Raw genomic sequence first — 72,089 nt, 5'->3', positions numbered from 1 at the left:
TTTGTCCCCTCTAAATCCACCGAATTTACTCCCCACGAAAAACCCAAACTTTTGACATAACAAAAACTCAATTCCCTCACTCCAAAAAAAACCGATTCCAACGCCATTAACGACTTTCGGAGCTTCAACAACACCTCTACCAACCACCAAACACCACCGAAACAATTTGGTTTTGGTTACTGATAAAAACCCCACATTATGTTATTATCAAAACTTGATTCCCCTCACTTTCCCAAAATCGAGTTCAACTCCTTCAGAGCTTCAACAGTACCACTCGTAGTATCCACTCAACACAAAACACCACCCAAATCACCAACCCAACAGTCACTATGTTCAATTCAAACAACAACCCAAATGATCATCCAAAGAATTTAACAGGCAACAAAACAACCACTTATATCCACCATTAACAATGAATAACAATTTAAATGATAATAGGTAGTTGATAAACCATACAAATCAATTTAAAATTTCGACAAGTATGATCATTCCATATTCGGCAACATGTAGAATAAGCAGAACAAACAGAAAATAATGAGCAGTGAAAAAAGTTTCGTAAAAATTTTAAATAGTATATTAGGAACAAAAAAACTATGAGTTCAGTGAAAAGATAAAATATTTACTCACTGGTTATACGCTCTATCAGTATCTCCAACAAAAAGCTTTTTCCTCTTTCAGAAAAACTCCTTTTTTTTTTCTTTTTCTTTTTTTGTCTCTCTGTAAAACTCTTTCTTCGTTCAAACTCGTATATTTGTTTCTTTTTTTTGAAAACCACCGAAAATAGGGAATGGGGTTTATCCTCTTTACCCTATCTCTTTCTAATCTTTATCATTTTTTTTTATCTATTATTTTTTTTTTTTATTGTACTAGTAAATATATAAGAAAAAAACGGAGTGTTATAACTTATCTTTCTCAAAACCTAACTTTGGTTTTTATAATAATCTGAAATTTCGTAGAAAAAACAAAATTTTGAAACTTATTGTGTAAAGGCTAGAGCATGCGCGCCTTGGGCAAGACCAATATGAGCACGACCCACGCCTCCTTCTAAACCAACTTCCAGCAGTACTAACTTCAAACGACGCAGTTGGGTCATTCAAGCTTATTACCCCACGATGTGAGCAGACCATTCAAAACTTGATTCCAGCAGCATCAAGTTCAAACGGCACAACCGGGTCGCTCACACTTCTTCTCAAACGGTGCCATGCGGTCTTTTGCCTTCATGCTAGTTCGATTGCACCAGGTAGTACCAAGCCATGGTGAGGGACCCCAACACACAAGTTAGAATTTAGATTAAAGGTCACTAACAATTCGGAGTTCAAAATATGTGCAATACTAAAAAAACATGATCATTGTTGGTCTCGATCCATAAGTATTCACGTTTACAACTAATATAGAGGGTCAATTGAAAATTGCCCAAAAGGACTAGAATTACCAATTTTTATCATAGAAGAAGTGTAACAACATCCACCATAATAGTACGATATATGCCAAAGCTTCGGAAAGCAAGATGATAAGCTCTAGTGCGTCAAACAAGAAGGTAACATGGGGCAAAAAACCAAATTGGTTTATTTTTGACCGGTGTACATAGGACCACATTTTAAGAGGCTTCTTCGGGCGACCACCAAAATCTCAAGGCCAACTCTGAGGGTCTATACATGAAAATTTTCCATGTAACTTTTTGTTTCTTTTTTCTTTTTTCATTAATAAATTGCCCACCTTAGCAAAAAAAATTGAACTATAATAATATTCTTCTTCTTTACACTTTGCTAAATATGGAAGGTTGTTTAAATAGAAAAACATACAACCGCGTCCATAACCAGGATTTGAGTTTAATCTCCCTGTTAACAATCGGGCCCATTAAAACTCCCTCAAATCGTAACAACTCACAAAACCTCCCTCCTTTTTAGAAACTAGAAAACTAACAAAAATACCCCCACTTAACAGACCCGTGAATCATTCTATTTTCTCTCTTCCTTCTCACTTTCTTCTCTCTAGCTTTTTATATCTAAAATATATTCTCCTGCAAGTCTAAATTCACATAGTATAGGAGAATAAAGTGGACGAATCATCAACAAAATATATGAAAGCAACAACAGAGAAAAGGAAGAACTCGATCTACAATTTCAAAAAAGCTGAAAATCCAAAAAAAAAAAAAAAAATCAAACCTTTAAGTTCAAGAAGAGATGGAGATGAAATTGAGAAGATGGCTACTCCAAAAACTACGGTGAACAAACCAAATCTGGTGAGAATCTTCAAACTTTAATCATATTTTTATAAATTTGTATGAAAAATTAAAATAAATTTTCTTATGTGAGTTAGTTTGTAAATATGAATTTACATTTGTTTAGTGATTTTACTCTGTATTTTATAGTTTTCATAGTTTTGCAATATCAAGTTTGGATTTATTATGCATTTTTATGTTTGTGTTTGTAGTAGTTTTAGTATGTATTTTTATATTTTCGTAGTAGTTTTTACTCTGCATTCGTAAATTTGCGTAGTATTTTTACTCTGCTTTTTTATATTTATGTAATGTGTGATGATAGTTTTACTCTGTATTCTTTTAAATTTGCGTAATAGTTTTACTATGCATTCTTAAATTTGCATAGTAGTTTTACTTTACATTTTCATGTTTGTGTTGTAGTTTTACTCTGCAATCTTAGATTTGTATAGTACGTATAGTAGTTTTACTCTGCATTCTTAAATTTACATAATAGTTTTACTCTACACTTTTAAATTTGCATGGTAATTTATTTATGCATTTTAAAGTTTGCATAGATAATTATGTTTGCTATTAATTTGTTTTCTCTCATTGTAATAGAATGTAAACGAGCATAAGTCGTATAAGACCTTTAGCGCTTCCGCATTACCTACGCTTGGTCTTGTGGCAGATTTTGAGAAAAGGCTTAGAGCTGATCATATCCGAACAAAGAACATGGGATCCAAAAGAAGAATGGTAGAAATGATGAGTTGATTTTTGTTTAATCTGCTATTGGTGGATTTGTTAGATCTTTGATGTAATAACTACAATTGTTAGAATTATGGTTGTAAAAAGGCTAATTTGGCTTAATGTGTTGTTGATAAATGATGTAATGGGAATCTATTTTATCTTTTCAGTTGGTAAAACAGTTGGGTTTGTTCTGTTTAAGAAATATATACCGTGTAAAAATAATTTTGCATAGGTTATGATCGATCTGTTTTCTCTATGAAAATATAACTTTTCACAGGTCAAGTTACTGTATAAATTTAAATTTACATATATAGATCAGTTCTGTCGGATATCAGTTGCAGTAATCTACTGTGTAAAAATACATTTTAACAGGCCGTATAACATTACATGAGTTCGTTCTGTCAGATGTTAGATTGGTCAATTTCAAAGAAATGTTATGTGAAAACAATTTATCATGCATAGTTTCTTATTTGTTTATAGACTTGTAAACACACTCTTCTAAATTTAAATTTTCATAGATCAAGTTACCGTGTAAATTTAAGTTTTCATAGCTCCAGTGACTATGTAAATATAGTTTTACATATATATATATATATATATATATATATATATATATATATATATATATATATGTAAAAATACATTTACATATATTCTGTCAGGCGTCATAAAATTTTCAATCTCAAAAGTTAATATATAAATTAAGGTTTCATAGCTCCATTGACTATGTAAATATAGTTTTACATATATATTACTATGTAAAAATACATTTACATATATTATGTCAGGTGTCGGAAAATTTTCAATCTCAAAAGGGTAAAAAAAGAAATAAGATAAACTGGAAAATAAAGAACGGACCGGATTTTATCTTTTTTTGGAAAATAGAAATGTTATTTAATGAAACCTAAATAATAGAAAAGTTATGTGGTATGGGCCGATGGGAGGGAGTTTATACTCAACCGGGTTAGAACCAAGGAGCTGAGCCTCATTTCATACATCCATAACTACCACCAAGACTAATCCACCAACTCACAATATATAACACACCCACTGCTACGTACCTCATACTCTTAATAGCGCGCAAATTAAAGTGGACTCACTAAGAAGATAGTGATCCTACAATATATGACTCGTAACATATCTCATCTACGCACCATGGCTGCTAGAAGTATGTAGAGGACATTAGGACGTACTATAGGTTGGGAATTATGCAAAAGGACATTAGGAATATAGGGGATAGTCAAGCCTCTTGCATTGGTGAATACAATTATACAAATGAATTTTTGGCTGTAACAAGAGAATTAACTCTGCAACGATTCATGTGTGTGTAGGGGTGGATCTGGGGCGGGAGCTGGAGCCTCCCAACTTTTCCGTCGAAAAAATAAATTGTAGTTTTAATAATACACTATTTCACCACAAAAGAAATATATATATATTAGTTAACATTTGTACTAGAAGCCTCCTTATTCAAAATCCTGAATCCGCCTGTGTGTCAATAAAGTTGCCCAAATACAATTTCATGTGTTAGCCACGTGAGTGAAGAGCAACTATAACTAGTACCACAAACGCCTACATTGTAATATCGCTCTCCTTGTCCCTTGAAATCATGTTGTATGTTCTCACGCACTGTGACAATGACTATTCATAAGAACATAAGGAAAATGTTTTTTATGTCAATTTCCTTCTTATACTTGTTCCTATAAAGAACTTACAAAGAAAGAAAGAACTAGATGAATTTGTTTAGATGAAGAATGTATATAATAATGAAAATTAGATATTAGGATTTCCAAATAATAACACTGATATTAATGGAAACTTCTGCAAAGCATAAAACATTAATATGCATTAGCAAACTACATATATTATATTGTTGAGGAATTTTTTTGATAGTGATTTTTGTAGGGTTTGATATAGCAAATTGGAAAGCCGTGGGTCATTATTGTCAAATCATATATTGATGTCGTTTTTTTTTTTTTTTTTTTTTGGCTAAATGAGCTGAGAATTGTATTAAGAATTGGGAAAAAAGGGGAGGGAAATTACAAGAAGTATAAATATAAAAGAAAGAAAGAAATTAGGGAAAACCATAATCAAGAGGTGATGATTCTGTGTAGGGGGAAAGGGCAATGAAGAGGTGAGATTGCAATCCTACTAGGCCTCCAACACAACACTTCCTCAATCACCTCTCTCGGTTAATCAAATCTAAAGTAGGTACTTGTATAAGTCTCCCATTCTTAAGCCATGGTTGTTGCTTTCTTTGCAGCCTGATCTGCGAGAAGTTGGCTTCCCTCCAAGTTGAGGTGATCATTAATTTGTGCCTCACATAGTCACATGTCCATGTTTTAATATGATGATCTATTATTTAAGAGTAAATTCCTTGAGGACTTGGTTTGGAATAATTAATAATTCAAACACACTTCAATTTGGAATTTCAGACCCTGTAAATTCATAAAATTTATTGAAAAGAAGGGAAATCTTGATTTGCATTTCGCTTCTAAGACCTGCACAATGAATCGAGAATTGATCAACCCTGGGCAATGTTACTCATTATGCACAAACTGATCCTACATATTTTAAGACCTCTTTGCTTTGCTTTAGATGCTCCTTGCTTGTTACGATGGAGTCCAAGGACGACACGATACAACTTAATTACAAGGATAAAACCACACACCATATGTTGCAGAAAACGATGGCCGAAAGTCCCAAATCTAATACATTGCGGTAGTTAAAGTTGCCAACTTGGCCAGTTACATACATACTACAACAACGGTGCTAGTATGTAAAGAAGGCTATGTTTATGTGTATTTGTTCCTCCTACAAATGATCATGTATATTCTTAGGGAGAAATTTAAGTTCTATGCTTTAGAATGTGGATAAATATTACATGTATGGGTCTGCCCTAACCACCACCACCACCACCTAGACCAACTTATTTTTTAAAAAAATAATTAGACTATGAGATACCATGAGTCCATGATGAGCCAAATATACTGTGCGTACTAGGTGTTTTACAATAAGATCTCAAATTTGCGTCAGTAATTCAATACTAGCTATAGGAGTACCTAGGTCCAACTATAGTAAAATATCAGAATATGGCAAAATATCGATCCCTGATTTATGGATCTGTATCGTGGATATATCCCTTTCTTTGGGGATATTTGATATTGTTTCATATGCAAATATCATAAATATATCCAAAATATCGTGGATATTGTGGATATTTCTTGATATATAATTTATATTTATTTGAAATATAATGGTAAATATTAAATAAAATTGTTACATACACAAAATATCATCAAATATCTATAAATATCACAATATATCCTAAAATATCGATAATATCACCGAAATATAACTGATATTTGCAGTTATAAATATCTCTAAACATATCTCATCGCGATATTTTTACTTAAGATCGTGATATTTTGTACTATGGGTCCAACTGTCCAACCACGAAGAGTATAAAAGCCTTATTGGACAGGTAGCCATCACATTTCACAAGTAACTTAAGATCGCCAAATCTCTCATATTTAACATGTAACCCAGCTTAGAACTTGTGATCGAATGGAGCCATTTAATGCTTGGATTTGATTAATTTGGTGGGCTTGCTCCATTGGAACCGGCCCAACTTCACACAAGCAGGAGCTCCCAGAGCAATTTCTTATTTGCTGTACACAAAAACAGGCTACAAGGATGTTTCCACAAGTTATTTTATAGAGTTTTAGACTACCAAATTTACTCTTACAAAAGCGGGGATGGTGTGCCGTGTACGGTTTACCCATCCTAGCTTCGACATTTGATGTTCACACAATGTACTTGACCTGGAAGCTCCTTGTCCTCCTATCTTAATATCGTAGCTTTTTACCTAATACCTTATACCAGAAGCAAGGGCCAAACACCCTAGAAACAGTCAAAAATGATGACCGCAATAGAAAGTGACTGGTTTGGAACTATCGGCCTATCACTAACAAAAGATTATTTTTAGAACCTTACACACGTGTGAGATACAAATGAAATATATGAACAGTTGACCACCCCAAATATCCAAATTCTGGGAACGATGTTGCCTACTGCCTACTTATGTCTTGGTTTTAGATCGAGGCTCAATACCCATACGGGAAGATCGTTCTAAACTTCTAATAGAACTTCAAACATTTATCTTTTTTTATTTTTATTTTTTGTTATTTTTTTTTGTTTGTTTTATGGGCCGGAATGGTCCTACATTTTTTGTTGACTGAGTTGAGAAATTTGAAAGACATGTTTTGGGAGAAAGGAGTAAGAACTATAGAGGGGGTTGGTGCATGTTTTTTTTGCTAAAGGGTAATGTTTATAATATCAAAAGAAAAGGTTACAGAAGTAGTTACAAGATGAAAAGGATGATTGTGAATGGAGGCACTACTGTGCTAGTCTCCTTATTACAGTTTATGAAGTGAAACAGTAGTAGTTTAGATTTGGGCCCTCAAGTCTAGTTATGAAACTAGCCCTGTGATTCCAGCATTGCTTGACTCCTTTTTGCAACATTGCTCCCTTCCTTGCACATTGATCAGCCGAGAAATTAACTTCTCGCCATGTTGTTGTGATTAGGAGCCATTGGACTTTGCGTTTGACCTGCTCCCATGCTGTTCTGCACTTCCAGTGGACCTGATTCCCTTGAAACGCTTGTGCTGCTGGCTGCTGCTGAGGAATCCGTCTGGATCCATATTTTGTTCCATCCCATATGCACCACGTACTTGAGCAATGCTTTCAACAATGGCCATACTTTTAGCTACATAGCATGCGTTGGTTTTGGGTGTTTGGTAATAGCTGCTCTCTTTGGTGGAAGATGACTACGTATTCGGTTAGAGTGAAGGATCCGGAATAAAACCAACATAGTTCTTGGGTTGACTTTTATAGATCTCGTATACGTGAGGGTCTAAGTCATGATGGCAAAAAATGAGTTCTGGCCGAGAGAGTGGTTGAGCATGCAATACAGAATGGTATGGCTGAATAGTGTAGCTGGTGGAGAAGTATAGTTGTTGAAGTGTGACGATTGCCTTAAGCATGGTGGAGGAGTGGCATCACTTGATGAAAGATCATGGTCCGTACTTTATGAGTGGGGAGAAACATAATGTTCCGGGTTTAGTTAAGGCCTTAAGGGTGTTCTGTATGTGTGGCACTTTATTAGGTAGGTTGGATGGATGTAACACTAGTCTAACAGAGTAGATTATAGAGTGTGATACCTGACTTGTAGTCTGGTTGGCCTGAACGAGATATCTTCAATTATGTTAGTAGAGCGGTGGTTGTCTAAGTGAGATGCCTTCTATGAGAATTCTTATACTCGTGCTGATGGCTTGACCTGATATGCTGCTGATCGACTTGTCTTCCACATGTCTTCATGTGATTGGTGCTTAATGATGGATGAATATATGCCCTTACGGTGTGGATGTGTCTTAAGGGCTTAAATGGCTAGCTAGTTGATGATGCATATATGTTAGTAGTAGAGATCGATTTGTTTTCAAGTTCTGTGTTTTCCATCAAATATTAATTAGTTGATTAGCTAGCTAGTGAAAGTAAATTAGGCCCAATGCGAAAGTGAGTCTTCATAGGGGTGGTTCTTGTGCAATGTAGCAGCGATGGAATTACCTAAATAGCGATAATGACTTCTCAAATTTGATAATTTAACACCCTATTGCTTGTGTTGTAAGCAACAAACTCTATAGAGGGTTTTTTTTATTTTTATACAGACAACATTTTTTTGTGGAAAAAAACTCTAAATTCTTCAGATGAGAGAAAATAGTACAATAAAAATGAATCAAACAAGCCGTACGATCATTTGCGAATCCATTCCAGTCTAGACAATCTCGTATTTATGTTGTGGTGCTGTAACTAAGTCGATTAACCTCAATTGGTCAAACTCAAATAAGTTTTTAACTTCGCTGAAAAAATGTTTTGTGTTTTGATAACCGATTAATGCCATCGCTGATAAACAGACAGTTCAGATCTGTTTTTGGAGATGGACTTATTTGGCAAATGGATATTTTTCAACTACGTTGTAAATGTGGTGTTGATATATAATGGCTGACAGCAGTTCATGGTATTGGAACCATTACATTTTGTATTTACTTTGGAGAAGAACTAGTGACCATCCAATGGAAATCACCAAAATGAGATGTGACATCCTTTAAAGAGATGTCCTATAAGAGTATGATATGGTCTACATTTCTATCCAGACTGAGGCTAATGGTGTCCGCTCTTAAAAGGAAATAGCTCTGTCTTTATATTTGACCTGTGGCCCAACCCAATCGGATTTAGCCATCCTTTCCCAATTCCATCATTGTCCCGGAGGAGTTGCTAATGTCGTATAGTACTTTGATATATACCAAAGTGGTTTAGAAGACTTATTCTTAAACATAATAAATTTAGAATGAATATTTTGATGATAATGGAACATTTGAATGGTTAAGCATTTCAGACATTAGAACGAGGGTTAATTATTTGTTAAATACAGTGAAACCAGGTACATGTGGAGACCATTTCCAAAAGAAGGCAAGGCATTTGTGCTGGTAATTTAATATTTCAATGGAAATGTCAATTACTATTCATTTCCGTGTACAAAGTACAAACCTGGGCTGAAACTTGGAATCAAATATCAGGCACTTAGAGAACTGTACTGCTGCACATATTTGAAAATGTAAACTTCATTCATGTAATATAGGGAACCCAACAGGGCTGCAAACTATACCTTGCTTCTCTAGCCAAGGAAGATGTAATAATAGAGTACTTTGTACCTCTTCTGAACTTAGAATTTATTGCATAAAAAAAAAAAACACAAAAAAAAACAAAAAACAAAAAACAAAAACTTAGAACTTATGAACATTGTGGAGGAGGACGGAGAAGGACTTACATATCTTAGATTTTAATACAGGTAGAGGTCAGCCATAACTTCAACTCTATTTGGAAAAAAAAATCAGACACTTATGCCTTGATATGTTCGGTTTCAAGAGAAATTTGACTTACTTTGGTTTTGATTTTACACCCCAAAATTAGGTGTGACAATGGGGGAGGAACAAGATAATTTCGCCAACCACATCCAATTATTATAAGTGAAATTTGGGTGACACGTACTAATTAAGGTTGTGCTTGTTTGCATGTTAAAGTTTCACTATAGACCTCACAAATCTCTATACTATTAGATTGTCGGACTTTCTGAAATCTCATCTACTAGCCGAACGGTTTTTTTCTTTTCTCGTTTTTTCACTATTTAGTAATACCTACCAGCACAAATATTGCCCAATATTATAAGCACATCTAATTGTAAGCATTTGTCATTATCTTCTTATTTATTCTCTACACTTTATCTGTAAAATATTAACAAATTGACTCGAACGAAAAACGTTAAATACAATTTTGATTTATCTAATTCGATCTTGAACGTTATTTTTTATGCAGTAGCTCAACATGGATCGAAATGAAATATGGACAATATATCATTTTATGTAAAACCTTACAAAAACCATTGCGTAGTACGGATGATATATTAGTATTATGTTAATTGGGTGAAATATTTGCAGCCATGACTATTTTAATCAGTGAAATTCTTACCCATGATTGCATTCTTTTGGGATGGATTGGAGGTTTTGAAAAAGAAACACACTTATATTAGCTATCACCTACGTACGACGTCTATATCCCTAACCTCCATACATCATCCCTATTTTAGGTCAAACCCTAACCTACATACAATATCCCTATTTTAAGTCAAACACACTAATTTATGGTCAGCAAAGTCCGCTTTCGGCCAGAGCGCTCTATAGATTATGCCGGAGGATTGAGCATTTACATGTGAGAAGCAACCAGTCTATAATTTAGAGTCAGATGTCAATTATTTATCAAGTGGATTTTTCACGGTGAGTTTGGGATTGATTAGCCTCATCCAAGGCAACAAATTATTTACTTGATAACTAGCTTGTAGTCCCGTGCATAAGCACTGGTTTTTTTTGAGAATATTTAGATTTTTTTTAGAAAATTGGGACTATCATTTTAGTCACTAACCCATTTTAATTTTCTAACAAATTGCTTTAAATAAAATTTTAATTAAGTTTTAAAAACCCTTTTTTCAATTGGGAGAGAGATTCTGTTTTAATAGGAGAATGATTCTTGTTTTAATTAGATACGCTAGATTTTCTCTTAATTTTCAATAGGAGAAGAATTCCCATTTTAATAGGAGAAGGATTTCCGCTTTAATTATAAGTATTATAATTTGTTTTAATAGGAGGAGAATTCCCGTTATAATTGGAGAGGAATTCCCGTTGTAAAAAAGAATTTCCATTTTTCAAATAGAAAAGAAATTCCTGTTTTAATAGGAGATGATGTGGAATTTTAATAAAGCTCAAAAAATACCCCTTGTGGGAGCTTTAATATTAAGACTAGCTTGTAGGCTCATGCATACGCACCGGCTCTTTTGAAAATATTTAGATTTTTTTTAGAAAATTAGGACTACCATTTTAGTCGCTAACCCATTTTAATTTTCTAACAAATTATTTTAATTAAGTTTTAAAAATCCATTTATTTTCAATTGGGAGATATCATGTTTTAATAGGAGAATAATTCCCGTTTTAATTAGATATGCTAGATTTTTTCTTTTCAATAGGGGAGAAATTCTCATTTTAATAGGAAAATGATTCCCGCTTTAATTAGAAGTGCTGGAATTTGTTTTAATAGGATTGGAATTCCCGTTATAATAGGAGAGAAATTCCCGTTGTAAAAAAAAATCCCGTTTTTCAAATAGGAGAGAAATTCCCGTTTTAATAGGAGATGACGTGGAATTTTAATAGAGCTCAAAAAATATCCCTTGTGGGAGTTTTAATATTAAGACTACAAAGTAGACCCGTGCATATGCACCGGCTCTTTTAAAAATTTGCTCAACAATCATAACAAATCGTGATTCCTGTTATCGTCGCTAACCTGTTTTAATTTCCTAACAAATTGTTTTAATCAAGTCTTAAAAACCCGTTTTAACAAATTGTTTTAATTATATTTTAAAAACCCGTGTTTTTTAATTGGGGGAGGAATACCATTTTAATTTGGAAATAAAGAGTTTTTATGCTACTATTTGAGTTTTGGTTTTAAAAGGAAAGGTCCCGTTTGAAGTTGGATTATAAAAGGAAAAGAGCTTCCCGTTTTAAGTTAACTATTAAGTTGATGACGTGAAATTTTAATAGAGCTCAAAAAATACCCCTTTGTAGAAACTTTACTATTAAGACTAGAAAGTAGACCCGTACATATACACCGGCTCTTTTAAAAATTTGCTCAACAATCATAACAAATCGTGATTCCTGTTTTCGTCGCTAAGCTGTTTTAATTTCCTAATAAATTGTTTTAATCAAGTCTTAAAAATCTGTTTTAATTTTTTAACAAATTGTTTTAATTAAGTTTTAAAAACCTGTGTTTTTTCCATTTTAATTTGGAAATAAATAGTTTTTATGCTACTATATGAAGTTTTAATTCAATTTTAAAAACCTGTTTTTTCAATTGGGAGAGAGATCCTATTTTAATAGGAGAATAATTCCCGTTTTAATTAGATATGCTAAATTTTCTCTTTTCAATAGGGGAGGAATTCTCATTTTAATAGGAGAATGATTTCCGCTTTAATTAGAAGTGTTAGAATTTGTTTTAATAGGAAAGAAATTCCCGTTATAATAGGATATGAATTCCCATTGTTAAAAAAAAATATCGTTTTTCAAATAGGAGAAAAATTCTCATTTTAATAAGAGATGATGTGGAATTTTAATAGAACTTGAAAAATACCCCTTGTTGGAGCTTTAATATTAAGATAATAGATATCGATTTATAAGGATTAGGGCACACGGTGAACAGTGTGGCACGTGGGCTCTTGTCTCAAGCAGTTAACAGTGTCCCAGCTTGGTCCAAGCAATTGACAGCGTGGTGCATGGGCTTGGCTCACACGTTAATTGTGTAGCGCAAGACGTTACTGAATACTAAGCGTATGGACTGAAGTTGCATCATTCATCGAATTATTGGTAACTCCTTTAAAGTAAAAAGTAGCCGAAATCCAAGTATTAGCATATATTGAAGATGCTCTAACAAAAATTGTATAAGTGTGTCCGGCCTAGGGGTGGGAATTTGGCCCTAACGACCCTAACCCGGCCCTGACCGACCCGACCCTAAATCCTATAAAGCCCTCACAACTAAAGCCCTCACAGAGTTTAGGGCCGGCCCGGCCCGGCCCTAATGCCTTCTAGGGCAGGGCTAGGGCTAAGATTCTAAAACATAGGCCCGACCCTAATTCAGCCCTCATTAGCCTGACCCTAACCAAGCCTTAACCAAGCCCTAACCGGCCCTGTTTCACACTTTCACTATAAATACACATACCATAATTGTCCAACTCTTTGTTAAATATTTTCAATTAAAATAACATTGTCCTTTGTAATTTATCACTTACACCCAAGGGTACTTCCAATAACTTGTCTTATATAACAAAAACTTGTCAACTTAATGTACCATGAAGAACAATGAGCACTAGCCTAATAAAAATAAGACTTTATTCCTTTGATCATCAAGTCAAAGTCCATAACTTATTATTCTCAATTTCTTTTCTCACTTATTTCTTATAAATTATATTTTTATTCACATCCAAGCCAAGTCTAAAACTAAAGATTTCCTTCCACACCATTAAAGCAAAAAATCTGAGCGGACATTTGTAACATAGAAACCAAAAACAACCTTTGTCGGAAAAATGACATTTGTAATCTCAAACCTTTCTCCATCACTTGTTCAAAAGCCAATATTTTCATTTCCATATACAAAGCTTGAATCACTTTTTAAATTAGAAGAAAGGTAATATTATATTTGTTTGAATCTATTATAGAAATAATTTATGATATTACAAATAGTTTAACAACTTCCATGACCCTTAACCAAAACTATTATGTTTCTTCTTTATATCTATTACTTCTTCCTTTAAAATGATAATATAATTATTTGTCTATGTATTTCAATTTAAAAATATAATTTTAGTGAGGTTTGAGTACAAGGAAGAACAAATTCGAACTCTCCGATGTACTTGAGTTCATTAGATTGTGGATGTGCATTTTAAATTTTTAGACTTATACTGAGATTATTACTAGATTGGTTGGACTTTGAGTTTGTAGATTATTGTACATTTTTGTAATATAAATGAGTTTTAAAGATGATGTAAAAAAAAAAAAAAATATATAGCCCCAAATTTAAAAAGCCCCCCCAAAGCCTTTAAAGGGGCTTAGGGTAGAGGTGGTAAGGGCTTGAGGTTTAGACTTGTGACCCGCCCAACCCCGACCACTATCTGACTTTTTAGGGCGGGCCGACCCGGCCCTAATATTTGAAGGGCTTTAAATGTTTAGGGCCGGGCTAGCCCGACCCGGCCCATTGCCCACCCCTAGTCCGGCCTACATTACTTTTTTAATATTATAAATATCAATTCTAAAATAGTGTCGATATAAAGTTTGGGATTTTGGTTGAAAAGTCAATGTGACACATTTTTTGTCACGCGATACTTAGTGTCTCGTGTTGTTTCCAGCTACAAGTTTGGTAGCATATTTGTTACCAATTTTGCTACTAATTAAGAAGTGGATCGGATAGTACCTACGTGACATTCACATAGAATAGGTTTTTTGTGTCTTTTCCAATGAAATTTGCTATTCGGATCGCTACAAATTAAAATTGATATTCTTCTAGAGATGATCTTATATGGTGCAATTTGATTGGAAATCTTTCCCTTTAGGCAAAACAATATGGCTTAAACAAAAAAAAAACATAATAATAATAATAATAATAATAATAATAATAATAATAACTATTAGATTATGACAGTGTTGATATAACTGGAGTCTTTTCGTTAGTAGGGTTGGGGAATGGTGATTTTGAGGTGGGAGAAACAACTAAGAGAGCAGCGACAAGGAAGATGGAGAAGCATGAGAAAGTTTGCAGGGCTAACTAGCATTGTTTTATTCCGTTTAGTTTCGACACTTTCGGTTTCTTGGAACAACAGTCTGTTGACCTTCTCAAGAGGCTTCATAAAGTTATGAACAGTAACGTTATAACAGCTGGTTCTAACGAGTTTGTTTTTAGAAAGATAAGATTTGTTATTCAGAAAGAACTTGCGGCGCAGCTTGTTGCATACTTGCCCTAATTTTTTTTTGTAAAATTCGTTATTAGTATCAATAAAATTTCCACTTTAAAAATAATAATAATAATAATAATAATAATAAAAGAAGATAAAACACATGGAAAATCAATAACGTGAACATTGGTAAAAGTTTAAAAGATAGTGAGATGATAACTTCTTGCATGAGACATAAATTTGGATATGAGGATATGATGTATGTTCCGGCCCCTACAAGTGTGGCCCAATAAAAACCCAATTCAATACAAACCCATGCTCAGAGCCCGCCCATCTATAAAAGAGCCCACGCTCAGAGCTTATCTATGAAAAAGCCCACGCTCAAAGCCTACATCCCACGACAGTTCTCCCACCAGTTCTCTAACTTCATCCCACGAGCTGACAGTTGGTTCTCCAACTTCATCCCACGGTGACGGATGTCCCTTGGTTCTCCAACTTCATCCCATTTAACGGACAGTTCACCCGCCAGTTCAACTTCATCCCACGAGTTGGCGGATGTCCCGGGCCAGTTCTCAACTTCATCCCACTTAGCCCGGTTCTCCCTCCCATTCAGCCAACTTCATCCCACGAAGCCGACAGTTCTCCGCCCAGTTCTCAACTTCATCCCACGAGCCGACAGATGTCCCGCCCGGTTCTCCAACTTCATCCCACGAAACGGTTCTCCCCGCCCAGTTCTCAACTTCATCCCACGAGTGACAGATGTCCCGCCCGGTTCTCAACTTTATCCCATGAGCTGACATATGTCCCGCCAATTCTCCAACTTCATCCCACGAGCTGACAGTTCTCCCGCCAGTTCTCCAACTTCATCCCACGAGCTGACAGTTCTCCCGTCAGCTCTCCAACTTCATCCCATGATTGGGCCAGTTCTCCTTGAGTTCTCAACTTCATCCCACGATTGGAATATTGGAGAACGAGGAAGTAACTATCACCAATGCTACCTATAAAATCCAACCTTCGTCATTTTTCCAGAACTACGGAATCGAGACTTGATCCCAAGCAATATCTTTGAGTACGTAGGCAACTTCAAAACCGAAGTCCAGTCTCATCTTTCCCCAATCACCATCTCCTTCACCATCTCCAAAAAACATTACTTCCAACCCTCAACTGGTGTGTTTTGGCAAATCTTGTTGAAACAATGTAGAACGAACATAGAGCTAGCCTATGTTTATTGTCTAATTGTTTTTAGTAAATCCAAGTTTACTAAAACCAATCTATTTTCGTTTTTATTCTTTGAGCCTAATTTATTAGAAGTGTCTATAAGTTTAGTTTGTGAGATTCTAGTAGTCTTAGAAGGTTACTATTATGATATAGATAGATTAGGAAAGTATTTATTTCTTAGTGTTTTAGTAGGTTTCTAAGATGATTTAATTTGATGGAGTTATCTATATAAAGAGTTTCATGAACGAAAATTATAATCAATTCTTCAATATTATCAATAAACTTTTGTTTCAATTTATCTCTTTGATGTTCTAATGAACTTTTAATATCGCTTCTGCTATGTCAGGATATATCATCAACGCTGAAATTGTTGATTCATAAGTTAATGTGTTGATTGAGTGCATCAGTCAGTGGACCTGAAAGTGGAGTACGTCATTGAAAAAGACGCAAAGAAAATGACAACTTTTTGGTATCTCTCGTAAGTTGTTCACCATTTTTCTAAGTAATTTCACATGAAAACTTGATTTAATTGCAACAGTTTCTTACACTTCAATTCTTTGTTTGCTTTTTTCTTGGAACACTTTTTCATTCCATTAATTGGTGTCCATAACATTTCCAGAGCAATAGAATCCATTTCAGCTTTAAAGGATAATACAAGAATGATTTTCTTTGTTTTGTTTTATTTCTCCCAAGATAATGACCAATTTTTTGCTAAAAACACGAACACAAGTAAAAGTTTCTTGCAACTTTGCTTATTTGAGGGAAACATTAAACTACTATTGTAAACGAATTTGCACTCTTGTCTGGAGAAAACAAAAATGATGAGTTAAAGAGTTAACAAGAATTGGTTAACAATGAAGCTTGTGACATGCCTTAGTAGTAGTCTACAACGAATATAGGATCAAAGCATGCGGCCGCTCATGATAATGGATTTTCCCATGATTTCTACTGGTGAACAAAGTTACAACATAGTGTCTAAACCGTTCGTAAACATGAGTTTCAGTATAACCCTAGCTATTTTTTACAAGCCTAAAACCCAAAATTTTGATGAAAGTTTGGAGAATTTTGGACAAATTTCAGTAAGCATATGTTTGTAATTAATGTATATCCGATCAATGCCAGCACATTTCGAATGCACGCTACTTTAGCACATTTCAAGTAGATCTTGTAAGGTTTATCCACGTTACTTTAGCAAAAAAAAAAAGGTTTACCCATATTATCGTGTAGAAAAATTAATGAACTACATCAAAATAAACAACTAAATTATTTATAGGAAAATAAGCTTAAATAAACAAGCATTTTCTTTCAATTGGGAGGTTTAGAAAGTATCAAAGCTCAAGTTTATATTGAGATCATACTTGTTAATTGGATTTAGGCAGCATTTAGCTATGAAATTGTAACTTAGGACAACATATCCATATATAGCCTTATTGATGAAATTATAATTCTCAAGAAAAGTTACCATGACATAATCATTTGAGATTGAAGGCTTTGATGTTTCTATTGACTACTAAACCTTAAGATTTACTATTTATTTAATTTGCGGAGAATGTACGATTTGTACCACTAACAGAATATGCTTGTAAAGATTTGATTGTACAATATAATCTTGCAATTATACATTTATACCTCATCAGCAGATAGCTGCCTCGCCTGAAATGGAGATATTGCACTTGTTTATTGTTGTACCATATCCTCTCTAAATTGCTTAAATTCGTTGGTTGTGGACTTGTGCGGTCTTATAATTGTATTATTTCATTGAATTGAAGTTCAATAATTCAGAATACGATATTGAACATACTTGAGTAAATGTTTAACATGTTAGCTAAGTTAACATCATCAGTAAATTAGCATAATACAATCAACTATCTTCTAATGCAATTACCAATTTGACAATGAGTGAACATAATGTAAAGGCAATTAACTTTCTAAATGCAATTTAGATTTCTATAAACATAAGATTATATACAAACCTAGCATTACATTGGGATAAAGATTTTGCTATTGTGTACTCTCGTATGTATAATTTAGTTTGGAAGTCACTTTAGTCACTTTCTTCTTATGTGGACAAGAATATGAAATTCTATGTGGAGACAATCTAGCTCTAATTCTTTGGTGATTAATGCTCACTTTGGAGCATATGCACATAACTTGTCAAGAAGATCAATTTTTTGAGGAAATCATTTGTTTTTTACTTAGTGAAAAGTGTCAAATAATTGAACGGAAGAGTTTTGAAAATTGTCTATTTCATTTATGATTTTCAAAATTTTCTTTTGTGGCTTAGAACTTAGAATAAATTGATTAGGAAATCAAATATAACCTGGAAATCTTCAATTCATGAGTAGAACTCCAATCTCCAATTCATTGGTGTATCACTGTATCCAAATATCGTCGCAGTTCAAAATGAAGCTTTCAGTAAATAACACAAAAGGGATTGTAGATCTCCCTGATATGAGGTTAGGCAGACCCCTACCTGTATTAGAATCTCGAATAAGTTACATGTAAGTCTTCCTCAATAATCGTAGTTAAATCACTACTTAGAGGGGAGAGCAAATACAACCATCTACATTACAAGAGATTGACAATTTCGCTAAGTGATTAGCTGCTCTGTTCACTTCTCTAAACACATGCATGAACGTACTCCTCGACAACCTTGAGACATATTTTATGTAATGATCAGCCTCACCCTTACACGTCGATACTATCCCTACTTAGTCATTGCGGACATCAAGCAAGGTTTTAACTCTAGACAGCTGTTTTCCAAGAGGTCACTCATCCTTGGATTACTCCCACTGAAACACACTTAACACTGCGGAGTTCCCATAGATTCCATAGCCAAACGTTTTGAAAAAAGCCTCGATGTTAGGATTTAGTGGATTAATTACTTATGCCCCAGATCTTGAACAACTTCATATATGGTAGAATGCATATCTGGCTCAATTGTCACCTCACAGGCTAGGTGTCTTTCCAGATACATACCTGATGCAACCTCTCCCCATGGATAGGCGCCTTTCAATATACCCCCATGGGGTATTACATTTTTTTAATAACAACCACCAAGTTCCAGCAACTCCATGGAGTATTCTCGGCTCTATTCATGATTTGTACAACACTGAAAGAATTGCTACTATGACTCTCTTAATGTTCATCTCCAAACAAATAGCTAGTCCTTGTTCAATAGCCTTCAACTGTTGAAATAAAATAGAACGAATTGAACCCCCTCCTGTATATACAAATAGAACCTTACCATATTCATCCCCGCCCATTTCCCCATCATTACTCATAGAACCATCACAGTTTAACTTGATATATGCCATGATTAGGAGGTAACCATTTGCATTGAACCACGGGCTTCCGTTTATACTTGAAGATAATGCCTAGTCTGTGTGCAAGAACTCTTAATGGAATAGAATCAGCAATTACATCAACCTTAACCTCCAAGTAATGACTAATTTCAGCTATCAATAGCTTACTAAGTTCAGTGGATGTCATAGACACATCATTAAAATATATGTTGTTCCTTTCCCTCCATATATACCCAATGACTGCACAAATAAATACCTTATAGATGGACATCAACAATAGGAGATTTCCCCCCTACATAAGTTTAAGATGTTACACCATTCTCGATTTGAATGATAAACTGTGGCAGTGAGACCAAGTGCCTTCTTTATTTAAAACCAGACAACCTTGGAGTAGTTGCAGTCGAAATACATATACTTAGAGTTCTCACAGCTACTGTGACATAAGCAACAAGAAGAAGAATTAAGGACTTTCTTATATACCAATCTATCTTGGGTGCACATGCTTCTTGAGAATAATTGCGAAGCATTAAAGGAATACTTTGGTATCACCAATCTTCCCCAAACTATCCCATACAAGTTCATTGGACTCCTAGTTCTTTTAAGACTTTGATATGATGACCATTTCTACCAAAGATTGGACTCTTACTTAGCTAGTTTGAAAACAAAGATGAGCACTCACGACCATTTCTACCACTCAATTTTAGGCCGTTTAATTTAGAAAAAACATAAATGAAATCTGACATCAGACACATCAGCTGTTTTATGTAGTGCTTCTAGATTTCCATCGTTTGGAAGTTATTTGTTTATTGTAGAATTTATCTTGGATCCCAAGAGATTTTGGGTGCATTAATGCAGCCTTCTATCCGCTGTGTTATTATGGACTTAATTATGGCTTAAAGGTTAAGCTTTTTGACAAGAACAAGGTAAACATTAAACCAAAGGTCTAACATATGTACGACAATGTTCAAATATCTTAGTCGACGCATTATTACTTTTGTCCCGTGTTCTCAATTTTGAACGGAATGTTGGAATTTTGAAAAATATTTTGGCTTTCTGAGAATTGAGAGCGACTCAAAAGGACAAAAGAGATGCAAATATAACCTACAAAACCACATTTTTTTCATAATCACTCACAAGAATCGGGATGAAAGGTCAAGTATACCCCTGATGTGAAATAAAAAACATCCCAGGATGGTCAAATGTCAAGTTTACCCCTAACACAAAATAAAAAACGGCCCGACCAAATCCAAATGACCCAGTGAGGTATGCACAAGCAATGTGCATACCTATTGGGATATGCACAGTGATTGTGCATCTTTGAACATACGTGATGAATGTTTACATAGACACTTTGTTTGGTATTTAAACTCTTGTCTACACCATATTGAAAATATCTTGGAAAACTATTTTTTCATCATCCATCTTCTTTGTTGGTTTGCTTCAATAACAAAGTTTGAATTGAGAGCCAAGTTACATCATTTTTTTTTTCCATCATCCATCTCCTTCTTTTTCCCTATAGATAAGTAAACAAATATTGTGTTGATGAAAGAAAAAAGAAAAGAGTACAAGGTACATATGTATCCTATAGTCCACTATACTAACAATCGCACTACTAAGATATGATTTTAAGTCAAATCTAAAGTAAACTTGTTGTGGGACCTCCCATGTGGTAATCTATGGAGGAATGCAGTCAAGTTACATCAAAACGTTCGTTGGGACGACTTTGATTTTGTTGTGCTACTATTTTGAGTTACCGATTGGTGCATCTAGGTTAGAAGTTCTTTGAAGGAAGTTAGCACTTGGACAATAATGAAATTCGTATTTCGTCTTTAGGACCTTGCTTTGTAATCCCTAAACGATACGTGTGTTTTCTTTTACTAATTAGTGTAATATTATATGTTTTGATTTCTTTCGAAATTCAAACAGTTATCAAAAATGTTGTGTCATTGTTTAAGTATTTTTCCAAAGATTTTTTTTTTTTACCCAAATAGGGTAACGAACTAACACCTAAATTTCAATCGAGGCAACAAATTTTTTTTTTCCTTCAATTAGGGTAACCAACTTATAGGATTGGTTGATAAGGGTAGTCCGTCAACATGCCGTCCCAAATTCGCCATTATCTATTATTAATCCAAAAAACAAAAAAAAAAATCAATAAAATAAATATTTATCCAAAATATAATCAATGAAAAAACATTCTTAAAAAAAATTAAAAGAAAACAAAATACATTCTTTTAAAAAAATTATTCTTTAAAAAAATATATTTTAAAAAAATAAAATAAAATAAATGATTTATGTGCCAATTTTGTCAAAGTGGACTCTCTCTCTCTCTATTTTTATTTTATTTTAAAATATGTTTTTTTGGATAAATATTTTTTTATTTATTTTTAACTAAATGAGCTAAGGTTAGGCAGACCCTCACCTATATTGAAACTAATCATTGTCTTACATAAATAGTTCCACAAGCATCCTCTTCCACAAATACATGTAATTTATGGTCGAGAGGTGGAATACTAGAAACTAAGACATTACAATGCCTAAGGCATAGGCCTGCAAGATAGTCAACAACTCTATTACATTCTCTAAACACATGTAGAAAAGAAATACGCACAAAAGAGGGGATCATGTTTTGGATAGCCTTGATGAGGTCATCACAGTACCAGGGAGGTTTTTCAACCTTGTTGATGGCTTTAATGGCCCTTAACGAGTCAGAGTCTACCTCAACTTGTAGGAGTTGATTGTTCAAGCATATTTTCATACCCTGTTCAATAGCCTTCAACTCTTGAACAAGAACTAGACATCTATCATCACTACCAGAGTAAAGTTGCACAACTTGCCCATATTCATTTCTGATAGCACCTCCATATCCGGATCCATCAAAGTTCACAACACCATATGTATTTAGTTTTACAAAACCAGTGGTAGGGAGAGACCAGGAACAATTGATGCCATTGGGAATTCTAATCTTAACTTGTATACCAATAGCGGATGTCAGGTTATGAGTCGTTAGAGAATCAATTAGCTCAAGAGATAAAGATTGTAGATAGTGTTTGATATCTCTTAAAACCTTGTTCAGAACAATATGGGCTAGTTTGCTAGTGTGTAAAAATCTTCTAGCATTTCTCTCCCTCCAGATAGCATCTACTCCAGCACAAATGTACACCTTAACAATTTCATTCTCTTTCGAGGATCCCTTACAGATTTTGAGGATGATATGGAAGACCGTACCACTCTCGGTTTGCACTCCTTGTATCAGTTCTGAGGTTGAGTAGTTGCTTTATACCATTGAATATCACTTGTGTAAAGGGGCATTCAAAGAAAAGATCGATGCTGAGAATATTTAGTGCTATGGTTGCACAAGCAACAACTTGATTGGGTGTGGATTTTATTTTGGATCAATCGATCTTGAGTGGACAAGTTGTTAAAGAAAAGAAGCCAACATGTAAAGGAGTGTTTAGGAATAACTCATTTTCCCCACACAAGACCGTGCCATTTAACTTTTGCTCTCACTGTTCTTAGGGCCATGTAAGCACTATTTGAGGTGAATTGTCCATTATGGTGGGGAAGCCAGATCACCCTATCAAGGGCAAGGTGCTATTGATTTCCACATTAAGTATATATAGTTCTTTTGAGATCACTACATTGTAGATTATGTACTTCATCAGACCACTGTCCATTGTAAATCAATTTACTCAACTTGGCATCTAGAGGAAAGTTCCATGTTGCCACAGCCTGCGGGAGTTCTAACAGTGGAGAGTCACCACACCACAAGTCATGCCACAGTAGAGTGTTTTCACCATTTGCAATACTATACCTGATGAGCTTCCTAGCATCTAATCTGGCATGTAGCACACATCTACAAGACCATGAGCAATCACGAGGTACTTGCATAGTCTAGAAATATTTCTCTCTAATGTGTTGTATCCAAGTCCAGTGTACCCATAAGTTATTCTCTCTTGCGGCTATCTTGAAAACCAGTCCATAGTAGGCTCCTATATTCCAACATTGTAAATTCAAGATACCAAGACCACCTTCCTCCTTGAGTTTGCTAATGGTACTGAAGCTAGCTTGATGCACACTCTTCTTCATTGATAGGCCACTCCACAAAAATTGTGCACAGATTTTCTCAACCCTTTTAAGAACTGTTTTGGGTAAAATGAATGTTCTTGCCCAATAAGTGTGGAAAGACATAAGTATAGATTGTATCAATTGCAACCTCCTAGCATGAGAAAGGAATCTAGTTTTCCAGTTTGTAATTTTAAACGTGACCCTCTCAATCAATGGTTGGCATTCTCTGATTCTCATTTTTGGAGCTACGAGGGGAAGCCCAAGATATCTGACTGGAGGTTTTGCTAAAAAGATACCCAGAATGTTGGCCAAAGCATTGGCTTCATGATCATCCAAAACACCTGTAAGAAAAAAAAAATTATGTGCATTTACGAAAAGACCAGAAGCTTTGCCAAATTCCCCTAGACATCTTTTTACAGCATAAATTACTTACACCCTTAATTATAGAATACCATAACATCATCAATAAAAGCAAGGTGAGAGAGTTGCAGTTTTTTGCATTTGGCATGATACATAATCTGTTTCCTTGAGAGTTTATCCTTTAGAATGCATGTAAGAATCTACATTACTAGCACAAAGAGATAAGGGAGACACTCCTTGTCTTAACCCTCTATTCCCAGGAAAGAAACTTTCAGGAGCACCATTAATCATCACAGAGTAATATGGAGTGGAGATCCAGAGGTCAATCCATTTTCTGGTATTGCTTAGGAAATTGAACTTGCATAGCATAGCTTGGACTGTGTTCCAGCTCACCATATCATAAGCTTTCATGATGTCTACCTTGATGGTTGCCATATTTCCTTTCATAGCCTCGAAGGAGCTCATGAGAGAAAAGGATGCTGTCTTGAATACCTCTTCTGGGGATGAAGGCAGATTGATTAGAGTAGACTAGTTCATCAATAACCATCTTCAACCTATTTGTGATCACTTTGGAAATACACTTGTATGCATTTGCATAAAGCAATGGGCCTATACTCTTCAACTTTAGATGGGTTAACAACTTTCAGAATTAGGCATAAGAAAGTAGCATTAACACCTCTAGGAAACTTAGAGCAAATAAAGGCATTTTTAATAGCATAAATGAAATCTATACCTATAATATCCCAACATGATTTGAAGAAATAGGCATTGAATCCATCTGGTCCCAGGGCAGAATTGTCTTTCATATCAAAAAAGGTAATCCTGATTTCTTCTTCAAAAACTTCAGCCTCAAGTTCTCCCATAAGAGATGGAGGTACCACCTCTTTAATCTGAAGCTCATTAAAAAATTCTTCATCACTTATTGGAGGTGCAGAAGTACCAAGGAGATGTTTGTAGTAACTAGTGAATACCTCAACTACATCATTCTGACTAGAGACCAAGTGTCCAAGCTCATCATGAATTGAATAGATCAGATACTAGTCTTTGCTTTCTTCTCTTTTATTACATTAAAAAAGAAAGCAGTACATTTATCTCTTTCCCAAGTCCACTCACTGTCTCTCTTTTGCAAGATATCCATTACTAGAGCTTCGTGTAAATCAAGATACTTTTTCAAGGCTTCTTTTTCTCTCACACTGATAAACACATTTGTAGGTTGGGGTTGAAGGAGCACCTAAATATCAAGAAGATCATGTTTTGTTGCATTAACCATTCCCTGAAGATCAGAGAATCTATGCAATGCCTAAGGCTTGATATCTTGTTTAAGAAGTTTTTGTTTATAAACCAAAACTGGCATAGGATTTGCATAGATGGGAGTGGCCCATGCTTGCATGAGCATTGAGATAAATTCTATTTGGTGTACCCAAAAGTTTCTAAACCTGAAAGGGGGAGCTTTTCTAAAAAAATCACTCCGTGCCAACAACATAAGGGAATGATCAGAGACACCTTGGGGGAAAAAACTCAACTGAGGAGTACGGAAAGGTGCCAAGCCAACTACTATTAATTAGATATTGGTCTATCTTAGACATCACTTTTCCAACCCCATCTGATTTATTGTGCCAAGTGAACTGGAATCTATAATATGATAAATCTGATAACCCTGCATATTGTAAACATTTCACAAAATCCACTGCTTCATTTGGGGTGCATGGGAGCACCACCGATTCTTTCATTGGTAGACATAATGTTGTTGAAGTCACCATCGACACACCAAGGATTGTGTATAGAATTTGAAAGGGTGGAGATATCATTCCAAAGGATAAGCCTTTTTCGATTTTCTTGAATTTCTGGCATACACTGTGGTTAGTAAAAACTCAACTTGAGAGGGAAGATAGGTTACCTTACAATGTATATACTGATAAGAGGATTTAAGTAATTGCATGTGAATAAGGAAAGGACCCCAACATACCCATATCTGACCTGAGGGGTCTTTATTATAATTCTCTAGATACTCCCAAGTAGGACAACAACAAGTACTTCTAATATAATCAAACTTGTGATATCTGACTTTAGTTTCAAGAATGCCAAAAATGCATATCTTTTTCTCCATTCTTACTTTGTTTATTTCCTTTGCCCTTTGAACCTCATTGGTCTCCCTAACATTCCAAATGCTAATGGGAGCTATCATCAGTGTTTGTTTTTTTACCCCTTGGGTTGTCCTCTTTCTCTTTTACTGTGGCCACCACTTGGCTTCTTAGAACTCTGACTGTCATACTTCTTATTTATCCCATGTGAACTTTCATTCGCAAGGCGAGTTGGGGTGACTGGTGGTGGGCTCAAGCTATCTTGAGGTTGAACAATACCTAGAGAGGTGGTCGACATTTGATCAGTGAAATGAATTTTCTCAGTAATAGAGATCTCATCCTCAAATACTTCTTGATCATTGTACAGTTCAAGAGCATAAAACATTCCAGGTTTAGAGAAAAAAAACCATTCTTAAAGCATATTGTGCTCCTGGAGCTGGAGAGGTATACTGAAGAATAGAAAGGAAGGAAAGGATATTGTGCTGCATCAAATAGGGAATGGGGTGAATACAAGGTTCTGGCTTGATCCGTGGCACCCAGCTGGGATTCTTAAAGCATTCTTTCCTCAAGCCTTATTGCATAGATCTACATGCAATCTGAACTCTCCTGTTTCACAAGTCATAGAGAATGGTGAGTGGCAGCTGCCGCATGACGTCAAAGTGCAACTTTCTGACATTATTCTACAAATGGAGACAGTCGTGGCTATCACAGGGGGGGAAGACAACATAGTATGGTCGGTCTCAACACGAGGGGACTATAATATGAAGGACACATTTCAGCATGTCCGGAATGCAAAATCGAGGACCCAGTGGAGTCAACTAGTATGGTATGCGAATCGAATACCCAGGCATTCTTTTATCAGTTGGATGGCGTTACAAGGTGCACTTAAAACACTTAGCAAGCTTTGGGAGTGGAAGAAGGTAACATCAAATATTTGCATTCTTTGTTGGCATGATGTGGAGGATGAGGAGCACCTGTTTTTTGGATGCAGTTACGGTCAATTTGTTTGGGCTTCACTGCTTCAGAGAGCTGGGTATAACAGAGGCAGAGAAGCTACGTGGGAAGCTGAATTGGAATGGGTCAGTCAGAAAACAAAAGGGAAGGGGATAAAGCAAGATGCACTAAAGCTTGTATGGAATGGAATGATCTATTGGGTTTGGCGAGAACGAAATCAGAGGATTTTTAAAAACAAGCAAATAACAGCGCCAAAGCTAACTGATCTGATTTTCAATGATGCGAGAACCAAATTGATTTCATTGCGAGCCAAGATGGAACCAGGAAGTGAGTTACAAGCAATGAACAGTATCTGGAGAGCGAATATAGAAGAAAGAGTGTCGATTCCACAGAAATGTAGATGGGAACAAGCTGATACAGAGTGGTGGGTTTTGAATACGGATGGCACTTTACAAGGGGACTTTGGAGGATGGGCTGCGGTAATTCGAACTGATAAGGGGGAGGTTTTGGCGGCAAGGAAAGGTAAGACTGAGTATGGAGAGATCGCGATGATAGAGTTACAAGGGCTGGAAAAAGGGCTGGAAATGACTATAGAGCAGGGCATCAGACGAATTGAAGCAAGAACAGACTCAACAACTGTGGTGTCCTATTTGAAGGGTAAGGGGCAGTACCCGTGGCAGGCAAGAAAGCTTGTTAGAAATATTGAAAGTCTGGTAGGGCAGCTCGAAAAATTTAAACTTCTTCATGTGTACCGAGAAGCAAACAAACTGGCGGATGCTTTAGCTAAAAATGTACCCAATGTAAGGAAGATTGATATAATTCCTAGTTCTTTTTCAGAGGATATTAGGAAAATTGTATATGAGGATGCTATAGGCATGGAATATGTGAGATTGTAACAAGCTATCTTTACTTTTATTTTAATGGAATGGGGTAGGGGACCTCGTTAAAAACCCCGCTTGCCTAAAAAAAAAAAAAAAAAAAAAAAAAAAAACCATCTGAATAGGAACAATAAAGTTCAGAGAATCATCAGAAGGATTAAAAGAAATAATACTCAAGTTATTTTCTTATTCCCCTTCCACCTCTTCATGAGCATGACGATATTCAATAACTTGCTGACATTCTGGTGCAGTAACTGGGTGGGATTCTTCCACATTCTCAATATGGGTACCATCTACATCTCGAGTAGAACTAGAGCTAGCTCCTTTAGAGAATTGCGTTGGTATGTCCTGTTGAATCCTTCGCCAGAATCGTCTTGTGCTGTCTTCACCAGAACCATTCTTTGCATATGTGACTGTAGCTTTACCCATGTTGATTTCTTTCCCATGCCTAGTGTCATTGGCGTGGTTTCCATCATTGGCAACTACTGTGCTGTTTTCTTGTTCTGCCCCACTGACTGTTGTCTCATTTATCCGATTCACTGATATAGGAGTAGTTCTAACAACTTGAGTAGGACATGTGGCAACAAGGTTCCTCCTTTGTCTCGGGGGTTGAACTTGTCTGGCTTGTGCAACCCTATTTCCACATTTATTAGTTTGGTGACAAAACCTTTTGCATTTGTCACAAGAAACTGGTCTCCATGTGCATTCAACACCAATCACAACCTCCCTACCCTCAACCTTAACTATTACGGTCTCTGGAAAGATAAACCCCACCTGAATAACGATACAAATACGCACAAAAGATAATCTCTTCCTCGTGGCAGTTGCATCATCCATGAATAACGGACAACCAATCAAGCTAGCGACATAAGAGATGCCATCCAGAGTCCCCAATTCCTTCGAAACTTCATTGATTTGTTTAAAGAATATTTTTTAAAAAAATTTGGATAAATATAATTTTATTGATTTTTTAAAAAAATAAAAATTTTCATTATGCTTTTTTAAAGAATATATTGTTTTTTGAAAAGTAAATTTAAAAAAAAAATTATTATTATTTTTAATTTTTTTGTATAAATATTTATTTTAATGATTTTTTTTATTAATAATAGATAACGACGAATTTGGGACGCAAGTTGACGGATCACCCTTATTGACCAATCTTATAAGTTGGTTACCCTAATTGGCGGAAAAAAAAATTCCTTGCCTTAATTGAAGTTTATGGTTCGTTCGTTACCCTATTTGGGTATTTTTACTTTTCCAAATTGTTTTACGTGTGGTGCCAACTGCCAACAGTCGACTGGGTAACTGACCCACTATACGTTAAAGTGGCTGCCAATGTGAGATGTTGTGAGCTAAGCAGTTAAAATCAGTTTTTGGAACTAATCGGTTGAGGAGCGATATGCCATTAATCGGTAATTTAATCAGTTATATCAGATATATATATTTGACATTTTAAAAATATATAATAGTATAATCATACAAAATATTTATAATTAATTAATAGTGATCTGAGAAACAACAAAAAATATCAAATTCTTATAACCACATCTAACTAGCTCGATTTTGGAATACTATAGAGATATCAAACACAAAGATTAAGTTAAATTTAAATTGAATAAGAGGAGAGAGAAGCGATAATATATATTAGAGAGATAATACAATAATTTGCATGTATATTTAACTTTTGTTAAGGAGGGAAAAATAAGTAAACTCTTAGCTTTGTGTATTGATTAGGTTATATTATTATTAATATGGTTTACGAATCCAATTTGTTAACTTTACGTATTTTTTTGGGTGGGGAACCACTATTTTCAATAACATTTTTTCTCGGTTTAGCGAGAAATGAGTCATCTAGCCCAATTAATTGATCGGTCAATTTAATAATTAAATCGGTTCAGCGAGAAAAATTAAAAAATCAGTAAAAACTAATTGGTTTACAAGCGATACGCGATTAATCAGCCGAGATGACTAGGGGTGGAATTTGAGCTGAGTAGCTTGGGCTTGGCTCGTTTAAGCTTGGCTCAAGCTCGTTCATTTAACTAAATGAGCCAAGCTTGAGCCCATATTATAGCTCGCTTAATAAACGAGCAGGGCTCAATAAGCTCAAATACCATCATCACAGTGTAAAATAGCCGAGCTACTCGGGCTTGGCTCAAACTCGGCTCATTTAAGCTCAGCTCGGACTCGTTCATATAATATATGAGCCAAGCTTGAGCCTATATTAAAGCTCGTTTAAATAAACGAGTTGAGCCAAACTTAGTGAAACTCGGCTCGATTAGCTCGAATTCCACCCCTAGAAATGACCGATATTGATCATTTGATAGCATAGGTTGTGAAGGGTCCATTCCCTTGTGTAGTGGTTGTGTACCAGCTTACTAGGACCATATCAAGTTGTAGACGTCATCCATCAATGCCGTATTTGTACAACTTTTTACCTGTAATATTACTCAAGATTCATATACAATCAATTCTTTCCCAGAAATGTAACCTAGTGGTGTTGCATTTATTAATTTATTTGTTGGAGCCGTTTGTTTTTACAAGCTGCAATTTTGTTATCTTTATTCGTTCAAATTTATAGATGGAAAAGAGAAATTATGTTTCCAAATTTAGGAACGTTCTATATCTTTCAACGCCCACTGTACAATTTTCTTTGGTCACTCAAACTTTACACTTTGTAAATTGTAATACAAACCACAGCATGATAAAAAATGGTATTTGTTATTGACTGACTCCATATTGTGTTAGGCAGACCCAAAAAAAAAAAAAATTATTACAAGTGTGTCATTAGTCCCAAAAAGTTGAATTCGAAAACCCCAAGCTAAACGACCCGGCTAGGTCGTTCATTGTGCAAACCCAACGATGTGGCTACACCGTTTGAACTTAGTTCAAACGGTGTAGCCACATCGTTGGGGACTTAGTCCAACCGGTGTGACCACACCGTTTGGGACTTAGTTCAAACGATGTGCCCACACCGGTCAAGAGGCCAAGAAACAGAACTTTATATTTTTTTAAAGTTCAAATCCCAAACGGTGTGGCTACACCGTTTGGACTAAGTCCCCAACGATATGGCCACACCGTTTGGGATTTGAACTTTGAAAAAATATAAAGTTCTATTTTTTGGTTTCTTGACCGATATGGGCACATCGTTTGGACTAAGTCCCAAACGATGTGGCCAAGTCGTTTGGGACTAAGTCTCAAACGGTGTCACTGTTTGAGACTTAGTCCAAACGGTGTGGCCACATCGTTGGGTTTGCACAATGAACGACCTAGCCGGGTCGTTTACGTTTGGAGTTTTCAAATTCAATTTTTTGAGACCAATGGCACACTTGTAATAATTATTATTTTTTGGACTTTTTGGGACCAATGACACACTTGTAATAATTGTTTTTTTTTTTTGGGTCTGCCCAACACAATATGGAGTCCATTAGTAATAGGACTCTAAAAAATTCTTGAGTAGAACCTTCACATATAAAAAAGTTCACTAACGATATTATTCAAGTATCGACCGTATCACATTGTGTGTTCACATGCCCGTATAGGGGTGGCAGTTTTGTACACGACCCCTAATGGCCTAACCCGACACGAATTTAGCGGGTTTGGGTTGGATTTTTTTTTTGGGTCATTTGAGGGTTGACCCACCGAACTCGTCATATTAGTTGGGTTATGGTCACATATGTTAATCCGTTAGTAGACCCGATTAATTGTCGAGTCTAATGGGTCAGGTCATTAACCTGTGACCTGTATAACCAGTTATAAGATAAGTTTTCTTATTTTTTAAGATCTCATCATCCCAACTACCTAAAATAAACGACTAAAAAGAGAAATATTAGCCGTTATATTGATTCATTTGATAATTATATGTTCCGTTATTCAATTTTCATTGATATGTAATTGAATTATGGATGTTTTTTTTTGAGAATATATATATATATTTCTCGATTTTTATCTAACGGTTTCAAAAGTGTTATAAAAATATTTCGTAAAATATCAGACAAATTTCTTCACATTTTGATTGAATTTGAGATATACAGTTTAAGTGAAGGATTTTGTCAATTGGTCAAGATGTTTGAATGTTTCTGTCCCGGTGTCCCACACGGATGTTGTTATTTTTAGATTTCGGCTAACAATCTTGCAATATGAAGTCTTTCAACGCCAGATTCTTATAAACTAGGAACTTTTGCCAAAATTTCAGGTTTTGGATTGATGTTTTGGGGCATAGGTCTCAAAGGAAGAAATTAGTTCAAAGAGTGTGGAGTCGTTGAGGGCATTGATATATAGTTCCTTGGTTTTGGTCCTATTACTAAAATTGACAATCAAAGATGATGCTAATTCCATCAAAAGTGTGCTCCAATACAAAGTACAACAATTTGAAGAGATATGAGTATATCACTTTCTTGTCATCACTTTGGAGTGGGATGTACAGCAAGACATGATCATATTGTATCTCCCTCAAATGCACAATAGACAATAGTTGTCATACGGTGAAAATCTGGTTTGTAATATATTGCTAATACAGTAATACATACGATAATTTACAAACTTTCTACAATATATTTCTCATATGTAATGTTGCCTAATTAAATATCATGTACATCTATACTGATATATACCTTAACATGTCTCCAATTACATTTGTCACAAGAAGAATGCAGGAAAAATTGTTTTTGATTTGTTAGTCCGCAACAGATAGGATAGAACAAGTCTTTCAGTGAAGAAGATTTTAGGCATTGCCCATGAGCTGAGCATCAATGTCATTCAATGCATGTATTCTTTAGGGAGAAGAATGATTCAATCTGTTTTGTCCAATTTAAACTATAAAATTTAGAACAATGGTAAAATAAAATAAAAATAAGAATCGAGGGAATGTATCTTTTTTATCTACAAGAAAAAACGAGACACAGAATCCAACCATTTGGTCTGGGTAGATGATTTTATCCTCTTTGTGAAATAAACAACAAGATACATGATACAATCTTTAACCCCATGTCCCTTCAGATATTCAGGTTGTAGATTACTTGATCAAAAAGAGTATTTCTGATACAATCGTCTAAAACCCATCATATATTTAGGTCGCACCTCACTAGATCGATTAAAAAAAAAACGTACTTCAGAGTCCTTATCAAAAAAAAATAATAATAATAATAAAAAAAGTAGAACCATTTCCATCAATCGTTCACTGGAACAGGACTATTCACTACTCAAAAAGTACAATTTTATTTTTATTTTTGTGCATTTTTTTAGTATTAAATATAAACTAAAGATTCACTAATAATCAATAAAACAGTATATTTTCAATAAATATCTAAAAGAACAAGGACTATTTTCAAAAGTTATCTGACATAATACGATGTCTTCACTTATCTTAAGGTTACATCACATGATTTCCCAAAAACTTGGCCAGGTCGAATTTCAGACAACACGCACTTTATCTCTCGACACGTAAACAAAAAATAAATATAATAATAAATGAATGCTCTCTTTAACTTGTTCGTACGTACTGAACGAACTAGAACCAAAAACCAAAAGAAAAAAAAGGCTTTATTTTTCACTGCAAAACATATCTATCAACTTTTTTTCACCACTTGCTTAATAACACTAGGTCTTATCAAGAGAGAGAAAAAAATAAAGTTGGTTTCATTTTATCATATTGAGGTTTGAGCTATAAATACGAAACAAGAGTATAGAAAAGCAAGAACAGCTTTCTTGGTGTTTTACTTCTCTCTTGTTTAAGAAAGAAAGATGGGTAGAGGAAGAGTTGAGTTGAAGAGAATTGAAAACAAGATTAATAGACAAGTAACATTTGCAAAACGTAGAAATGGTCTTTTGAAGAAAGCTTATGAACTTTCTGTTCTTTGTGATGCTGAAGTTGCTCTTATTATCTTCTCTAATAGAGGAAAACTCTACGAGTTTTGCAGTAGCTCAAGGTATACATATACATATATATATACACATACAACAAACTTGCTTTATCACAAAGTTTTATAAAAAGAAGCTTTATTTGTGTTGTTTTTTTACTTGTTTTGATTCTGTTTCTTAGATCTGTTATGTTTTGTGGAAAGATATCTACTGTTTTTGTGCAGTGGTTGGTTTCGGAAATTATTTCTTCCCCCCCTTTTTTTTTCGAAGAATTTTGTTTTAGTGAGCTTGTGCGTAGATCTGCCCAAGTGAGAATTGTGAAAAAAAAGTTTAGATTTTTAATTGGTTATTTGGTTGTATGTAAGACAAGTAGTGTGTGTATACATGGACTGGATATTGGAGTGTGGTCTTATGTACTGTGTGGTTTTTTCATGTTTGATTATTCTAATATTTAAAATAATAAAATTTCAAAAGAATTGTTTGTTTCTTCTTTGTTTTTCTTAATCAACTGTCAATTGAGCCTTCTGAGGGTTTTCTAATTGAATTACTTCAATTTGTTTATCGATAGGATTTTTTAGGATAGTTTAAGTGATGAAGTATCTGAGTTGATCGTCATATATAGTATAGATTGTTACTTGAACAATTCTCTAGGATAGAATCTCATACTGTGTAATAGCTATTTGTTCTTTAGATTATATCTTTTTTGGCTTCTATGAGTTTGTGATGAAGGTAATTATCAATATGTATAACCTATTCAAAATTTTAGGGTTTCTAGCTAGATATTTTTCTTCTTTTAAGATTTTCAGCTCTCTCTTAAAAGATCTGGATCTGAAATTCACAAAGGTTTTGAAAGTTTTAAGGAAAAGTTTTTTGGGCTCTGATCCTTATGTTTAATTAAGTAATTATGTCATCTCTATCCTAGTTCTTCTGCAAATTAAAGATTTTTTTTTTGTATAAATCTTCTCTTATCCAAAATTTGCTCTTGTGTTCTTCTGTATAAATTAAAGAATCTAACAGTCAAATTTAAATTCCAATTTTAATCCGCCTTACCATCCCATCCTCTTTTTTTGTGACCAAATTTGTCTAATTTTCTTTTATTGTCTTTAATCAATTGTTAGATAAAGGTGATTTTGAAGATCTGTATGTTACTCAGTAGTTTTGTACTTTCTTTATTTTCATCCAAAATGATTTGAAAGGAAGATTTATGTAGTACTATTGATGCCAAGGATGAGGGGCGATCTGCGGTTTTATACAATGATATACATTATGGTTTGGCTTGTACTAAAATTTTATTTTGTATCAATTGGATTTGAGGGCAACATAAATTGTGAAATTATTAGGACCTTTACCCATACTAATGCCTATGTTCAAGAATTGTTTAGGAAACTCATTACCACACATATTTGCTGCTCTAACATATATTGAAATTCAAATTCTTATCAAAATTAAATATCATAATCAACACAGAATTTGACATGTACAAGAACTTTAATTTGCGTTTGTTACTTTTTTGTTTTGGTGAAATGTACTATTTATGTATCTTTACAATTGAATATCGCGTTATCACAAAATCCAGCAGTTTTAATCAATTAGAAAATTTATATAGCTTTTCATAATAAAATTAACAAATCAGATATTTTCAAAGTTACAAGTATGTAGTAGTACTATAGACAATTGATAAGATTTAGAGCTTTGGTGCATTTGCCTTGCTTGAAGGTGAATCTATTTCTGCGGTTCTGCCTTATTCAACATTGACAAAAATTTCAATGTCACTATTAGAAAACTTATTCCAACTAGTATTTGTGTTGTTTCTAACATATGCCTAGAAGCTCTAAAGAAACTGGGAATGATTTAGGAAAAATATATGTTATTTGGACTCTATAAGCATAAGATTTTTTTGTTTAGAAAAAATGCTGTGGTTACTGGTTCTACTTAGCTTGTACTTGTATTCAGAAAATATCATGGAGAGTTTTATATACATTGGATGATTATCATGATGCATGTATATGTTATGCTAGCTGTTCATAGTTAGTGCATTAAGGCCGAAACAAAAGCTTTTACCAGAAGAAATGTTTGAGCGCACGCCAAGCAACAGAATGTGTAGAAACTTACCTTGACATGTTAATTCCAAATACTAAATTAGCAGAAATCTTCTCTCAGCTATTTATGCTATTTTTCACTTAACACAAAACTAGACATGTCAAAACAAAATAGTTGTATGTAGGACTACTTGTACTATGAAAGGTTCGAAATTTAGTTTAACCTTTTTTTTTGAAACTTTTAGGGTTCGGCAGACCCCAATCTGCATTGATGTTAAACTCTTTGATACAACTCACCTCTAGCATCCTCCTTCACTATTACAGTCAATCTTTCATCTAGTGGAGGCATACTATACTTAATACATTGATCACTCATGTCACACCTTCTAGCTATATAATCAGCTGCCGTATTGCTCTCTCTGTAGATATGTTGTACCTCTACAGAATGGAATGTTTGCATGAGTCTTCGAATGCCTTGCATCTCATTCTCACAGTACCACCGTACTTCTTCCTTTCCTAAAATGGTGTTAACTGCTCTCATAGAATTAGAGTTGATGATAACCTGCCTAACATGAATTTCTTCTGCCGCCTTGAGCCCAACGTGTATACCATTTAATTCCTGTACCAGCACTGATCTAATGCACTAATTTAGTTTAACCTAATGCACTAATTCATAGAGAAAGTTGTAGTATAAACTATTCAGATATGATCGTATCCCTTTTTTTAGTTATGTTCGTATCCCTTGACATGATTTTGTAACGATGTTGTCTTTTTTCCATTGGATAAATATTGAATTACTCTTGAAGTTATTTATCAGGCTTTTTGTTTTTATTTTACTTGCATATGGAGCATTCTTTCCCATTTTAATATGTTTTTTGTATTTGTAGCATGCTCAAAACACTTGAGAGGTACCAGAAATGTAGCTATGGAGGACCAGAGCCAAATGTATCAGCAAGGGAAGCTCAGGTAAACTATCTCCATATGTTCATCCTCTAGATATATGTATATATAATTCTGTATTCCTTAGTCTGCGATAAAATTTCTTCACCAGTAGTCCATTATCTCTTGACCATTCATTCCATAGAGACCTATTTACATGAATTATGTGTGACTTATAGTTTAATTACTGGATTTTAAATAGATGTTTCCTTTCTCCCCTTTTTTTGCCAAATTTTTTTCTAATTTTTTATTCACATTAATCTTGGTTAGTTGGCTGTCTTTACTCTTTAATTAAGATGCTAGTTGTGTATTAAATGTCACTTACAAAACATTGGAAAAGAGGAAAGAAAAGGTGAAAGAGTAAATAATAAGGTTAGAGTACAGGGAGTGCAAGTCAATAAGTCGATCTTATTTAAGTGCATTCTGTGTATTCTAGGCCTTGGCTATCGAGCTGTGATGGTCATTTGAATGAGGTTTGGTAGAATATGGTACCTATTACTGTAATAATTTGAGCTTTGTGTGTTTTTGTGATTAAGATTTATCATGGTAATTATATACACATGCAATGTAGATGTACCAATCTTTAAGTGCTTCATTTCCATATATATAATGTAAGGATTACGACTTAATGCTAAGTGCTAAATAGTCACTTATGTGAATGAAATGTGAGTAAGAACTAAGAATTAGGTTATGAGATGAATTTGAAAGATAGTTATTTTTGGGATAGCTATAGGAGCAGAACGCATCTAAATATGTATAACATTCTTAGAAGGTTCATATCTTAAAGACTGGTACCTTGTTTAAATTATGAATGTTACATGTAATCCACAACGCTAATACTATATATAATAAATCATAAATGTTATCGCCAGAGCTGAGTATGAAGTAATTTAGCTATATATCTAATTAATCCATGCAATTAATATTGTGGCATACTGGCATCTCCAGACTATAGTATTATTAATTATTCCTTGTTGCCGAGGGTGATTTTTTGCCCCTCGTTGTGTGCTTATGGTGTCTTTGAGTGAACTCAGCTAGATAACCAATCTCTTTTAACTATAAATATGACATGTTCCGCTGGATAACCAATCTTTCTTCAATATAAATATGACATGTTAGCGGCTTTCTATCCACAATGTGTTAACACTGCTTTCTAAGAGATGTTCTAATTGTTACTTGGTAATATTGTACTTAATATTTCTGCCCAATACTTCAAATGATGAGATGATTATTATCCCCTAAGCTAAACATGCATGTTTGTTCATTATGCATTTATGCCAGAAAAATACCTACTAAAAATTCACCAAGATGTTTTCAAAATCTTTTCATAGTAAGAACTTTCGTTGAATTTTCGAAGATATGTGCAATTTATATCCAAAAACAAGTTTTCTGCTATCAACTGACAAATATATATGAGCCCATGCTGGAGCAGTTACTATTGTGCCAAGGCTAAAACCCTAAGCACATTCAGATGAAGATATAGATGAAATAAAAGTAAAAACAGCTACCATCTCCTCTTCATTTACTGATTTGTACACCAAAAAGCCGAAATCCCTTTTTCTCTTCTACGAACGGTTGCGCAGAGCCCTTTACAACAGTTTCTTCTTCCTCCAGTTGTTTTGCTTCTCTTACTGAATTAGACATGAATCCTTTTCCAAATCCAAGTTGAAGCTCTACATCTCTTCCAGCATACCCATTGAAACCCCTAACACAACCAATGTTGTTTTCCATTACATTATAACCAACATCAATCATGCAGAAGGCCTTCTGCTCTTTATACAAGTCTCTTTGCTCACACTTGTAAAATGTAATTACATCCTTAGCTTTTAGATCCTTCTCCTTGACAAATCTATTCCAACCTCTTGTAAACACAAAACTTTGGCTACTTTTCCAGTAACAGTACCGGAACTTCCAAGATTTATTCTGTCTGTCAAAGAAAACTAATTGCACGTCGTCCACCCCACTTCCAACTTCTTCTGAAGTACCTTCAGATACATGTGGAAAGTACTTGATAGCGTGTTTCTTTGGGATTACAAGCCTGTTTAGCTTCCCCACGTCGCTCGGTGTCAATTCCTTTTGAAACAGTTGGTGACAGAAAATTCCTCCATCGACTGTAACTCCCTTACCCAGGTTGTGCTCGACTAATTCTGTCTTCTGCGATTGATGTCTCACAAAATCCATGAACTTAGAGTTATAAGACCCATCCTTGATCATGTTCAATACGGATTCTATACTATGTAAATCTTGAAACTTGGGTTCTTGAATGGTAATATTGTTCAGAGGAAAGTTGCGATGTGAATCCCCACTTCTAAGTTTTATTGCAGCACTGTCATAAGCCATGCCAGCCTCATTTTCTGATTTAAACGTGCCCAGCCATATTCTTTTATGCTTGGCATAAATCTGTGCTCCCCAGTGCCCGTTTTGCTGTGGAACTACACCTTTGAATCTTGAAGATGACGAAGCTGAGTTGTCTTGTCTTTGACGCTTATTTGGTGGATATGGATTGTTGCTACTGTTTGATTCTGAACCTTCTGCCCTTGCATGTTTTCTTGTATTTGAAACCACACTTGCCAACTCTTCATCCATTGATTCCCTGAACAAAAGCAATGAACAATCAAGAGTATTATTAAACGGCTATAACAGATTTCCTGAACTTGGTTTTAAGAGAAGCAAAAGTGAAAGCTGCTTACATTGAAGAACACGAGAAACTAATAATAATGGATTTTGTAGGGAGATGGAGATGAAGGCCTTTATGGTGAAACAATGTGAGAAGATTGAAAGATATATAATATTTTCTTTCAGAGATTTGAGGTTCAGAATTTGGAAATCCAAATAAAATAGATTCTCATGTGGTGAAAATGGAAAGTGTTTCAAGTTTTGTTTTAAGAAAGTCAAATTTCATGTTAATTTGACAACTCTTTTCTAACAAAATGAATTTAGCAACTGCCTTAATTAAGGCAACCCGCTTAGGAAATACAGATGGATTAAGAAATTTCAGGGATTTTAGCATGGTAGAGATATTTACGAGAGATTGTGGAAAGACCAACGATTGTGTTTTATATTTTGACTACACAACTAATTCGATGATAATATTTACTGAAAATTTGGGATCAAGTTTCGTTTTGTTTTTAAACAGCTCAGTAACAAGAGGTTTAGGGTTATGTTTAGTGAGGCGGTTCTAGGTTTATTAGGTCCGAAAGACTTGGAACTTTATTACTGGACTGCGGGCCTACTACTTTATTTGTTGGTCCTGATAATCCAATTCGGTCAAATGATATTAGATTTCCCCCCTACTTAGCTTACCAAATATTTGGTGTTTCCACTTTCTATGGAAAAAAAATCAAACAGAAAAACGAGAACTGATAACTATTTTGTTGCTTCTGCTTGTAGGAGCATAGCAGTCATCAAGAGTATTTGAGACTGAAAGCACGAGTCGAGGCGCTGCAGCGTTCACAAAGGTTAGATTCCTCAACAACGGCGTAATTAATCTGTTTTGTATGAGAAATAGTTGAGCAAATATAACACAATTAATTATGACATGACCTGTTTACATATGATCATCTTAGGAACCTTTTGGGTGAAGATTTGGGACCTTTAAGCGGAAAGGAGCTGGAGGCACTTGAGAGGCAGCTGGACACGTCATTGAAGCAAATTAGATCAACTCGGGTAACTATAAAATTGTGATTGACGTTAATTGAAGCAAATTAGATTTGAGAGACGGTGGTCTTAAATTTCACATTTAGTGTTGAGTGTCTCTCTAACGTACGTATTGATTTTGGTTCTTGCGCAGACCCAGTACATGCTAGATCAACTCACTGATCTTCAGCGAAGGGTACTACATCAACAGTGATGCTAAACCTATCTATTTAGAGTTTCTTTTTTCCATGTTCCCCACAAACTTTTGTTATCCAATTCTTGTTTGCAGGAACAAATGCTTAGCGAAGCAAACAAGACTATGAGAAGAAGGGTACGTAGGATTTAATCTTACTATTTTTAGCGCTTATGTAAGATCATTGGATTACCATATCTTTCTAGTAGAAATTATGCTCTTAGGACCATAGCTTGCCCAAGTTTTAAGCGCCAATAACCTAAATTCTTGTTTGGCTTGTACAATTTTTTGTCGTCAAATTATTAATACTTGAAGGTAAATGTAATCTCTTACATTAAGCTCGTTTAATGAATAGTTGGAGGAAGGAAGCCAAGCAAATCAGCAACAATGGGATCCAAATGTGCATGGCATGAGCTATGGTCGACAGCAGGCACAAGCGCAAGCCGAAGGGTTCTTCCACCCTCTGCAATGTGAACCCACACTACAAATTGGGTTTGTCCTTTATCATCTTAATTAATAACCTTCACTTACATTCAAGTAGGCATCTTGAAACTTCAAAATCCTCTAATTGCTAAAAAAAAAAAAACTGTTCAACCATGATAAGGTCCTAGAATGTGTCCAGAGAGTGGCATAAATTGACAGGATTTTCTTACCACCAATTCTTCAATCTGCCTGTGTCATTGCTCAAGTTGAGTGTGGGTTTGGCTGAGTCACACCTGGGTTGGGCATGTTTAAACTTTCAGGCCCGACAGTAATTTGGGCTTGGCTTGAACTAAACGCTGGCCAATATGATCGGTCCATCCCTAACCAACAAAGGCAACAAGCAATTCAACTTAAAATCAATGGGCCAAATCCTTACACACAACTACCCGTGAAAATGTGATAATGTTCCAGAAGTAATATAGAAAAAGCCCAAATCCAGCTGACTTTAAGCTTCAAAACTCTTACTTGCAGATATCAGAATGAACAAATAACTGTTGCACAAGCCGGGCCAAGCTTGAATAATTATATGCAAGGATGGTTAGCTTGACAGTAGGAGCTCATCTGCGGTATGTATGCCCTGGTTGTGTAAGGCGCTTCAGCTTTGTCTTCCTATTTTGACAAATCGTCCATCAGTTTAACTTACTTCCCCTGAAAACCCCTTTATTGTGGGAACAATGTATATCGTTGTTTGTTGCTTGCTTGCACTTTTAACAATGGAGACTTTGTTTTAAAAGACTCTTGTGGTTTTTTTTATTTGTAATGATCCATAGTTTTGTTGAATAAAAACTTAATCCAGTGTTACTTTCTCCAGCCAAGATGGTGTTACTTTCCATAGTTGTGGCGGCATCAGTTGCAGTAATTGTGTACGTTTTTCAAAGTTTAGTCTATAACTTCTGATAGTGTGGGCAAAGTTTCTTGTGAAGTTCAAGCACTTGCCTTTATTTTCTGGTGAGAACGTAGCATCGAGTTATCATTCTAAAGAGTAGGGAACTCAAAGACCGAGTGTATTTTTGGGTGATGATATCAGAAATCTGAGACTCAAATCCCGTCACCATTAAAAAGTTACTAATCTCATTCAAAAACAAAAGAATATATAAAACAGTAACTATCAAATTAAACAATTAAAGACTGAGTAAACTAATTAAACAAGCAAGGACTGACCAAACTAAACAAGACAACCAGATTATTCCTTGCACACTGTGGCAGTTTAATGGGGTTGCTTCTAACCAATCATTTACAAGTAGTTGCTTCTAACCAACCCTCTCTTCTAGAAGCACAAAAACATTAAATTGCCTTAAAGTAAACAACATCCCCACGTGTTGCTCAACAAAATCATTACAAACTAAGATCTCCAGTAGTACAAGATTGGTTGACAAAAAAAGGTTCTGAAAAAGCGTCCACACGGACAAACAGATAGAATCACAAACTTTATCCATCCTTCTCAACAAAGTTTATCCAATCACCTCGATTTTCGGAAAAACAAAAAATTCCTATATTTAGTTTACTTCACCACCTTTCTCATTTTTTCTGTTTCTTGATTCTCATATTTGTTTCAACAAGATGATGAGAGTATGGCAAAATGAACAACAAACTAATAAGGCATTCAACGAACTATGTACTTTAGTACTAAACATTCTTGGTAGCCCACCACTTAATAATAATACAATCCCAAGTTCAAGTCATCGTACGTTATCGAAACAAGTTTCTGCTGCAGAATTTGCCTCGTTGCTTCTTGGTGTTTCGTTGACTTTGATGTTGTGTGGGTCAGTTACGTTTATGATTGGGTTGTTATTGATGCCTTGGGTTCTTGGTTTGGTGATTCTTTTTTACTTTGTTGGAGTTGTTTCTACTTTGTCTGGATTGGGTCGTGCTCTTTTATGTCCACCTGCTTCTTCACCCAAAGAGATACCTGGTATGTTGTTTGCTTATTCCACTGCCCATTTTTTTTTATGATTGTTTGTGATATTTGTAATCTTGGATTTGCTTGTTTTTGTGTGTGTTTGTGTACGTGGCCATCTCATTAATGTTAGTTGATAAGACATTGATAGATTGGGGCACATGATTTGAGGTGAAATCTGTTTGTGTTGGTACATGCGTTTGATGCCAATCTTGTTGAGAGTAATTGCAATTCCAGAGCAAGTACTTAATGGTTTTTGGTTCATTCCAATAAGGACAATTGGGGTTTTGTCTTTTGATTCTGTGATTTAGAACTTTGTTGGTGCGCCGAGAATTTCTATTTGGGTGGTCCAACAATTGGTTTCCGTATGGATTCCATAAGTTTGGCTTTGGGGTGTTTTGTTTGGTATTAGAGCTTGGTAAAGATTTTTAAAGGGAAGCACTCCTACAGGATTGTTCTCCCGTTTGATTTGTTAATGTTTTGAGTTTAGATTGAGCAAGGTTGTAAATGTGGAAATGTCCAAAAAGTGATGTGGCAGGTACGGTTTAAAAGCTTCACATTCCAGCAGAATTTGTCCAAGTCGAGAAAGAAATTGGCTTTAATTTTGCAGTGGGGAGGGCGATGGGTACAGGGGAATCGGGACATGTAGGTGAGGTATATATAGGAGCCATTTATTTAACAGAAAGAGGACATGAGTACCTTAGTTAGTTAACCATCGAAGTTGTGGTTTGATGGTATCACAACTTATAGTAAGCCCTGTAAAATCCCATGTTTGAGTTGAATACTAAGAAAGGAATTACCTCGGCCATATTTAGCTGTTAGAAGGATAGCCCAGAGAGAGGTGAATTGATTAAGAACTCACCACGCAATTCTACATAGATTAGCGATCTTGGATTATTCAGAGTTGTGTATACCTAGCCCTCCTAGGTGTAACGGGAGAGTGCATGAATGCCAGTTCACAAAGTGTACTCTCTTAGTATCACCATAGGAACCCAAAAAGAACCTCGATTAATGCCTGGTTGGCACAGGAGCTTTTGAGGTTCCAATCTCCCACAGAGCAGATTTCGTTTCCTGAGCTGAGGCAATACTATTGAGCTTAAGATTGATCTGAGAAAATAGGTGGAATAGGAATATAATGTTTGATGGTGTTATTATTCCTATGTGTGTCAGTGCAGGACAATTGAAAATGGTAGTAAAATTTCTATTTTGTTGGTGATCAGTTTAGAACAGAGTGAATTTTATCCTGATGGTGGACAATCACGTTTGTGTGGAAGAATTTAGTGTAGCAGCAGTTTCTCTAATATTTGTGGATATAACGCTTTTGGACCCACCAATTTTTCTCAATTTTTAGTCAACGAAATAGGTAATAGTGAGTTCTTTTTTTGCTCCATTTCCATAGTGTATGGAGGTGCAAGCAATTTTCATGTTTTAGGGCATTGAGTCTATTCTTTAATGTGAAAGATTTCCATAATAATTGGGTTGATGCATCTTTTGAGGAACGGTTGGAGATTAGGTTTGTAGTTCGTTTGAAAGCGTGGGAGCCCGTGATGTTCTGATTCCAGTTTTGTTGAAATGTTGTTGTGAAAGTCATGGTGACTAGATCAACAGTTTAATGTCTTTAAACGGTTTGGAATGGGAAAGTTTTTACCGGAGAAGTTGATATGGAGAGGGCGAAGATCCGAAGCAATAGCGGGAATGTGACTGACAGTTCCTTCCGGAAATTCACAACCGCTATGCAGCATTGCTAGCTTAAGCTCATACCTGACAGTATGATTATTATTATTATTATTATTTTATCAGATCATAAGATCATAACTGACAGTATACTCGTTTGCCTTAAGGTTATTTGTACTCATACCTATCTCTGGTCATCTTAGATTTTAGTTGACGAGAACAGAGATACAACTTAATTTCTCTAAAACTATGGACATGGTCACGAGAATTCCTTTGTAGTACGTTAATACCATGATTTTGTTTTGAGATTATCTTTGTTGGAGTTACAATCACATTTTAAGATTAAATATTAAGCCGGCCAACAACATTATGAGTGTTAAGACGGCCCAACCCTCATATTGTTGATACCTCTAAGTCCATCCAAGAAGCAGCCATGTTTTATCTATCGACTATTCCAGCAGTAAGTTATCCAAACTCCCAACCCACTCCACAATCCCCATATCCTTTTATTATTATTATTATTATTATTATTATTATTTGTTTGCTAGCATCCTCAATACCTGAAATGCATAAATTGCCAAAAACAACATTACGCACCTTGTTCTTTTGTCTATTAGATATTATATTGCATAAAAGTTGTGATTGTATCTGTAACTCCAACAAAATAATAATAAGCATTGAAAAGTTGTATCCATGTTTCCCTTACTGATATTCGTACCTATTGTTGGTCATAAAATATCTTAGTCGACGAGAGTTGTGAAATGCTTCAACTTTGAAACTGAAAACCAGTTGTCATTTATGTACTCGTTTCCTGAGGTTGGCACCGCTTGGTCCTGCACTACTGGGGATAATCTGTCTAATGCAAGTTGACTTTATTCCCGTTATTGAAAGATAAATTATGTGTTTGATTTGTTAGATTTATTCCCACATTTGTGCCCCAGCATGAAATTGAACGACTGCTTTGTTAATCTGAGTTTTAAGACACAATCTTTCAATAAAGTAGCTCGTTCAAGCATAAGAGCTCAGCCCTAAAAGGACCCTTGTTACTTCTTGATCTCAGATATAGACTTCTCCTATTCAGAGACTGTAGATTATTTCTGACATGATTATAAATAAGTTACCAAAAGGTGGACTTTCTTTTAGATGAATTTTGGAGCTCAAATAGCAATTTCTCGCCAAAGGACCTGGCAGATGTTTTATTTACTGGGTTCGTACCACTTGTCTCCCATATTCCTCACTAATACATATATTCTCTCTGGTTAAGTGCAACAAAAGAGATAGCTCTCTCCATTACCATGTCGGACTGGCATGCCTCCCCTGATATGCCTTTAGTTGAGCAAATTTTAGCTTTGTTGTTCTGTTTCTTGACAAAGGCAGTTAAGTCAGAATATGATCAATTAGTGTATATGCTATGCTAGCTGCAACGATCCTTTGTACTATACATATCCATATATGTTGTGTCTCTAGTTGAAGTTGATTTTCCAAGCTTGGTTTCCTTTAGAATTGTAGGTTGATTTTGATCGAAATGTCATATCTCGTCATCAGGTGTCAATGGGTATTTAGTTCATTTTGTAGGTTTTATTTTTAAGATTTCTCATTAGAATGTAGTCACAAAATATCATATCTAAAGTAGTTACCCATTTGTAGCATTATAGTTTTTGTCACTAGCGCGAATGGAGGATCATACTCATACCAAGATTTATGTGTAATTTTATAGTGCAGTACATGTTAGACACCTTCTGTTCACAAAAACGATAGCAGTTCAAATCAGTTGTTTGCCCAGTGATTTCCAGCTATTGGTACCTGTATCTTTGACCTAGCTTTCAAAAATTGGCTAGTCATACTCTCGTTTCCGGAATTTGCATCCAAATCTTTTGAGCACTCATTATGTACTTGGATAATATTTTGGAGCTCGTGTTTGTGTACAGACAATCACTTTCCCGGATGATATGTATACATCTCTTTATATTTTGGGGGTTAATGGTTAATGGCTAAGGCTTTCAGGCAGAACTCTCATGATGCTTGGATTGTGTACCATTGGATTGAATGAGAGTATGAGGCTTAGGTAGGATTAAGTATGTGATCTTGAACCTTTTTTGTTTTTTTTATAGCCTCATGAATTTCTGTCACTGGTTATAAACATTTTCATTGCTTTGTTTCTTTTACTAACATTAAAGTAAAATACTGACTTGGACTTCCACTGCTGCAGCATGGCATTATTAAGAAAATCGTCCATGGACGCTGCTGTTGTTGGTGCTCTTCGTCACTCTCACCTGGCGACCGGTGCAAGAAGTTCAAAGTAGAACACCATTCCTCAACTATTGTGATACCAAAGACTAGCCAGAACTGTAGTAATCTTCCCACTGTTGTGTTAGAAAATGTAAATGTGTTACCAGACGACTGAGTAGATATCTTGAAATTTCCTTGCTAGAGAAAGTGAGGTGCTCTCCCTTTAGGGATTATGGGTTTAGTTGAGAAAATATTGTTTTCTTCCATTATTTTTAATTGGGAAATGATTTTAGCTTTTATCAGCTTTACCATGTGGGATTTCCATTGACAGCTTTTATGGTGTTGTTTTCAAATACGAATGCAAATAATAACCTCAAGTCTTGTTGCATATTTGCATAAAATAAAAATACACTCACTTGGTTGAGATTACATCCTATAGTACAAAGTTCCAACAGCATCCTGAATCACAAGATCACTCATTTCCTCCGGTAGAAGATTACAACATATACTAGATCCCTGACGGAGTGTTCCTTGTCTAGCTATAAGGTCCGGGAGGGCGGGACTATGTTGGTCTGTCTATAGCTATGCTAGGAAGTTATATGGCTGAATCTGTCCCTTGCATGAAGTATTTTATTAACAATCGGAGTGCATCTCCATGAAGGCGAGCACGTACCAAGGACATCATCCACAGCAAGTTTTGTATCACTTGAACAACACGATACATCATACATGCCTTCCATCTTTGTTGTGAATAAATCAATGCAGAAACAACGTTATCCACTACAAATAGATCAACCCTACACAAAGATTGATCCTTCTCTCTAAACAAGACTTCAACACCCTCCAAGTACTATCCCAACACTTCTCAATGTCAATTAAACAAGCATACAAAGTAAAACAATTAATGTAAAAGAATAACAACCCACAAGACGAGATATATCGTGGTTCGGCAATTTGCCTACGTCTACACTACGAGTTTCAAGCTTTACTAGATGTCCAGAGTAACAGATTACAAGAGCTCTCAATTCACTTAAAGAATGAACATTCAACTCACTAAGAATTGCTCTCTTACAATCACTCTCTTTCTTGGTTTTGGTTAGGTTCCAACTATCTCACAAAGAAAAAGTTCCCTCTCACACAGGAGGTTCCTCTCATAAAGAAAGGTTAAGTTTTTAGATTTTTTTTTCTTTTTATACTGGACCGAAACGGTTGAAAGCTGTTGTGAATACGGTGGAGCGCGGGTGCGCCCTTGGCCCGACAAAAGTCGAGCGCGCACGCGCCTAACATACTGTTCGTCTCAAATATGGTGGAGCACGGGCGCGCCCTTGGTCAGGCAAACTTGGAGAGCGCACGCGCCTAACATGTTGTTTGTCAAAGAGAGTTATTTTTCTCTACATTCTCCACCTCGGTGAGGTTTTAACAGATAAAACCGAGCCGAACACTATTCACTATCCACCAAGAATCACTAGTATTCAAACCACATCTCGAACTCACTGTCAACTGCCCCAAAAGATCTTGCCCACAAAGAGCCACCCATAAAAAGTGTCATGCTCTCAAAGAGCCACCCACAAAGAGTGTCTTGCTCACGAAGAGCCACCCATAAAGAGTCATGCCCACGAAGAGCATGTCATGCCCACAAAGAGCTATCTTCACAGAGAGTCATGCTCACAAAGAGCAATTACGCCCACGAAGGGACTTGCCTACGAAAGGCATCAATCAACAATGCATGAGCCTCCACCATTTGTGGAGTACCTCCAACCAATGTTGGAAATCAACTCCACAGAGAACCTTCTACAACCCAAAACCCTTTTGCCCGTAGGCAATGAAACAAATTCTCAAGTACAAAACTTCTCATGAGCCTCCACCATTTCATGCATATCCACCGACCAATCTTTGCAATGACCATCTCTAACAACTTCTTCGAAGTCGTTTGGTTCATCACTCTCGATATTCAGTGCGTAGGCAACCGAGTCCGGTTGACCACAATGCTTCACTGGCTTATCATGCCCATACTTCGTAACTTGTTTCACACTTCTCTTTGGCTTTGATCTAGCCAAAGCTTGCTGCTCAGGTTGTTGTAGCTCTACATCTTGTTGAATAGCTCTTTCATTAAGAACCTCACTCTCTATAGCATCCTCTGACGCTTCCATCTCAATCACTTGAGATTCTATAGAATCACCACTATTTCCAGTCTTCTCCGGTCTGCTAAAATATAGCACCGAAGTCTCATCAATGGTAACCTCACTGCTGACCAGGAACTTATGGTTCTCAAGACACCACAATCCGTATATCTTTTCTCCCTTTGCATAGCCCAAGAATATAGCTTTCTTAGCTTTAGGATCAAGCTTACTATCCTTCATAGGGTAGTAAGCACTAGATCCAAACACGCGCAAAGATCATAATCAGCTGGTTTCTCTGTCCACACCTCATAAGGTGTCTTGCAGTCTATCACCGGAATTGGTGATCTATTATACAAGTAACATGTCATGGCCACTGCATCTGCCCAGAACTCTTTGCCAAGATTGGCATTGGAAAGCAAACACCTAGCTTTCTCAAGCAACGTGCGATTCATTCTTTTCGCGCTAACCCATTCTCTTTAGCGGCGTGCCTATCATCGTCGGTGTTTTGCAATGTTAGCGCCATTTAACTCCTTGAAAGGACCATAGGTACACTCAGTACCATTATCAGACCTAAAAGTCTTCACCTTTCTTCCTGTGTGTTTCTCAACTATTGCTTTCCACCTTTTAAATGTCTCGAAAACTTTATCCTTGAACTTCAAGATATATACCCACAAATAGCGTGTATAATCATCGATGAAAGAGACATAATACCGGTTACCTCCCTTAGAAACCACCCTAGAGGGTCCCCAAACATCCGTATGCACATAATCCAGGATGCCTCTCGTCTTGTGCTTGCTTGTACCGAACTTGACTCTGCACTACTTGCCATAAACACAATGCTCTCAGAATTCCATACTTGGTTTCTCCAAGTCTTTCAGTAGCCCTCGCTTGCACAACTCAGACAATCCCTTTTGGCTCATATGTCACAATTTTGTGCACTCAGAATCATCACCATATGTACCCACTACTACATCGCCTATCACTGTACTACCCAACAAAGTATACAAGTTTCCATGTCTTTCCCTTCATAATGACTAAAGAGCTACTAAGGATCTTTAGGATTCCACCATTTCCACAAACTTGTGGCTTTTGGAATCTAAAGTACCAAGAGAAATAAGGTTCTTCTTTAGCTTAGGAATATGCCTCGATTACATCGGTTAAAGTCCTCACTACACTATCATGCATCTTGACTCGTATAGTTTCAATTCCTACCGTCTTACAAGCAACATCATTACCCATAAAAAAGGAACCTCCACTCAAGTTCTCATATGTAGCAAACCACTTCCTATTTGGACACATGTGGTAGGAACACCTAGAATTAAGAATCCACTTTTCGATCATGTGGTCGTCTTGTGTAGACACTGAAAGACTTACATCATCCCCATCGAAGTCGGAAGCAAGACTTGCTTCATTAATATCCTCATTCTTAAACTTACCACTCATCTTGTTACTCTTTTTCGGGTTAGGGCAATCACATAAATAATACCCCTTTTCTTTACAATTGTAGCACCGTACATGTTTTAAAGGCTTATTCGAATTACCCTTCCACTTGCTTGTGGAAGTCATCTCATCGACATCACCCTCACCGTCTTTTCTTTTGTTTATTTATCAAACTTCTCTACTTTAAATCTAGCATTTGACATTTTGGGAGTATTTTTTTTTAAGTCACACACAATAACCAAAAAAATATATCTCACTCAGGAATTTTATCGAACACCTTGTCTACGCAAATTTTGAGTACTATAATTCTTTACCAAAACTCAAAATCGTAGGTCGTATACCCCGCTCTAATACCAATTGTTGTGAATAAATCAATGCGGAAACAACGTTATCCACTACAAATAGATCAACCCTACACAAGAATTGATAATTCTCTCTAGACAAGACTTCAATACCCTCAAAGTACTATCCCAACACTTCTCAATGTCAATTAAACAAGCATACAAAGTAAAACAATTAATGTAAAATAAAAACAAACTACAAGACGAGATATATCGTGGTTCAGCAATTTGTCTACGTCTACACTGCGAGTTCCAAACTTTACTAGATATCAAGAGTAACAGATTACAAGAGCTCTCAATTCACTCACAAAGAATGAACACTCAACTCACTAAAAATTGCCCTATTACAATTACTCTCTTTCTTGGTTTTGGTTAGATTCCAACTATCTCACAAAGAAAAAATTCCCTCACACAAGAGATTCCTCTCATAAAGAAAGGTTAAGTTTTTAGATTTTTTTTTTTCTTTTTATACTGGACCGAAACGGTCGAAGGCTGCTGTGAATATGGTGAAGCACAGGCGCGCCCTTCACCAGGCAAAAGTCGAGCGCGCACGCGCCTAACATGTTGTTCGTCAAAGAGAGTCCTTTTTCTCTACAATCTCCATTGCCACCAGATGACCTTCAGCTACCACAGCCAGCTCTCAGTGCAAAGAAACCCCTATTGAGCATATAATTAAGCTGCACATTTCCAGTATGTTGCTTGCAAATTCTCTGTTGGGCAGGTTGTTATCCAGTGCCCTGCATTTACTTGGGAGTTCTAACCTTCACACCTCCAATCACTTGCTTTATTTAATTCCATTGGTTAGAAAATCATTTGCCAAATTGACAGGTGATTTCTTATTAGTTATGAATCAAATTACTCTTATAGCACAAAAAAATAAAAGTAAACAAAATTAATACAAAATGATCTTGAGTTCAGTAGAACATCAAATTTACAGTAAGCACCTAAAAACACCAAATTAAACAAACACAAACTTTCATCCCATCACTTCCTCAACTTTGAACAAGCAAATTACATAAAATCCATTTCAGTACTCATCAAGTGAAGAAGAAACCTTTTTTACACTATCCAGTGTAGATGTGAACACCTATGGCAATAAGAAAGATAGTAATAAGCCCAAAGAAAATGATACAGTGAACTACAATCGACGCCACACTTGTCTGCATGTTACCAAACTCCACCACCCTTCCTTTCCCGGGAAGCTGAAACAGTAGTCCTGGTTGTAGCAGCACAAACAACACCACTGCTATTATCACTGGCCCCCAATTTGCCATCCTCTCTCTTTTTTTCTTTTGCAACCACTAATACTAAGTATACAAGAACAAGATGAAGAGATTAAAAGCAAGTAGATCTCAAATGGTTAGGCAGAGAGACAAGGAAAGTAAAGGACGAAGCGTTGGTTTTGGCAATTTAAGCATTTCAAGATATTGGGGAGTTTGGAAAAGTAATTTTTAGTCGGTAGTTGGACTTAGAGGTGTCAACAAGTTCTGGGATGGGCCGTCCCAAAGTTCAAAATTCAAAATGCTCATATGTGATGTGGGCTGGCCTGATATTTAAATTTGACGTGACACAAAAATTATATGACTATGTAGGACGAGTGGACGACCAAGAAAAAGGACGGTGATGGATGTTAAGAGCAAGTCCTATAGTAGGGCTATATGGGATGCTAAAGACAAATATAACATCCCATTCACAAAAATGTTATTCCAATGGGACTGTTAAAAGGGTCTTAAATTTGGAAGGAGTAAAAAATCCAGCCAAAGTTAAAACCTTCGCTAACAGTTGATATAATAAATTTCGGGAGACGGACGATATAGTTTCTGCCGTCTGTTGGTTATTTATGTATAGACGGCAGAAACTATGCCGTTTGTCTCCAATTTTAATTAAATGGATAGACGGTAGACACTGTGCCGTCCGTACCTTCCAGACACTCAACACGATTTAGACTTAGCCAAATTTAACCAATTTTTCACTCACATGTATTTACTTGTCATCAAAGCCTCAATCCTCAACCCTCAACTCCTCAACCATTAACTTTTCAACCACCAACCTCATTTCTTGTGTCAACTTTATAGACCACAAAATTTTCAACTTTGCCTTCACTCACACTTTTTGCATTACTATTCTCAACTTTGCAACCTTTCTTCTCACATTCATTCTCAACTTTACAACTTTTCTTCTCACATTCAAAATGACTTATTCTTCTCACTATGTTGAACCAAGCTCCTCATCTGAAGATGAGAACATGATGAATGACGATGAGAACATGTTCGTACCTATTTTCTCATTGTTGCAAGACATGCACGAAGCTACTCGTGATCATCGAGGCTCGGTCCCCGGTAAAAAGTACATTTATAGTGATCGAATCGACGCTCACAATAAGATTATGAGGGATTATGTCGTGCAATACCCGAAGTATCCACTTGATATATTCCGTAGGAGGTTTAGGATGCATGACCTTACCTCTTTTTTTGTGTATGTAGATGAGATGGTATAGATGGTATAGATGATGTAGATAGATGATGGCCGTTGAATAAAATAGATACGTATCAAAACCTAATTATCCCTCAATACGTAAATGGTGAGTAGGGTATGGTTCCACTTTTAAGTGTATGTTTATATGAAGGACAGGACTGAAAAGGGGGTTGAGGGATTAAAAACTAAGATTGTAGAGATTTTAGATTCTAATGCTAAATTAAACTAAACTAAACTAAACTATTGAGAAATTATAGGAAAGAGAATTCAAGAGATTAGAATCCACCAATACTTTTGATCTATGACCTTCTGCTTTATGGTTGTTCTCACGAGTAGACTACAATTAGGCAATCGAGCGAGTGCCGATGCCCTTTTGGACAAAACATCGTTAACGAATAACTCTACTTAAGGTTGTTCCTATGTTTATGCTACTAGTATTTTCTTTCCTTTTATATGAGCTTGGGCAGCTATTCAATGAATCACCATCTAAGGCAAACACAAGGAATACTTCTCTTACTCTAAAACACTACACAACTAGAAGAAAAGTAGAGAATAATAGTATAATATTCAATTATAATAAATAAAACCATATTCTAGCATTATATTCAATTGTAATAAATAAAAGCATGTTACTAGCAAATATTCAATTGCAATAAATAAAACCCCCTAAACTAGCATTATATTCGATTACAATAAATAAAAACCTTAATCTATACTTCCATCCCCTGGTCTGGGCAATGGAACTAATAACTAAAAACATAAAGAACTAACCTGATTGAAGAACACTATGAACCATAAGAATCATTAAACCTTAAGCACCGGCTTCATCTCCTCCCTTGAAAAAGAAGATTAGCCTTCCATAAAGAAGGAAGAACACGAAGAACGAGAAGAAGAAGAGTCGAAGAACATAAGACTAGAAAGACTAACTTATTAAGACTCGGCTAGTTAAAACCGAATCTTTTATTATTAATCTCTCTCTGCCTCAAGTTTTGGAGACAAGAGTATAAGTGAATTGGAAAATTATATGAGGCACTTAGGTCCTCTATTTATAGGGGTTACAATGAGTTCTAGAAGCATTCCAAACCGCCATTTATTTCCTAATACAAATAGACTTCTTTCAGAGTCCAACTTCGTCTCCAAAACTGAGAAGGAATTGGCTACAGTGTCATTTCATGGGTCTGAACTCATGATCTATGTGTCCCAGATGCAAGAATTGAGTCTGGACTCACGATCCATGAGTCTCAGACGCGAAAGTATATTTTCCCTATTTTGCTCTATCCTTCTATCCTTTATTGCGGGCTTTGGTCCAAGCAACGAATCCTTTGGCCTTGTGCTTCCAAATAGGATTTAAAATAGGTCCAAGTCGCATCTTTAATAGCTTTAATTCCTTGGCCTTCTTTATGATTGTCCATGGGCTTCCCATGTGATCCTTAATGCTCTGAATTGCTCCATTTTGCCCCTTTTTCTCTAATATTCTACGAAACTCTCTTTTTCACCTGTAGAATCATAAAACACGACTTACAAGCACTATTAGTCCACTAAGATGGCTAAACAAGAGGTATAATCGAGGGTTAAATTGCATTTTTTGAGCACTTATCACAACTCCCAACTAGCCTTTTGCTAGTCTCTTAGCAAATAAAATAAAAAAGAGATAGGTGATCAAAATCACATCCTAATAACAAAAATAAAATCCTAACTCACTTTCGCAGACATCGTGATTGCATTTACCATATGCAACAAGGCTTTAAACCTTTAAGTTCCCCAAAAAGGACGAGTTATAGTCTCGTGAGGGTTTTCAGGTGGTATACCCACAAAATCAATCAATAGCATGTTCAAGAATGATAGTATTTTTCAGAGAGAGAAATTCCTTACCCACTTAGTGCTTACTCTAACAGACGATCTCCATTGCTAACTACATTGCTGCAAAGACTCATAGATTATGATGAGAGATAGTAAAAATTAACAAAATTCTCAATCAAGGCTTATGTGTGTACTTAGTCAATCTCTTATACTCTCCTATCCAAGAAATGGAATCCCTAGTTTACCTTTAGACAAATAATTTCGACTTTCAATCCTCACCGGTCATACTCTCAGAAAAGAATCTCACAGAAGATGGTCTACTATTTTACCTCATGTATATGGGGAAAAGAATAATGAATACGAACATCCCACATACTACCTTGAAAAATGGACTTCTGGATGAAAGTAGTCTCATAGAAAGAATATCAATCACATATGAAGTGTCGGGTCTTTCACTTTAGCATCCTATCACCTATTCTAGACTTCGTACCATACTGTAGTGATAAGTCATGGGTTGTAACTTGGCTTGGGTATTGGTTTATGAAGGAAAGGTAAAAAGGATTCAAAGATTGTTTCTGAAACACTAAGGGTTTTGCTTCATTCTTTGGAAGATTTTTTCAAATTCTGTATTGCAGAGAAAATTCTTTTTTTTGTCTTAGCTTTTCCATTCATTCTGTTCAACTTATTTATTTATTATTTTTTTTTTTAATTCAGTGGTATATCCTTGATTAGTACTGGATATGCTTGTTTTCCACTAGCTTCTTTCACTTAGAACAGAATGAAGGTCTTCATTGTATCTCTCTGGTATTTCCTTGTAATCTTCCTTTTGTGCTATTTCTTTCTCTTTGTGCCTCTCGTATTCTCATAAACATATGGGTATGGCTGATAAAGAATTTGGCTATACTCCTTGTCTGGAGTTGGGTAAAGGGTAAAGGATTTTATGAAAGAAAATGGCTTATTGTAAGGCTCAAAAGGGTTTAACATGATGGTCCTACTAGGTGGGATAAAGGCTGAATGGGTTAACTACTTGACTTATTAGTATGATACTCTGTTTCGAATAGACTACAAGACCTAATGCTTATCTTCCCAGTTGATGTCACTTCGTGATTAACCAAATCAACAAATAATGAGACTATATTACAACGACATAAAGAATTGAAAGATGTTGAGTTACTAAGACTCAGATTTTTTGTAAGAACTCTCCAAAGAATGGGTATAAAGCTCAAGTCTCATGGGTTAAGTCTAAAAAAATCTACTTCCAGTTTACTAGGAATTAAATCTCTTTTCTAACAAACGTACACAAAACTGACCAAGTACTATGGTGGTGCCTTGATAAAGAATTTTATCAACAAGAACTATGTCTGAGCATAATAAATACTCTAAGCGGTAATGAAATCAACAATATCAACTATCTATCAAACTCAACACTAAGCAGTATATAATCTATATCCCAGACTCATAATTAAAATTCATTTTTCTCATGCTACTGATATAGAAACAAAAATATTTTTGTTTTTGAAAACTAATTTTCGAAATTCATTTATCAAGTACACCCTCCCCCAACTTAACATATGCATTGTCTTCATTGTATAAAGAAGTAAATGAAATGGATGAGAAAAAGGTAGGATATTACCATTGATGTCGAATATCAAAATTAATCCAAAAAATAAGAACATTTCCTTTTACCAAGTTTTTTTTTTTTTTTAAGTCAGATCCTTAAGACTATATATTATGCATTATCAATTTGGAGTGAGGAGATCATATTTTCTTACCCAAATCTGACGAATGTTTGGAGGACGAGGAGGTCTCACCTTGTGGGTTGTCAAAAATACTCCTTGATATACTGGAAAGATTGCTAGTGAAGTTGCTTCTCTACCTTGAACTATTTTAGGTCTGATGATTGTGTGATAGGCCTTGTGGTTCCTCTGTGTAGAAGATTGACGAAAATCTTTTTTTCTAACAGGACAATAGTATCTGATGTGCCCTTTACCACCACAGTAATGATAATAGATATCTGCCTGACTGCGCTCAAGGTGGGCGGTAGACTGGTTCACATACTTCTCTCGTTCAGACAATGATAGTGTAGAAGAGGCTTCAACAGTGCAATGCTTCTTATCAATATGGTCCACTTTCTGCTTCAAAAGACTCATTTCAGTTTCTAGATTCTGTTGTTTTTCCAAAACTTCTTTGAGCTGATTCTCTAGTAATTGATTTTTCTTGGAAGAAGTCTGTTGTTCATCATGAAATGTAGAGTTCATCTTCTCAAGATATGATACTCTCTTTGTCAATTTTCCATTCTGCTCACTTAAATCCTGAATTTTCTACAGAGATTCCAAGAACATGGCTAGCAACACTTCTGTGGTTGGGTTCTCAAGTTTATCACAGTTTTTTGTAGATTGAGCACTCTCAATTGTATCTTCGAATGGGACTCATTCTTGTATCATGCTATCAAGGAAGTACACCTCTCCACTTTCGGTGTCATCACAATCTTTATGCAATAGGTGAAAGATATTTATGTCCATGGACATCTTACCAAAGTTGATCTTCATTTCACCGTTGTGACAATTATTCAAAGCTTTTGCGGTAGTGAGGAAAGGTCGGCCTAAAATAATTGGAATTTTATCAAAGGCCTCCTTGGTGTCTATCACAATGAAATCCACTGGATAGTAGAAATCGGCTACTTGAACAAGAACATCCTCAACTATGCCTCTGGGAATCTTGGTAGAACGGTCAACTAACTTCAATTTGACTTTTGTAGGCTTTAGGTTCTCCAGGCCCAACGCTTGGTACACATGATATGGCAAGAGATTAACACTAGCACCAAGGTCTAAAAGAGCATTACCTGTAAATTTTTCTCCTATCTTGCATGATATTGTAGGACTTCCTGGATCTTTGAGCTTGACTAAAGCTTGCTGATGGATAACAGATGTTGTTTGTCCAACTAGAAACGTTCGCTTTGGAACATGAGTACTTCTCTTTATGTTGCATGCATCCTTCAAGAATTTGGCATATGATGGCAACTGCTTGATGGCTGTGAGAAAGGGGATATTGATTTTATCTTTCTCAAATGCATCCTTCATCTCTAAAAATTGCTTCTCCTTTTTGCTTTGAGCAAAAAACATAGAAAAAAGTGCCTTTGGTACAAACACATCAGCATGTGTCTGCTCTTCTTTATCTTCGGCATTCTTGCATATCTTGTCTTGGTCATCTTGACAAATGGGAGTGGAAAGGATTTCCCCCACTTCCTTTTGAACTTCATTTGAAATCTTGATCGATTGCTCTGTAGCAATGTTATCATGAGAAGGTAAGTCAACCTTGTTGTCTATCTTCAATCCTGATCTGAGAGTAGTAACTGAGCTTACATGATCATGGAGGTGATCAGTACTAGAAGTTGTCCCAATGTGGCATACATTTTCACTCCTCAATATTGGTTCCAATAAGCTAGGTTGAGTGGCTTATGTCTTTACAGACAAAGCAGTAGTGAGTTGGTCGACCTTGGCCTCTAGAGACTCCATTCTAGAACATTGACTTGGCTGAGACTGTGCAATAAGCTCTAGAACACTTTCAAACTTCTAATTTTTCTGTGATAGCAAAGTAATTGCATTCTCCAGGTTGGCAGGTGTGGCATAATTTCTCCTAGGATCAGGCACTAACTCTCCACTTATATTGGAATTCTGCTAAGAGTATAATTGTTGTTGAGGAACCAACTGTGAAGCTTGATTTGTCTATGGAATATAACTTTGATCTTGAGAACCTGGGGGTCCAACGATCTGTCTCCAATAATTGCCTTGAAAGTTATTACCACCTTGGTTGGGCCTCTGAAATGAGTTTATATTGTACTCTCCAACTGATGCATGTTGATAGTAACCAGGACATTCTAGAGTTGCATGAGAAGTGTCCGAACAGACTTCACAGTATTGGCTAGCTTGCATGATTGGGAGAGATTTAGCTTGAGACTTGTTGATCTTGGAGGAATTCATAGAGAACTGGTTGAATTTCTTACTCAGAGTTTCAATGTTGGTGGCCAGGTTGGCCAATGTAGACTTCAGTTCTTGATATGATTGTTCATGTGCTTGGTAACCAAATTGCTTTGGCTCCCCCTCCATGCTAGCGACATCCTCATTGCTAGTAGTCCATTGTTGTATTTCTTCAGCTAAATTCTCGAGAAAGTTGTAAGCTTCCTCTCCATCCATCGATGTAAACTTGCCTTTGTGCATTGACTGCATCATCTGCTTGTTCATCATCGAGAGTCCTCGATAGAAAAAATGAGCAAGTGTGCTCTTATCATAACCATGATGTGGACATGAGACTAGCAGATTATTGAATTTCTCCCCGCTTTGATGATATTCTTTAGTCACCTTCCCTTTGAAATTGCTGATGGCTTGCTGTATGGCATCTGTCTTCTGGGGTGGTAGAACTTGTTCATAAACTTTGTTCTCAACTTCTCTCAGTTGTCTATTGAATTGATCGGCTGTGCAGTTAACCATTCGGAGGCTTTACCTTCGAGTGAGAGCGGAAAAAGAATCAACTTGATACTCTCATCTTTGATATTCTGGTTCTTGAAAGTTCTGAGGACTGATAGAAATTTGTTCATGTGAACATATGGTGAACATTATGCGAACCATTGAACTTCGGAAGCATAGAGATTACTGATGCTCTAAGTTCAAACTGGTTAGATTCTGTCTCTGGAAAAACAATACTGCTGGGTGGGTCTCCAATGATTGGCGAATAGAAATCGCTCAACTTCTTCCTCTATAGTGCTTGCATGAGTGGGATAGCTTCAGAACTATTCAGGTCCACAACACCTCCATCATTGCATGCGGCCATTGTATCAATCTTGTATAGTATTCTTGCTATGATGAAAAACTATCCTACTATGCTTTAATGTAATTAAACTAATATGCAACTATTCTAAATTATACTAATATGCAAAACTACTTTCCTTTAACTGGGTTGGGCTTTGTAGCTAGTATCTCGCCCGTTTTTTAAAGCTGTCTCTTCTAGGGTTATGGTGAATCACTTGGATTGCTTAAGTACCACAGCCCACAAATGATAGTCCGTTTGTCAAGATTCAGACAAGAAACACTAGAGTTTGATGTTTCGCTATGTTGGCTTACAACTTCAATTGTTGAAAAGGTCCTAGATGCAATTATACTAGAAAGCAATAAAACTAAACTATGATGCAATTATACTAAGAATGAAATAAAAAGAATGAAGATTCGACTAACCTGTATGGTAGATCTTGTCTTCGAGATGTCCTTCAAGCTTCTTTCTTTCTTAAAAGGATAGATGATGCGGCTAAAATTACCTCAAGATCCAAAATTCTAATCTTGAAAGAAAACGTTAAACATAAACAACTTAAAACGGCAGCGGCGCCATTTGACCTTCTTTCTCTTTTTTTTGTGTATGTAGATGAGATGGTATAGATGATGTAGATAGATAATGGTCGTTGAACAAAATAGAATCGTATCAAAACCTAATTTTCCCTCAATAAGTAAAGGATGAGTAGGGTATCGTTCCACTTTTAAGTGTATGTTTATATGAAGGACAGGACTGGAAAAAGGGTTGAGGGATTAAAAACTATGATTGTAGAGACTTTAGATTCTAATGCTAAAATAAACTAAACTAAACTATTGAGAAATTATAGGAAAGGGAATTCAAGAGATTAGAATCCACCAATACTTTTGATCTATGACCTTTTACTTTATGGTTGTTCTCACGAGTAGACTACAATTAGGCAATCGAGCGAGTGCCGATGCTCTCTTGGATGATACATCATTATCGAATAACTCTACTTAAGGTTGTTCCTATGTTTATGCTACTAATATCTTCTTTCCTTTTATGTGAGCTTGGGAAACTATTCAATGAATCACCATCTAAGGCAAACACAAGGAATACTTCCCTTACTCTAAAACACTACACAACTAGAAGAAAAGTAGAGAATAATAGTATAATATTCAATTACAATAAATAAAACCCTATTCTAGCATTATATTCAATTGCAATAAATAAAAGCATGTTACTAGCAAATACTCAATTGCAATAAATAAAACCCTAAACTAGCATGATATTCGATTGTAATAAATAAAAACCTTAATTTATACTTCCATCCCCTGGTCTAGGCAATGGAACTAATAACTAAAAACATAAAGAACTAACCTGATTGAAGAACACCATGAACCAGAAGAATCATTAAACCTTAAGCACCAGCTTCATATCCTCCCTTGAAGGAGAAGATTAGCCTTCCATAAAGAAGGAAGAACACGAAGAACGAGAAGAAGAAGAGTCAAAGAACATAAGACTAGAAAGACTAACTTATTAAGACTCGGTTAGTTAAAACCGAATCTTTTATTATTAATCTCTTTCTGCCTCAAGTTCTGGATACAAGAGTATAAGTGAATTGACAAATTACATGAGGCACTTAGGTCCTCTATTTATAGGGGTTACAATGAGTTCTAGAAGCATTCCAAACCGCTATTTGTTTCCTAATACAAATAGACTTCTTTCAGAGTCCAACTTCGTCTCCAAAACTGAGAAGGAATTGGCTACAGTGTCGTTTCATGCGTCTGGACTCATGATCCATGCGTCCCAGTCCCAGACGCGAGAATTGAGTCTGGACTCATGATCCATGAGTCTCAGACGCGAAAGTCTATTTTCCCTCTTTTGCTCCATCCTTCTATCCTCTTTTGTGGGCTTTGGTCCAAGCAACGAATCCTTTGGCCTTGGGCTTCCAAATAGGCTTTAAAATAGGTCCAAGTCGCATCTTTAATAGCTTTAATTCCTTGGCCTTCTCCATGATTATCCATGGGCTTCCCATGTGATCCTTAATGCTCCGAATTGCTCCATTTTGCCCCTTTTTCCTTTAATATTCCATAAAACTCTCTTTTTCACTTGTAGAATCATAAAACATGACTTACAAGCCCTATTAGTCCACTAAGATGGCTAAACAAGAGGTATAATCGAGGGTTAAATTGCACTTTTTGAGCACTTATCAATGCACCGCCATCTCTTCCTCCGAATCTTGACAGCCGTCTCCGACCATGACAAATACTTCACATACAAGGTTGATGGCATTGGAAAACCATGTTTGATGGGTAAGCAAAAGGTGGTTGCTTGCATTCATTTGCTTACATATGGGTGTGGTGCAGATGCGTGGGATGAATACGTTCAAATCGCAAAGAGCACCCTTTTTGAAAGCTTGAGGCATTTTTGTGATGCCATGTTGGCGGTTTTCAAGGAAGAATATTTGAGGGCTCCAAACGAAGAAGACATTTAACGTTTACTTGCACAAGGTGAAAATCGTGGCTTCCCGGGTATGCTTAAAAGTTTGGATTGTATGCATTGACAATGGAAAATATGTTTTACAACATGACAAGGTACATATGTAGGACATAAGAAGAAACCTACAATCATTTTGGAAGCCATTGCTGATTAAGACTTGTGGATTTGGCACACTTTTTTCAGTATGGCGGGTTCAAACAACGACGTCAACGTGCTTCAACGTTCTCACCTCTTTGACAATCTTATGCATGGTGATGCTCCTCGTTGCAATTACACCGTGAATGGTCGCCAATACAAAATGGGTTACTATCTAGCCGATGGGATTTATCCTAAATAGGCTACACTTGTACAAACAATCCCTCACCCAACAACTCAAATAGAGGGATTCTTTGCTAATATGTAAGAAGCGTGTCGCAAAGATGTAGAGCGTGCATTTGGTGTCTTACAAGCTAGATGGGGGATAATCAAGAGGCCGGCGCGAATGTGGAGTAGGGATGACATTAATCGGATAATGAAGACGTGTATAATTTTACATAATATGATTGTTGAGGATGAACGAGAGATTGATATCGAAGATTGACAAATTGATATGTATTGGGAGCCACCAGTCGCATTGCATGTTGTCGGGAATCGAAATGAGGAAATTGCAAGAATACTCAACACACTTCGTCACATTCAGAACAGAGAAACTAATGTTCAACTAAGAGTTGACCTCATTAATCACCTTTGGCAATTTCGTGCGGACCAAGGAATGTAGTATGAGTATTTTTATGTATGTAGTTTGAGTATTATCTATGTTTGTTATATAGTTTAAGTATTATCTATGTTTGACTTTATGTTGTATCAAGACAATTCAAATTAAAATTGAAATTACAATATTGGAAATGAACTAACAACAACAATAGAAATGAAATGACTAAAATAACATTGAAATTAAACTAAGTAGTAGAAGCACCACCCTCACTAGAAGCACCACCACCACTAGAAGCACCACTTGGAGTTCCAAACGTTCCACTCCCTCTTCTTTGGTGAATTATCTCCATTTTCATCGTCTCGAAGTATTCTGCAATTTTTGACTCAAGAGTAGAAGTATCTTGTGCTAATATTTTGTTGTCTTCTTTCCACTTCTTGAGCTCCATCATCTTCACCCTATCGGCGGCGACATTCGTAATTTGTGGCAAATACTTTTCCATCATCTTGTAATTCTCTCCTCCTTTCTTTATCTTTTCTTTCTCACCCTCTGTTCCCGGTGGTCGTTTTTTCTTGGTTCCACTTCCACCTCTACTTCCATCCCTAACTTGTGTAGGAAATGGATCAATTGGAACGCCACCAAGAGTTGCCGACGGCGTTGTCGGTGCTAAAGGCACGACTTCGTCATCTAAATCGAGAATGACGTTGGTTCGTCTCCTCGATGTAGTTGTGGACTGGCTATCCAATTCTTCATTCCACTTTGGGCTATCCTTGAGGAGGGCCCAACAATGTGCAAATTGAAAGTGTGTGTTATGAGCCAACATATATGTTGTTTTTGCCTCGGCTAACCGATCTTGGATCGTTGTGCCACTTCTTGTGGTCCTCTTTGAAGAGGAGATAATTCCCGCCTACCGGTTGCAAGCTTTTTGGATTCGAGTGGACACCGAATCCTTGCTTCTCTTGTTGTTTTCGCCAACCCTCTCTTGAAAATTTTCTAATATTCTCTCTTAATAGTGTGAGACTCATTGTCCCACACCCGCACCAACAATTGGATCTTCATTAACATATATCCACGCTTTACAAAGAGCCTCGTCTTCTTGAATTGAAAAATTGGCAGACCTTCTAGATTTCTTTCCTTTTAATGTGGTTGCATTTTCATTTGGATCCATTGTTGTACTTGGAGTAGTGATTGTTGTAGTTGGAGTAGATATAAATTATATGAGAATTGGGAGTAAATGGTGAGAGAGTTGTGTGAAGTAATTGCTATAAATTTGCAATTTCAGAAAAACTAGCCGTTTCTAGCTGTTAAGATGTTTGGACTAGACAAACGGCAGAGTTTATGCCGTCCGTTGCAATTTAACGTACAGACGACAGAAACTCTGCCATCCGCATCCCGAACTTTACAACTGCTAAAAGTCCCCATTGGACTGGTTTTTTGAATTTGGGCTGCCAAATTTGGCTGGGGCTGCTAAAAGGCCTATATGACACCTTTTAGCAGCCCATTATAGTTGCTCCCCATTGGACTTGCTCTAAGGGTGTCTGCTTAACACGTTATAATCCGAAAATGCCTTGATTAAGGTTTTCAAAATGCTAGATTTTGTACCGAATTTTTATCTGATCCGCAAGAATTGCAACACCATTTGTTAGGCTAATTCCCTCATGCCAAATAAAAATAATTCGTGATCAAACAACTTGATTAAAATTGGTTCACGTAAATTATTTAATCTTTGGAAAGTGGAAACTAATGTTACTGTGAGGGAGTGATATTCTCATTCTGGAATATCGAGCACGTGCTCAGTATAGTGGAAATATCACACCGACCTCAAACCTAGTTCTCCGAACTACCTTCAGGACGACCTACATCATTAGCTCGCTTCCACAAGCTATGAGATCGCTCTAGAACAGGTCGTATCACTACACATATCGTTCTATATCATGACTCAGCTCATCTTCTAGAAGCAATCATTATCAAAGCTGCACTTACACAATCCACCGCCGCAAGTCACTAACCACTGCAACTAATCCCCATCATTACAACATTCCTACCAACACCATTCTCATATTCCTTCTCAATCCCAACCATACATTTGTGTTGATCTTTACACGTGTTGGGTTAAGATTCACCTTCACCATCTATAAATACCTCCCATATGAACTACGCCAGACCTGATTCTTTTCTCCCCCCAGAATCGAGAGATAGATGCGTAGGCAATTCACTCATCAACGAACTCGGTCTTTCCCAAATTCAGTCCCATTCTCCTTCTTCCCTTGTATGTAAAGGCGAACTAAAATGCTCCTTTACATTGGCGCCGTCTGTGGTCTCAATTTCTTTAGAAACTACTTCACAAATCCTTAAACCAAAAAGAAAAATACTCAAGCCCATGAAGCATGGCAAGCCTCGAAGCTCAAATCCAGAGTTTGGCAGGTCAGCTAGGAACGATGAATGAGCATATCACCCTGCTCAGGCAGGAGAACGTCACACTTTGCGTGCAAGTGGACACGCAGAATCCACCTGGTACCTTAGCAGAGGAAGACATTAACGAGGTTACTCAATAGATTAACGAATTGTCACAAAGGATCGACCAAAGTGCAGTCAAGAAAGACGCTTCCCAGATCGTTCAAAAGATGCTGAAGACATACCGTGCGTCCTCGTTCACTACTGAGGTACTTAGCAAAGCTTCTCCTCCAGATTTCATTCAATCACGATTTCCAATGTATGATGGCAGCACGTGTCCTAGTCAACACATGGCTCACTACATTCAAAACCTTACACTATATAGTGCACCAGAGTTTGATCATCTTCACTATCATTTGTTTCCCGCCAGTCTTAAAGATGGTGCACTCGATTGGTTCTTTTCACTCGAGCCAGACTCGATAAAGACCTTCGAGCAGCTCACCGACTCGTTTGCTAGTCAGTACGTCCATAACAGGCGTAAAAAAGCTGATCTTGATTTGCTATTCTAGCTCTCACTGGGCGAAGATGAAACCATTCATGAATTTCTAGGTCGGTTCAAAGCCGAAATGCTATGCATGGAAACTGGTCTTAAAGAGTCATTCGCCACCTTGGCATTCTCCAACGCCTGCCGTGTGCGCAACACGACACTCGCCAGATTGCTGATGAAAGAATGCCCTGAGACGTTATCCGAGCTATATGCTCGAGTAGACAAATACATTAAGTTACAGGAAGGCCTGAAGCACCAAGGCCTACCAGAAGAAAAAGAAGTTGCAGCAATATCCGACGACCCCCCAGCTTCAAAAAAGCGACCCCGACAGCAAGAACGGAAGTCGGGGAATAGAACGAATAATGACTGTGAGTTCACTGTTCTCACACGATCTCCCAGTTACATACTGGAAAAGATCAAGAAAGCCGCATATTACCAACCTACTGTACGACAGCAAGAAGATCGATCGGGCAAGCCGTATTATGCCTTTCACCGAGCCAAATGTCACGAGACCGATGCATGCTGGGGGCTAAAACATTACCTTTAGGACCTCATCGAAGCAGGACATATCAAGCAGTACACCAACATCGCCGATGGCGACCTGTGCCATAAACTTATGGCTCATCGCAGGGTGCGTAGTAGAACTCCACCCCGCTATGATCGCCACGATGCTCAAGCTCGCTCCTGCAGCAGAGGACGTCCCAGTGACCGTTTTTGCCATGAGCGACGTCAGCACTCGTCAGATCGCGACAATGACAGAACCATTCATATGATCATGTTTCTAGATGATTCAGTAACATCGTCTAGAGAGAAAAGAAGGCGCGTCGGCGCCCTTCAAGAAGTTTACCATTTCTCTTCCTAGGCCGCACCTGCTCCACGCAGTTCTGGTCGTAGTTTAGGTGATATCACTTTTACAGAGGCCGACCTCAACATGGTTTGCCTCCTGCACAATGACGCACTAGCAGTCCATGTCAAAATCAGTGATTGGACAGTCAAGTGTGTTCTGATTGACCCTAGTAGTTTGTGTGACATTTTGTTCTACCATACCATTCAAGAGATGAGCTTGCCCAAGTCAGTCTTCATAGATCCAATCGCTCCTCTCTATGGGTTCAATGGCTCCAGAGCCGACCCAATTGGTGATATCATACTCCCAGTCTCTGTGGGATCTAGAGAGGAAAAAGTCAGCTTCAATAAGCATTTCAGCGTCCTGGACATCAAGTCGTCATACAATGCCATCCTAGGACAGCGTTAGATTCATCAAATGCAAGCTATACCGTCAACATTGCATCAAGTTCTCCGCTTTCTAGGCCCTAGGGGCATGATGGAGCTTCGAAGCAATCAGCTCGAGGCTTATCATTGTAACCAAATCCTCTCAGCGAACAAGACCGCTGACTCACCTATCTACACAAGGAACGATCCCACCAGCTATACAATGGCCAAAGACTTAGTCGCTGAGGTCAGAGCCAAAGCACCAAAACAAAATGCTGGGGGATCCAGAAAGAGGGTCTATTCGTCTGTACATACCCAAGAAGTCACTCTTGCAATTGTTGCTCCATCAGTCAGGACCTCAGAGGTCACTCCAGCATTTGTTGCCCCACCAATCAGGACCCTAAAGGTCACTCTAGCAGTCGTTGCTCCACCTGTCAGGACCCCCAGAGGTCGCCCCGTCATGCGTTATACAACAGATACAGATTCTAGAGATCACTCCAGCCCCTGTTGTCATGACCACAGAGGCCACTTTAGCCCTTGTTGTCGTCACCACAGAGGTCGCTCTAGCCCAGTTGCCAAATCCACCACCCCTCAGAACGGCAAAGCGTCTCCAGAAATCAATCCCCTTAAAGACGCATCATCATCAAAGGTAACATCCCAACCTGCAGAAAGAGAGCGAGTGAACTTAGGAATAGAAGACGACCCTAAGTTCATCTATGTAGGGGCTAACTTAGACCTTACTGAAAAAGCACGAAACACGTAATTATTTATATGTCGTTGTTTGTGTTACGTATCTTTTGCAAATCTTACTTAGCCTAATATATATTGATTAGTATAGTGGCTAGCAAGGTATCAATCCTACTCTAAATAACTAAGTGATGATAATAGAAATTCCTAATCTAAATTACTCTAATGGATGCAAGTAAAAGATGTGGCTAAGTAATAATTAATATATAGTTGATTTGATTTGCATAAAATAAACTAAATTAAATATATAAATATGAATCAAGAGAGAGAATATCTTGGGAGAGATGAATCCACCAAAATCATAGAATTAGTCTAATAGATCTACCTATCATGCTTAATATAAATCACCAATAGAAACTCACCATACCTACAAACCTTATGCTCATAACCATGATGATAATATGTGGCTTTCAACGTGCTTTCTATCTTTCCATCAAATACTTCTTCAATCTCCAATGATATCTTCTATCTAACCAAATTGTGCTTTAAGTGGCATTCAATATACAACTCTAGGTGCCATGGAAAATCCACATGTGGCATTAACCATACAACTAATTGAGGTGCCATAAAGAATCCAATCATCACACTAGAACTCTAAAAAAACTAGAAGAAAAGAATCTAGGGTTTGTGGTATTTGGCTCTACACAATCTTGAATTACCCTAAGACCTCCTAACCTCCACAGGAGCGTTAGATCAATGGACGAATAAGAAGAAACTCAATGAGGGATTTAAACTAAAAAATGATAGAAGAAGAACTAAACTAAAACATCTGAAAAGGCTTCATCTCCTCCCAAGAGAGAAGGGAGATTAGCCCCTCATACTATGCTATGAAAACAATATGAAAAGGAATAATCTTTATAGCTATTAATGGTGAAAAGGTCTGAACTTTTTTCTCTCTTAATTCTAGATCTAAGATGCAAACACTAAATTTCCTAGATGATCTAAACTGAGGTTTTTGTGCCTTATATATTGGCTTACATGCTCGTCTAGATAGAGATCCGAATCCTATGTTTATTTGGTGTCAAACTCTCTGTAATCTTTCTAGAAGCAATCCTGGAAAAGTTAAATTCGGTTGGACCAAAGTTGGACGTGGCCCACTTTTCCCTGCAGGCTATTTCCCAAGCTGCAGCTTCTGACAGCTTTCAGTTTCCTAATTCTTGTGAAAGTCTGACTTCTTTTCCATGTTGATCTCATCTTCCTATGAAGTCGAAATTAAGGCTTTGAGATCAGATTGAAGACTCTTCTAACTCAATTATTATCCTCTTTTAGAGTCCCATTAGGCTGGGCACTTATGGAGACAAATATGACATTTTTGCCCTAGGCCTTTAGCTGTAATTCCCAATGACTCCTTTTTGACTTGTTTGACTTATTTTCCCTCCATATTTCATATTTAGGTTCTTTGACCTGCAAAAACTCAAATTGTATCATATTAGAATATCTAAATATAAAATGGAGACTAACATACACATAATTGGGGTTATAAATCATTACTTTTGAGCACTTATCACAACCCCCAACTAGCATTTTGCTAGTCTCTTAGCAAATATGTGGTATACTAGAGAAGTGTTCAAAGCTAACAATACTAATTAAATAATAAACTAACTCACTTTCACAGGCATCGTGGTTGCATTTACCATATGCAACAAGGCCTTAAACCTTTAAGTTACCCTAAAAGGACGAGTTTTAGCCTCGTGAGGGTTTTCAGTTGATATACCCACAAAATCAATTTTACATATGAACTATGGTGAAATCTAGAGAAAACAACTTTTTCAGTTAAAATGTCTAAATCAAAAAATTATTACTTATCATATCCATGATCATAAAACATTAGGCTAAGGTTCTATTCATAAAGATAGAAAAGATTGACTAATCATCCTAACTAGAGTTTATTAATTTTTAACCATTTTGATTCTTTTCTCTTTTCCAAGCAACGGAATTTCTACCTTACCTTTGGATTAGTATTTTGACTTCAAATCTCACCATTTCATACACTCACAAGAAAGTCTTTCTCAGATAAGTTTTCTATTTTACCTCCATATGTAGGGAAATGAGTAAAAAAATAGAACATCCCACATATTTAGTCAGAAAGACGGAAATTTTCAAATATATAAATAAAGTCTCATGGAAAGAATGTCAATCACATTTGAAGTGTCGAGTCCTTCACTTTAGCATCCTCTCACCTATTCTACACTTCATATCATACTTTAGTGATAAGTCTGGGTATTAAAACGGGGCTTAGGACAGGTTAACAAGAAAAGGGTAAAAAGGATTCAAAAATTTCTGAGAATATACTAAAGACTTTGTGCTTTTGACCTTCTTGGAAATTTTCTTCACTTGTAGACTGCAACATTTGAACTTTATCACTACTTTTGCTCAATTATATATATATATATATATATATATATATATATATATATATATATATATATATATATATATATATATATATATATATATATATATATATATATATATTTTTTTTTTTTTTTTTTTTCTTTGAGCAAAAGGAATGATTTTCTTCATTTGATTTTGGTAAAATTTCCTTCAAAATCTTCTTCGTTCTAGCTTTCTCTTTAGTTCTTTAGAAATCCTCAGAAATATGGGTAAGGCTAATAATATGGGATATACTCCTTATCTGGAGTTAGGTTTAAGATGATTGGTTTAAGAATAAAAGGTTTAATATATAAGGCTCAAAAGTGGTTAACATGATAATCTTACTAGGTGGGATAAAGACTGATTGGTTTACTACTTGACTTATCAGTATGATATTCCGCTTTGAATAGACTACAAGACCTAATGGCTATCTCCCCAGTTGATGCCACCTCGTGATTGACCAAATCAAGAATAAATGAGACTACACAACTAATTTAAGCCTTTGAAAAATGGTTGAGTCAACTTGGACTCAGATTTACGTAAAGACTCTCCAAGAAATTAAAATTGAAAGGCTCAAGTCTCACAAGTCAAGTCTCTATACTAATCCCTCTAGTTTGGTAGAAGTTTAAGTTGCTTTTTCATTTGAAATTCCTCTAGTGGTGTATTATATGAACTTACTCTAGACTAAGACTTTTTTATCGGTGAGATCTATTTCTAGTAATAGAAACTTAGTCTAAAAGTCTTACTAATCCCTGGTCATGACTTATAATTTCCTATTTCATTAGCCGGTTTAAGCGATAAAAATATACTTTTCACCTAGAATCACCATAATTCACATATAAACTTTCCAAATATTGTAATTAAAATATTGCAAAATTTTAATTCTCACCCCTTAACTAAATTAGGCATTGTCCTCAATGACTAAATAAAATAACTGAAAGCTTACCATAATTGAAATAATCAGATAAAAGGAGGGATATTACCTTAAATGCGTGCAAAATTACATCAACTAAAATCTGTAGAATTTATATCCTTAACAAAACAAATAAGAGTGATGATTTATAAGGATCAATAATTACTACAACGACTAAATATTTGTCATGTGCTCAATCTGTAGAGTGATACGTCTCTAAAAAGACAGAGAAAATGTGCTAAAGTGGAATGTAAGAGTCACATGTACAAATGACACGACTGAAAAATAAAAAATAAAAAATAAATAATGAATAATAATAATAATAATAATAATAATAATAATAATAATAATAATTTAAATCAATAGTAATAATAATAATTTAAATCAATAGTTTCATTGTTGCACGGAATACAAGATTTGTCTCTGCCTACAAATAAAAGTGATAAAACCATAATAGACAATCAAATACATGAGTGATCAAAAATAGTTTTTAAGAAAATCTTGAACTGTGGAGTGAGTCCAAATTTTTCTACCGAGAGAAAATCGAGTTATGATAATAAACTTCGGTTTCATTATCCCATTACAACTCCATTTTCCGAGGCCACTTTCGCCTTCTCATAATCGATTCGACAATCATAAAACATTAAACAATATATTTTCGGGACATTTGTCACCCTTAGAATACAAGAGGCAGCGGTCCAACCCCGATTTCGCATTCTTGTTTAAAAAAAATCTGTTTATGGCATTGTTATCAAACAACTCTCCATAACAGAGTTCGGCATGAATTTTTCGTTCGGTCGTCATGTTCAACCGTTTGCGAACTTATCCTCGAGCTATCGTAATGGAGATGACCATACAGAAGGTAAACTAACACAACAACACTACTAGAACAATACTGCAAACA

General features: G+C 36.1%; 5 protein-coding genes across 5 annotated transcripts; 3 read left to right on the top strand and 2 right to left on the bottom strand.

Moving 5' to 3' along the window:
- The first annotated feature begins 26,756 nt into the window (after nucleotides 1–26,756).
- LOC147515158 (uncharacterized) lies at nucleotides 26,757–28,014 on the top strand. The gene is made up of 2 exons (XM_086594452.1): nucleotides 26,757–26,996; nucleotides 27,068–28,014. The coding sequence occupies exons 1-2, from the start codon at nucleotides 26,905–26,907 to the stop codon at nucleotides 27,924–27,926; spliced, it is 951 nt and encodes a 316-aa protein (XP_086450578.1). The 5' UTR covers nucleotides 26,757–26,904; the 3' UTR covers nucleotides 27,927–28,014.
- Nucleotides 28,015–33,416: 5,402 nt separating this feature from the next.
- Nucleotides 33,417–41,869, top strand: LOC147515156 (agamous-like MADS-box protein MADS4). Its single transcript, XM_086586268.1, has 8 exons — nucleotides 33,417–33,832; nucleotides 36,691–36,769; nucleotides 40,133–40,200; nucleotides 40,309–40,408; nucleotides 40,533–40,574; nucleotides 40,668–40,709; nucleotides 40,927–41,063; nucleotides 41,526–41,869. Exons 1-8 carry the CDS (start codon nucleotides 33,648–33,650, stop codon nucleotides 41,599–41,601), a joined length of 729 nt encoding a protein of 242 aa, XP_086442394.1. The 5' UTR covers nucleotides 33,417–33,647; the 3' UTR covers nucleotides 41,602–41,869.
- On the bottom strand, nucleotides 36,783–40,138 carry LOC147515157 (AP2/ERF and B3 domain-containing transcription factor At1g50680-like). The gene has a single exon (XM_086586263.1). The coding sequence runs from the start codon at nucleotides 39,326–39,328 to the stop codon at nucleotides 38,261–38,263; it is 1,068 nt and encodes a 355-aa protein (XP_086442389.1). The 5' UTR covers nucleotides 39,329–40,138; the 3' UTR covers nucleotides 36,783–38,260.
- Nucleotides 41,870–42,412: 543 nt separating the features above from the next.
- Nucleotides 42,413–47,151, top strand: LOC147515155 (uncharacterized). Its single transcript, XM_086586273.1, has 3 exons — nucleotides 42,413–42,966; nucleotides 46,630–46,690; nucleotides 46,835–47,151. The coding sequence occupies exons 1-3, from the start codon at nucleotides 42,615–42,617 to the stop codon at nucleotides 46,926–46,928; spliced, it is 507 nt and encodes a 168-aa protein (XP_086442399.1). The 5' UTR covers nucleotides 42,413–42,614; the 3' UTR covers nucleotides 46,929–47,151.
- Nucleotides 47,152–51,632: 4,481 nt separating this feature from the next.
- LOC147515154 (uncharacterized) lies at nucleotides 51,633–52,243 on the bottom strand. The gene has a single exon (XM_086586258.1). It carries the CDS (start codon nucleotides 52,027–52,029, stop codon nucleotides 51,820–51,822), a length of 210 nt encoding a protein of 69 aa, XP_086442384.1. The 5' UTR covers nucleotides 52,030–52,243; the 3' UTR covers nucleotides 51,633–51,819.
- Nucleotides 52,244–72,089: the final 19,846 nt, after the last annotated feature.

This window comes from Coptis chinensis, chromosome 2 (assembly GCF_015680905.1).
Source record: "Coptis chinensis isolate HL-2020 chromosome 2, ASM1568090v1, whole genome shotgun sequence".
Classification (NCBI taxonomy): Eukaryota; Viridiplantae; Streptophyta; class Magnoliopsida; order Ranunculales; family Ranunculaceae; genus Coptis; species Coptis chinensis.
The sequence above is the reverse complement of the archived record's forward strand: the minus strand, read 5'-3'. Positions and strand labels throughout refer to the sequence as shown.

What these genes read in the sequence shown, in the direction of transcription:
- LOC147515158 (XM_086594452.1), top strand. Translation starts at nt 26,905, where the DNA reads ATGCGAATCGAATACCCAGGCATTCTTTTATCAGTTGGATGGCGTTAC. An exon ending in AGCTTTGGGAGTGGAAGAAG is followed by an intron (nt 26,997 to 27,067) that starts GTAACATCAAAT and finishes TTTTGGATGCAG; the next exon opens with TTACGGTCAATTTGTTTGGG.
- LOC147515156 (XM_086586268.1), top strand. Translation starts at nt 33,648, where the DNA reads ATGGGTAGAGGAAGAGTTGAGTTGAAGAGAATTGAAAACAAGATTAAT. An exon ending in GAGTTTTGCAGTAGCTCAAG is followed by an intron (nt 33,833 to 36,690) that starts GTATACATATAC and finishes TTGTATTTGTAG; the next exon opens with CATGCTCAAAACACTTGAGA. An exon ending in GCGCTGCAGCGTTCACAAAG is followed by an intron (nt 40,201 to 40,308) that starts GTTAGATTCCTC and finishes TGATCATCTTAG; the next exon opens with GAACCTTTTGGGTGAAGATT.
- LOC147515157 (XM_086586263.1), bottom strand. Translation starts at nt 39,328, where the DNA reads ATGGATGAAGAGTTGGCAAGTGTGGTTTCAAATACAAGAAAACATGCA.
- LOC147515155 (XM_086586273.1), top strand. Translation starts at nt 42,615, where the DNA reads ATGATGAGAGTATGGCAAAATGAACAACAAACTAATAAGGCATTCAAC. An exon ending in TTCACCCAAAGAGATACCTG is followed by an intron (nt 42,967 to 46,629) that starts GTATGTTGTTTG and finishes TAAGGCTTTCAG; the next exon opens with GCAGAACTCTCATGATGCTT. An exon ending in AATGAGAGTATGAGGCTTAG is followed by an intron (nt 46,691 to 46,834) that starts GTAGGATTAAGT and finishes CCACTGCTGCAG; the next exon opens with CATGGCATTATTAAGAAAAT.
- LOC147515154 (XM_086586258.1), bottom strand. Translation starts at nt 52,029, where the DNA reads ATGGCAAATTGGGGGCCAGTGATAATAGCAGTGGTGTTGTTTGTGCTG.